The following is a 72,089-nucleotide window of genomic DNA, read 5'->3' on the forward strand; positions in this document are numbered from 1 at the left end:
TGGATGGGGAGAAACAGGCTCAAGCTCAACCCCTCCAAGACTGAGTGGCTGTGGATGCCGGCATCCCGGTACAGCCAGCTGCAACCGCGGCTGATTGTTGGGGGCGAATCATTGGCCCCAATGGAGAGGGTGCGCAATCTGGGTGTTCTCCTGGATGGATGGTTGTCTTTTGAAGATCATTTGGCGACCGTATCCAGGAGAGCTTTTTACCAGGTTCGCCTGGTCCGTCAGTTGCGCCCCTTTCTAGACCGGGATGTCTTATGCACGGTCACTCACGCCCTCATCACTTCTCGCCTGGACTACTGCAATGCTCTCTACATGGGGCTCCCCTTGGGGAGCACCCGGAGGCTTCAGTTGGTCCAGAATGCAGCTGCGCGGGTGATAGAGGGAGCCACTCGTGGCTCCCATATAACACCAATCCTGTGCAGACTGCACTGGCTACCTGTGGTCTTCCGGGTGCACTTCAAGGTGCTGGTTATCACCTTTAAAGCGCTCCATGGCATAGGACCGGGATATTTTCGGGACCGCCTTCTGCTACCACATGCCTCCCACCGACCGGTACGCTCCCATAGAGAGAGTCTCCTCAGGGTGCCGTCAGCCAAACAGTGTCAGCTGGCGACCCCCAGGGGCGGACAGCCTTCTCTGTGGGGGCACCTACCCTCTGGAACGAGCTTCCCCCAGGACTTCGACAACTTCCTGACCTCCGGACTTTTCGCCGCGAGCTGAAAACATACCTATTCTTCCGAGCAGGACTGGCTTAATAGGGGTTTTTAATTCGTTTTAAATGGGGTTTATTTTTATATTATGTATTTTATATTTAAAATTAGGAGGTCCCGGAGGTTCTACGGAGGCCGAAAACAGCCCAGTTGACAACTTGTCAAAACAGCCCATTTTCGGCTTCCGGAGGACCTCTGGAGGTGTGGGGAAGGCTGTTTTTGCCCTCCTGACTCCTAGAGAGGCCCTGGAGGCTGGGGACAGCAAAAAACCAGCCTTCCACTCCCACTGGAAGTTGTTAAAAGGGCCGTTTTTGGCCTCCGGGTGGGGGAGGCCATTTCCCCCTCCCAAGACCCTTAGAGAGGTCCTGGAAGCAGGTGAGAAGGAAAACCGGGCCTTCCCCAGGCCCTCTGGAGGCAGGAAACAGCCTGTTTCCCTACTTCTGGTGGGCCCAGAAGACCTGAAAATTAACTGGCTAGCACCAGAGCAGAGCTCACATGCCCACTGATATGGCTATGCATGCCACCTGTGGCATGCCTGCCATAGGTTTGCCATCACGGCCCTATACCGTACCAGGCAAATTTTCTTCTAGTATACACCTTTGACAATGTCAATCTTCCTTTTTGTATTAACTCAAGTTGTTAAACCTGCCTTGGCCTGAACCTCTAAGTATGTGTTGCCTGTAAGTATGAACAATCCCTAACTCCATTTCTTGAGAAAGGTATAGTGCAATAGAGGTCAAGGAAATTACAATAATGCAAAGCCAAAACTGAGATTTGTGCACCAAAATCACTAAGTTTTACTTCACTTTCCTTGTCTACCTCTCACTGCTCACTAATCAAATCCTTGCAAGATGTTTCTATGGCAGACAGTCTGAGCCCAGGTAGGTATGCGCTTCCTCCTTCTTCCAGCTATGTGACCTTGGGGTGTGTCTCGAGGTGGCTCCAAACATCCCCCTCCAAACATCCCCCTTCCTTCATCTCCCCTCCCCACAGTTCATGGCAGACTGCCAACACATTAACAGGGTTCATGCAGAGGGGATCTTTGTGCCTGTTATAAAGTGTACTTGTTTGGAAAAGAGATTGGTGGTAACCCAAATTACAGTCTTCCTGGAGCTTTCAAGTAGCTCAACAATGAAATCTATGGAATTTTCTTTCCACGGTGTTGAGGGACCTCCTGCAATAATTCTTGCTGCTTGCCCACTAACCCTTTTGCAGCATAGATAGGGCAACCAGCTACGTAGCATTCTATGTCCTTTTTCATGCTTGGCCACCAAAACTGGTGTCTGATAAGATGCAGGGTTTTAACAAAGCCAAAATGCCCTCTGGTTTTAGAGTCACGGTTCCTTTGTAAAACCAAGAGTCTTTAGCTAGCTGGCACATAGTTTACTGTCTATGCATGCAAATCTGTCGTGCATGAAACACATTTCCTTATTTTTTAAAAACTATTCCTCTTGGAGCAGGGCTTTTATTCATAGGGCTATGACCTCAGCCACACTGGGTTGTGTTTTGTGTTGGGCTCTGGTGGTAACCGGTACTGCTATTTGAGTGGAGCGGATGATGGCATCTACTATCTCCTCCTTGCACTATTATATTGGGGCAGTCTGGACAAGGCACCTCCTAGAACAGCGGTTCTCAACCTGTGGGTCGCGACCCCGTTGGGGGTCGAATGACGATTTGCCAGGGGTCGCCTAAGACCATCGGAAATATGGGAAGTATACTTGCAAGTCGAAGAATCGTGAATTCGGCTTCAGGCGCGATGAATTAAAAAAGAGAGAAGTCTTTGCTCTGATGTCTCCCTCTCAAGCCAGCTGCAATCACTCCCAATCGCTAGCCTAATCTGGCTTCAGGCGCGATAAACTTAATAGGGGAGGAGTCTCCACTTTAATGCCTCCATCCTCAAGGCAATCACAAGCAGTTCAGATCGCTAGCCAATATGGCGATAAATTCAAAAAAACAGTTTGCCACTTTTCCCCTTCTGCGGCTGCTGAGGCGCGCTAAGATCACTGTCTAAAAAAAATAATTTTACAGTTGGGGTCGCCACATCGTGGGGAATTGTATTAAAGGGGTCGCAGCACTATAAAGGTTGAGAACCATTGTCCTAGAAAGTAGAGACAGCTTTCGGATGGTCTTCAGTTCTTCCAAGTTTTTAGGGTCAGTCCACACCTTGAAAGGTTCCTTGCCCTGTTCCAAGAAGTGTTGCCATTGAGTAACGCCCAATTTACTGCATAAGCCTCTTTTTCCCAAACCATCCATCTACGTTCTGCTTCAGACAGGTTTATTTTGGAAGTGTAAGCGCATGGTTCCAAGTGTCCCTGGGGGATCCTTCTGGAGGAGGACTGTTCCAATTGCTACATTGCTTGCATCTAGCTGGATGATGAAGGGATTATTGGGGTCTGGAGGTCTCAGAAGTGGGTCAGCAGCGAATAGTCTCTTGAGGTTCTCAAAAGCTGCCTGGCAATTCAATGGACCATTTGAGTGGGGTTGCAGACCTTCTCTCCCCATGGACCATTTGAGAGGGATTAGGCCTTCTCTCCCCTTTAGTTTTTAACAAGTTAATAACAAAGCAATCTGGGAAATGGGAATAAATTTCCTATAGAAGTTCACGAAACCCAGGAAGTTCTGCAGCTGCTTTTGGGTGCACGGTGCCTCCCATTCTAGTACCATTCGCATCTTTTCTGGATCCATCTCCACCTCATGGAAGATCTGGTAGCCTAAGTAATCCAATTTCAGTTTGTGAAACTCGCATTTGGAAAGTTTCACATATCCTTGTACTGCCAAAATAGCTTTTGCAGGAGAGTCTCTACCAGCTTAATGTGCTCACCTGTGGTTTTGGTACAAATTCTCATCTAAGTAAACAGGACCCCCTTGAATAAATGTTCATGCAGGACTCCATTAATTAGTTCATGAATATGGCAGGTGCCCCCTGCATGCTAAAAGGAGGAATCTGGTACTGAAAGCACCCTAGTGGGAAGTTGATTGCTCCCCTGTGCTCAGCCCTCAACTCCTGGCTTGTCACTCTCGACTGCTGGATAATCCTCCTCTGAACTAGTGTCTGGAGAGGCATCTGGGGGAGTCCTCACAGAGGATGAGGATGGAATTGATCTAATTCGTGCTCACTGAACGCTTCCTTATAGTGGCAGAATTCTTTTGGGATGGGAGGCCCCTCCCCATCTCCTGCTGGATAGGATCATTCACCAGAATCCACTCCTTTTCTGTCTCAAAATTGAAGTTTTCTGGCCGAAAGGGAATTCTCCTACCAATGACAAGGTATGGCTTGTGCTAACTCCTCAGGGAAGAGTGGATCTTGAAAAGAAGTGGTTTTTCTGCTTTGCCAGAAAAGGGGCATACAGGTAATCCCCCAGGTACAAACGTTCATTTGGTGAATTTGCACAAGAACAACTTTATTCAGAAATGTTAGAAATTCAAAACTGCGACAAAACGAGGCCTCTGTAGCCATGTAATTTGGATTCAGTCATTGCTGAAGCGGCCTCAGATGTGGGTTCGAGCAGTCGACTGCTCAGTGACTCTCTTTCCCACAATGAAAACAGCCCCCCAGCCTGTCAGAGCCTTTTTTTTAACTTTTAAAAGTATTTTTTTAAAGGTAAAAAAGCTGAAGCCTGCTAACCAAAAAAATGGGGTGTGTAGGCAAATAATGGGGGAGGGAGGTTCGTTTGAGAGAGAGAGAGAGAGAGAGGGAGGGAGGGAGGGAGGGAGGAAAAAGGAGAGGAAGGAAGGACTACAAACCTGGCACTATACGCAGCTTCAGAGGATAATCCAGGGCTGGAAGGGACCTGGAGGTCATCTAGTCCAACCCTGCTCCAGCAGAACATTGTTAGTGAGTTTTTGTCTTTTGATCCCCCAGTCACATAGCCACACCCACCCAGTCACATGATCCCTCACCAATCCACGCCCACAGAACCGGTAGGAAAGAAATTTAGATTTCACCACTGCATACATAGTTAGAGAAAATGATAAAACAACACGTAGATTTAAAACCAGAAATATTTTTCTTAGGTATTTTACCAGAAAATTATAAAAAAGGGACTACATGTTTAATAATACATGTGTCAATGGAAGCGAGAATTGTATTTGCACATCATTGAAAAAATGAAGACACTACAGATGAAAGTATAATTAGAAAAATATTAGACTATGCAGAAATGGATAGATTAACATTAAATATAAAGGATAAGTAAGAAACAGAATACTTTTCAACAAGGGTTGGATAAAAGCAGTGGAAACTAGAAAATGAAAGATTAATAATATATATATAAGAAAAAAGAGATATATAAAAATATTATAATATACAATAAGAAATTGTATTATATATGAGCAAACATTGTTATTATTATCATTATTTTTATTAGCAGTATTAGCATTAAGCATATTATAAGTAAATGATGTAAGAATTTTATCATAAATAAGCAATTATTAGTATTTTAGTTATGGTTGTTGTTATTATTATTACTCTCAGTACTAGTTTATTAATACTTTGCATGAACAAATGGATCCAGACAACACTCTGCTCTTTAAGCATTTGTATATTTTAAAGAAGAAAACAAAATTTAAGCATTTGTATTTTAAAGAAGAAAACAAAATTGCCCCAGATTGTTGGGGGCAATAAGTTGACTTTGTATATAATATACAAATAGGATGGAGATTATTGCTTGACATAGTGTAAGCCGCTCTGAGTCTTCGGAGAAGGGCGGGATATAAATGCAAATTTAAAAAAAATGTATACACAATTTTAAAAAAATCATCCACCCTCCCTCATCCATTAATCATCCCTCCCTCCCTCCATTCTATTTAGAATAGAAAATAGGACAGGAATAGAATAGAATAGAGTAGAATAGAATTAGAATGGAATGGAATGGAATAGAATAGAATAGAAAATAGAATAGAATTTTTTATTGGCCAAGTGAGATTGGACACACAAGGAATTTGCCTTGGCGTATAAACTCTCAGTGTACATGAAAGAAAAATAAAACACATTCATCAAGAATTCTAAGGTACAACACTTAATGATAGTCGTAGGGTGCAAATAAGCAATCAGGAAACAATCAATATCAGTATAAATCGTAAGGATACAAGCAACAAAGTTACAGGCCTGCAGTTTTTTATTTTAACCCCTTTTAGAACCGCTTACCTGCAGGCTGAAGAGGAGAGGAGCGAAGCCCGCAAGGAGAGAGAGAAAATTCTCCCTCCTCTGAGGGAAAAGGAGTTGGGCCAGAAAATGGAGGGCGCGGCGGGGTCTTGGCAGGCCTTCTAGCTGTCCGTTTCACTGCCTGTAGAACCCAGCTAGGCCTTAAAGGCTAGGTGTAGGCTGCCCTCTACAGGCAGTGAAAAGGACAGCTAGAAAGCCTGCCAAGACCCCGCCGCGTCCCCCATTTTCTGGCACAACTGTCTGTCTGTCTGTCTGTCTGTCTGTCTCTCTCTCTAATACATATAACAGATACAAGTATAAACATGATTATGAATACAGGATAAGAGATAAAGGACACTTAGCCCTGACTAGGTATTTTTTACCTCAGACGGAGGGAATTTTCTCTCTCTCCTTGCTGGCTTCGTCAAACAAAAATTGAGAATCTAAACACACAAAAACAAAAAAATTAAAAATGTGACAGGGACGCTACACAGGGAATTTATTTGTTTATTCATTCATCTCATTAATTAATTTGCATTTTTTAATAAGTAAAATTAATGAAATGAATTATGAATGAATGAACATCATCCATTCAAATGAACATCACCAATCTCTTTCCACTTATGACATTATGACTATAACTTTTTGTTGCTATCATTAAGGGTTAAATTGTACCCTATGGCCATCATTTGTGTTGTAAATGTTGTACCTTTGATGAAGGTGTTTTTTTTTTCTTTTTATTTTATGTACACTGGGAGCATATGCACCAAAACAAATTCCTTGTGTGTCCAATCACACTTGGCCAATAAAAAATTCTATTCTATTCTATTAATTACGGTAATTAATTAATTAATTTTACTTGTCAAAAATTGGAACCCACAAAATAAGAAAATCAAAACGTGACAGGGACAATAGGCAAGGAATTTTAAAAAGCAATTTAAAAAAATCTCAGTCTCTACTGAAATCAGCCCAGCTTGTATTAAGTCTTCCGTGTGTTGCTGACTTTAATTTTATGTACCAAAAGTCTTATTTAACTCCAGTCAGGAAATTGGTGGCTGATGCCCTCCTGGAAGAGACAACATTTCCTCCCTCAAGGAAACTTCTGAAGAAGAAAATAGGGATGGAGCCATTGTACTCGGCCCATCAAATCTTTGGCTTCTCCTTTCCGAAAGAACTTTTTCAAGGATCAGGAAACAGGCAAGACTCTTGGAAAGTCGTGAAAGGGAGCACAGAAGAGTAACCAAGATTATTAGGGGACTGGAGTCTGAACTGGGTATGGCTAGTCTAGAGAAAAGAAGGACTAGGGGTTACACAACAGCAATGTTGCAACAAGAGGGGGGTCAGACTAACCAGCAAAATGACTTGTCTCCAGAAGTTGTAGGTGCTCCATCGCTGGATGTTTTCAAGAAGAGATGGGACAACCGTTTGTCTGAAATGGTACAGTGTCTGCTGCTTGAGCAGGGGGTTGAGCTAGAAGTCCTCCAAGGTCCCTTTCAACTCTATAATTCTATTGAAGAAACAGCTTGACAACCAGTGATCAAAAGTGCCCTTCCAAAGTGAGATGAAAGCATTTGAGCAGTAGAGATGCTGAAGACATGGAAGTTCATTCAGACGAAACTAATTACTTCAGGAAATTCTTATCACAGTACAAAAGATGGGAGGCTTCCTTCTGCCGGCTGAATCATGGAGATATTTCTTCCTGAAATAAAACTACTGAACAAGAAAGACAAGTCATAGATATAATGACTGATATTCTTGGTCAATTGATCGGCAATGAACTGAAGAGGAGATTCTGCTGTGATTTGGGACAGTCTGTCCTAACCAGATGCTCGTAATGTGCATTGGGACTGCACCTCCCACCCCCATATTTCCCATCCTTTCTCCCTGCAGCTAGGAATGCTGGGAGTCCCCATCACAATGCCTTGGAACGACACAGGTTCGAAGGCTGATGCAGCATCATAAAGATGATTTGAGAAATGCCCAAGATTTAGCAAGGAATGAGTCCTTTCTCTTTGTAGCCCCTTTTAAAGAAATCTGGTGGAAATGTGGTTGTCCCAGCCCAGAGTTGGAAGGGACCTTGAAGGTCCGAGTCAAAGCCTCCTGAGCAAGGCAGGGTCTTTATACCATCCTGGCCAAATGGTTGTCCAACCTTTTCTTGAAAACCTCCAGTAATCTTTCTCACTGCCAGGGAATCTCTTCTTACTTCTGGGTTGGATGAGAAATAAAATGTTTTCAAAGGGGGAAAAAACAGAAGAAAGCCCAGTTGCTTTTTTGTGGAAAAAGCACTTTTAAGACACAACCAACCAGAGCATAGAAAAACTCAAGGAAGCAATGCAAGATCAGAAGATGTGGAGAGACCTGGCAGATAGACTCACCAAGAGTTGAACATGATTGAATATAACATCATCATCACTTTATCAGTTAAGCAACTGAAAAATCCATTGTGTTTGTTGAGACCTTCTGGAATGTCTTGAAACCATTAGATGAGGGGTGTCAAATTCACATCGTCACGTGACATATCGTCATTTTCCTCCCCTTTGCTAAACCGGGGGTGGGTGTGAGTTTGACACCTCTGCATTAGATTGTATGAGTTTAGCCATTTATCACTAAGTAGAGATGTGTAACGGGGTGAGCTCCTGTTACTTGTCCCAGCTTCTGCCAACCTAGCAGTTTCGAAAGCACGTAAAAATGCAAGTAGAGAAAATAGGGACCACCTTTGGTGGGAAGGTAACAGCGTTCCGTGCGCCTTTGGTGTTGAGTCATGCCGGCCACATGACCACGGAGACGTCTTCGGACAGTGCTGGCTCTTTGGCTTTGAAACGGAGATGAGCACCGCCCCCTAGAGTTGGCAGCGACTAGCACATATGTGCGAGGGAAAACTTTTAGAGATGTTAAAGTCTTTTTTTTTAATTTAATTTTGTCACAACAGAATATACAATCATCAACATAAACAATGACCATCATGAGAGAAAAAAAGTATATATAAGTAAAAGTATGCAACAACTATGTTGATTTGATATAATGAAGGGAACAATAGGACAGGAACGGTAGGCACTTTTGCTCTTATGCACGCCCCTTATAGTCCTCTTAGGAATGGGGTGAGGTCAATAGTAGACAGTTTTTGGTTGAAGATTTTGGAGTTTTGAGTAGAGACTATAGAGTCAGGTAGTGAGTTCCAAGTGTTAACAACTCTGTTACAAAAGTCATATTTTCTGCAATCAAGTTTGAAGCGGTTGACATTAAGTTTGAATCTATTGTTTGCTCTTGTATTTTTGCGATTGAAGCTGAAGTAGTCTTTTACAGGAAGGATATTACAATAGATGATTTTGTGTGTTAAACACAGATCATGTGGGAGTCGGCGGAGTTCTAAGTTTTCTAATCCCAGGATTTCAAGCCTGGTGGTATAAGGTATTTTGTTGTTTTCGGAGGAGTGAAGAACTCTTCTAGTAAAATATTTCTGGACGCGTTCGATAGTATTAATGTCAGAGATGTGGTATGGGTTCCAGACAGATGAGCTGTATTCAAGAATAGGTCTGGCAAATGTTTTGTATGCTCTGGTTAGTAGTGTAGAGCTTTTGGAAAAGAAGTTACATAAAATTAGGTTTACAACTCTTAGAGTTTTTTTTGCTGTGTAGTTGCAGTGGGCTTTGGCATTTAGGTCATTTGATATGAAAACTCCAAGGTCTTTGACAGGTAGGGGGTCGTCAGTAAGGTAATGTCCATCAAGTTTGTACTTGATGTTGGGGTTCTTTTTACCAATATGTAAGACTGAGCATTTGCTGGTTGATATTTGAAGTTGCCAAGTTTTAGACCAATCAGAAACAAAGTCAAGGTCATCTTGAAGGGTAGAAGTATTGTTAGTGGTATTGAATAGTTTGACGTCGTCAGCGAAGAGAACACAATAACTTGAGATAAGGTCACAGAGATCATTTATGTGTAGTATGAAGAACGTTGGTCCAAGAACGCTACCTTGGGGAACGCCACTTTTGACAGGAACAGGACTTGATAGAGCGTTGCCAATTTTGACCACTTGTTGTCTGTTTGATAGGAAGGCATTTATCCAATTGTGAAGAGATTCACAATTGGATTCCTTGGTGCTTTCTGAGCCTGGTTGTTTACTTGCAGGCATGACCCAACTAGAGAACATCATCAGTGCTAGCAGGAAGTGAGATTTACTCTCTGTTTATATACTAGGGTAGGGCTGTCAAACTCGCAGCACCACACACTGCCCATGTCCATGCCCGGTTTAGCGAAGGGGAAAAAAAACAAAACTCCTGTAATGTCATGTGACGCTTCTGTCACACTGTGAGTTTGACACCCCTGAACTTGCCTGGTAGAATGAGGGGGAGCATCCTTGGTAGTTCTTTGATTAGGCTATTAATTGTTTTCTTGTTTGTATTGGTAGTTCCTTGATTGGGGTATTGCTGGTGGGGTGGTGTTTTTTGGTTTCCCTTTTGGCCTTTTGGTTGTCATGAAGAGGAAACATTCCTCAGCTCCCGAGAAGGGGTACAATGGCATTGCCTACTTAGACTGCAGAAATATTTGACTGGAATGGTGTAAGGTCTTCACTTGAGAGTGGGGCTGGACTAGACGACCTCCAATGTCCCAGTTCTAGGATTCTTTGTTTCAAAATCTCCTTTTTCCAAAATGGTCACTTTGGGTCTTTCATAGAGGGGGGTTAAAATGCTCTGATCTGGCTTTCTCCATGATGTGATGTCAATTTCCTGTCCATTAACTTGTCTGCACAAAGTTTATCCCTTCCTCACACCAGCCTCCTTTTCCTGCCATAGACTAACACACTCCTCCTATGTTGTCTATCTTGTTTTCGAGAAGATTTTCCTCAACTGTTTGGGATCCGCTGGTGTGTGTTTTCCTCTTGCCAGCATCATTTATTTCCCATTGCCTGGATCACTGCTCAGCTGTGGCATTTCCACATTAAAAAATGATCTCGATGTGCTTCTGGCTTCAGTAGATATTTCTCCTTGTAGTGCCTGTTTGCCACACCTACACATCATCCCTGAATCCACTCATAAATAAATAGTTCAGAAAGAACCAGCATTGTACCCAGAAGGAGCAAAAGTTCACAATTCTCCTGACAGCATACAAAGACTGACCTGTAAGTAGCTTCCACCCAAAAGCAGCCTCTAGGATACTTCAGGGTGGGGGGGCAACGATTGATAGAGGGGATACGCCTGGCTCATCCATAGCATTTAATAAGGAGATGCTAACCATAGGTTTCTTTTTTTAAAGGCAGCTAAACCAGTGTCAGTCAAGGCATTAGAGGTGAGGGCTGGCTATTAAGTCATTAGCTGAAGATTGCTTGTGCTGCCAAGCCCTCGCCTCCTACGTATTTGATCAACTGATGGTAAATCAGCACTCTTGTTGACTGAGGAGGGGGCTGTTACCAGGTTTCAATCACTTCCCTGGCGGTTTCTGTGCCTGCTCATCCAACAATCTTGACTCCAGAAGCGATAAACAGCCAGAAAGACTAGGAGTTGATGAGATCGCTTCCTCCTCCCTGAATTTATCCAATCGCCTTCTGAAATCAACACAACTGGAGGACATCAATACATCTGGTAACAGCAGCTCCTTGAGTTAGCTTGCTCTTTCTTTTCCCTTCCAGATGGGGTTCGCCGCTTTTCATGTGCCCTTTTTGGGCTTCCTGGTGGTCTCTTTCTTCATACAAGGTAGGTCTTTGTTGATGCAAAAAACAAAACAAAACGCTGAAGCATTTCTAGAAAGGGCAGAGAAGAGCCACAAGGATAGTATGAGGTCTGGAGGGAAATTGTATGATGAAAGGCAAAGGGATCTTGATACGTCCAGTCTAGAAGGAGAAGGACTAGGAGTGACATGATAGCAGTCTTCCAGCACTAGAGGGGCTGTCATGGAGAAGAGGAAGTTGACTTATTCTCCAAAGCATAGAAAGGCAGGACAAGAACCAATGGGTGGAAACTCATTAAAGGGAGATCCAACCTGGAAATAAGAAATTTCTTGAGGGGGGGAACAATGAATGAATGAATGGTTTGCCTCTCGCTGGAGGTTTTCCATTTGATTGGGATGGTATAAAATGTCCTGCCTTGAAAACAAGATTGAACTAGAAAACCTCCGAGGTCCCTTCCAGCCCTAGGGTTCTCTGATGGACAGCTCAAAAAGTGGATGTAGTTCCAGCCATACAAATTGGGGAGAAAATGCCCAGTCATGGCAGGAAAATATAAAGATTGCCATCACAGAACTGAATATAAGCTAAGCTCTCTCCTCAGATCTTCAAGTACTGAGATGACAAAGGTCAGGAAAAGCTCTAGAGGCAATATTATTCATCCTGGACAAATTGTGGGGTTCACAGGAACGGGAGTCGGAGCCAGAATGTGGGCCCAACCATGCAATCGAAGCCATGTTCTTGTGGATATGTGTTGGGACATTATGTGGGTTATAGGAACCCCAAATTAACCGAAGTGTTTGGACACCAACATTCAGCTAAGCACAAACAACATTTACACACCATTCAAGAGAGACAATTAGAAAGACAAATACCCCCTTGCCAGCAATCAACAACAGGTAAACAAAGATTAACCAAGCTTAATAGCAGACCAACAATGAAATAGTAAACAATGGGTCAAAGTATTTGTGAAATTGAGGAGCAGAAAATCCACCCAACTATCCATTGGTATTTAAGCAAAGGGTGTCCCGAGACCCTTCCCAGCCTATTGGTCCAGATATCCGTCCTTATTGAGTTACTCTTTTGTTCTTCTTCTTCTGAGCCTGTTACTTGAGGGGAGGCTGCCCCCACCTGTCTTCCCAGCCTCTTGCTGTACTTTGCACCTCATCCACATCCTGGCTTCCCTCCAGCTGGCCACCATCCTGCCCTTATTTCTAGGGTGTCTCTTTTCTTCCTCTTTTTCAAGTCTCTTCTCCTCCCCATATTTTCAGTTTGAATCTATGGTTTCAGGATGGGTGACCCCCATCTCCTCCTCTTTGGCAATGTCTCCGTCAGGACTGGAAACCATATTAGCTTGGTGCCTTCAGGATCCAGGCCTGCCACAATCCTACCGTGGGAAGTTGCGAGGGGAGATTGCATGAGTGAAGTAGAATTAGCTAGAATAAAACTTTGCAGAGAAGTTCAAGGCCATGGTGTCCGACAGCTGTGCTGAGAAGAAAGTGGAGGTTGTCTTCTGCACATGAAGGAACTGATTGGAGCAGTGGTGGACATGTGGGAGAAGTGGGCAAGGTCTTGAACTTTCTTTTGTGTGAGCAAAGCCCGGAAGCTCTCAGATTTGGGTTTTCCCAGATGTGCCAATATGACTTCTCTAATAAAAGTTAGCTTTGAGGAATTGCAAGCCTAGGAGTTTGATTTCATTGGGGGTGTTACTTGGAACCCTGACAGTCTCCTCTTTCTGCCAACAGGTCTAGAAGGAGTATCTTGTCCCCTGAACTGGTTCCTGTTTGAGCAGCATTGTTACGGATTTTTCCAGAACAAATTGACCTGGAATGATGCAGAGGTAAGAGAAGGCCCATCCACCTCCATGTTTGGATGTCTGGTTCCAGCTCAGCCTATTGGCTTGCTTTCTGAGCATACTGCTTCCTTGTGGGAAGGGAGGGAGGGAGGGAGGAAGGAAGGAAGGAATGAGCAGAGCTGTCCAAAGGTTATGGTCAAAAAGGTCAATATGGTGGCCACAATGTGATCATGATTGAAATGAGGGGTTCTTGGTGCTCTCTGTGTCATGTTCCATAGTTTAGCATCACGTCAAGAAACCTCAGACAACACAGTTCAGTTTAAAGTATTTATCCTTGAAAGAGTGAAACCCAGAACAAAATGACCAACCAGCAAAGCAGCAAAACGAAGTCAGTGCTAACTGCAGTTTAACCATTCCCGTTTTTCCCATTCTATGGTGTCCCCACCCCCTGGTGTCTGCCACATTTAGCCCAGCAGAAGGTTCATGTATGCACCTGCCTCACCCCACAGGTTCTGGATGCCAATGCTCAGCTGTTTTGGCTGGTCTCTGCTTCCCAGCTGATTGCCGGCTATCCGCTTCCCAGCTGACTGCAAGTCCAGGGCCATTCATGTGGTGATGGTGGATCCTCTCCTCCCTAATGGCAGCCCCAGCTCGCTCGTGTCTGGCCAATTTGGGGCTGATATGCAGCCCCCTCCTACCATGGAGATGACATCTGGAAGGCAAAAGTTGGTTAGTTGGTTATTGGGCTCATGGAACTCTCTGCACTTGGTTTGCACAGATTCTTATGGTGGAACCTTTTCACTAGTTGAGGAGCAACTTACATCCCTGCTCCTTACCCACGAGGCCTCCGACAGGGGATACCCTTTCCATAATACCAAATATTGTAGTGCCCCCCTTTGTATATGGGAGTCTAGGATTTGTTTGACTTTGTAGTGAAGCTCCCCGCCTACCTGAACAGGACGAGGCACTTGCCCTGAGGCCCCCCATTTACTGGAAGTCCTCACAGGCCGTAGCATGCTACTTTGGAACACCGAGGGAGCTTCAGCTCCACTGTGACTGGGTTGACGATATGAACAATGGGGAATGGAGTTTGGGGCCTGTGTGTCAGCCCAGGGCTGCCATTCAGGTGGGACCGGGGAGCTCGCTTACTGACCTGGCAATGCCTAGGAGTGTGTCCGGCCTACCAGTCTAGCCATCCAGAGCCCACCTGCACAGGACCAAGCCTCGGCTGGTGTGATAAGCCGAGTAACTGGGCGGAGCTAAAGCCTGAAAACTAAAGGACGGATGTGGGTTAGCCTGAAGGGAGTTGCAAGCGGAGCACATGATGGGGTGGGCCAAGGGGTGGAGTCACAGTTGGAGTGCAGGAGTCTTTAAGCAGGTGGTGGGGAGCACTGCGCATTATCACTGACAATATCTCACTTTGTAAATGGTGATTGTTGGAACGTGCCAGAGAGCCTGATAAAGACTTCTACACCTAGGATCCTGGTTGCCTGGAGTTTTACTTCACAACACCATTCTAGAACCTGATAGGTTGTCAGCGCTGTTCACTTTTTAATATAGCAGGCATGGCAGAGTCAGGATTGGAAACTGTGAATTTAGCAGAGTCAGTGGAGCCAGCTGAGTTTGCTACTGTGGAAGACCTGCCTGTTCAGCATTTGGGGCCAGATGTTAGACCTAAGGAGTGCACAGCACCACTACTGCCTCCACGTTTCAACCAGGAGACGGTGGATATTGAACAGGTCATGCTGTCAAGGACAGGGGCTGTGAGGGAGTGGTGGTTGGGATCTCTGTCAGGAAACTACACAGGCCAGGAGAACACATGCTGCCCAAGACCAACACTCCATCCCCAAGGGCCCAATTTGAGCCCCCTGGAGGGCAGTACGGCCATCTATATGCTTCCTAGTGGGCCATGGTAACGGCGGTGGCCACTGTTATGGAGAGTGAAGCAGCCGACTGGGTTGCTGATTTATATAGCAACCATTCTGGGGAACTAGGAGATGTAGGCCTGTTTCTCTCAGCCATGCAGGAGCAGTTTGACTTCACATGACTGCAACAAGCTGAAGGTGAACTGTTGGCAACCAAACAATGAGGTAGGCCAGACATAAAAGAATTCCAAAAGTTGTCAGGAATATCAAACCCCAGTTTGTCTGCAAATGACTGTTATTGTATATAACCAATCTCAGTCGTTTGGCTGGAGCAGTTGATGGTACATCAATCAAGGCTGGGCTCGACTGTGCCTTGCGGCAAGTGTGTGTAACAAGTGGTCTATCACCCTGACTTGCGGAATGGGTCCAGGCTGCCACTGAGATCGATGTGGAATTCCGTAGAGACAATCGGACAAGAAAGGATTGGCCTGCAAGTCCACCCCCTCCCGATGTCACCACCAGACCTGACGCCAATTATGCTTTCCACAACCGCACCAGGGAAACCCACCCCAAACGAGCCCCGATGACTTGTTTCCGGTACGGGAAACTGGGCCATTGTGTGTTGGACTCCTCCGAGGTGGGTCCTAAAGCATCAACCGAAACACCAGGGCTCCGGCAGATCACCGCTAGAAAGAGCATAAGGAAAATCCTGGCAAGAGGGGCACAAGAAACAAGCCATCCCATCCCCGGTGGAACCGGCATGAACCCAACCAAAGGGGAGACCACAAGTGAAAGTAATGACTAGGGGGAAGCTGACCCCATGGTAAGCAAAGCCATCAAACCATTCCTCATTTCAGTGGTTCTGACAGCAGGACGCCGGTGCAAGTGCAAAGCCCTAGTAGATTCAAGCTGTACCTGTTGTCTAATGAACACAGCCACAGCAGAGTATAGGGGTAGAGATATGCAGGCTAAAACACCCCATCCATTTTGAACAGATGGATGGGTCTTTGTTAGGAGGCCAACCAGCGACCCACATCATGGAACCACTAAACTTGGAGATAGGGCCTCACCAGGAACATATCCGTTTCGTAGTAGTTCCCAGGATAATGGAAGAAATTATGTTGGGTCTAGCCTGGCTCGATAAGTGGGGTCCGACGATCTGGTGGGGAGGGGGTTGTAGACATCTGAGAATAGAGGTAGGACCTGAGCCACCTCCACATGAGCAGCAGCCCAAGGGGGTCAGGAGCACCCAAACGGCGGATAAGTACCTCAAGAAGCCGGTTGGGCTCCCTGGGGTATATGATAATCTAAGCGAGGTTTGTAGTGAACAAGAGTGTGACAACTTATCGCCCCACCGTGCTACTGATTGCGCTATCAAAATCCTACAAGGGGCAGCCATACCAAAACCAAAAATGTATTTGATGACCCCGCCAAGAAATAATGGAGATAAGGGCATACATAGAAAAGAATGTTGTGGTCCGCTGGTGGCTTGCGGACCTGGCAGAGTCGAACAGTGAGGAGGTTGGGGAGGAACATGGGATGGCTAGGTCTAGGGTAGTCTCTCTGGTTCTTTTCTGGGAAAAGAAGGATGAAGGCTGCGTCTGTACGTTGATTTTAGGGGATCAACGCTGTATGTATGGAGCATATGTATCCTCTTCCATTAATGAAGGATATGGTGACCCGTTTGGCGGAGGTTAGGGTCTTTAAAAAGTTGAATCTCTGAGAGGCATATTACAGGGTCGAAATCAGGCCTGGTGATGAGTGAAAGAGGGCATTCAACTGCCTGCTGGGAAGTTATCAATTCAGGGTGATGCCATTCGGCCTACAAGGAGCACCCACTGTATTCATGCAACTTATCAATGAAGTTTTACAGAACCATCTATACAACAGTGTATTTATGTACCTGGTGACATATTGATTTACACCAAAACCCTGGAAGAACAGATCATCTTAGTACGCCAGGTCCTAAGCAAACTGGTAGCCGCTTAACTCTACATCAAATTGTCAAAATGCAAGTTCCCTAAGTTGCACTTAGACTATTTGGGATTCCGCATTTCTCTAAAGGCTGTAGAGGTGGACCCCGCAAAAATAAAGGCTGTTTTGGACTGGCAAGCTCCAAGCACATGAAAACAACTGCAAAGCTTCTTGGGGTTTGCAAACTTTTACCATCAGTTCATCCCATTCTTGCTCATGTGGCTTTTCCATTAATGCAGTGATTCCCAAACTGTGAGCCGCGGCTCCCCAGGGAGCCGCGCTATCATCATGGGGGCGCCGCGGAATATCTGCGCCCGCTGGGTCCGGCGCTGATGCGCCATTTCTGGGGCGTCTGGTGCGCATGCGCAGTTGCAGGTCGGATTTCCGGGGGAGCCGCGGGCGCGTCTGGTGCGCATGCGCAGTTGCAGGTCGGATTTCCGGGGGAGCCGCGGGTGAAAAAGATTGGGAACCTCTGCATTAATGGATCTTTTGGGAACAAAAGATCCAAAAGCCGCATCCAGGTCACCCAGTACAGTGGACATTGGCTTATCAGCAAGCGTTTGAACACCTGAAAGCGTTGTTTGCAAGAGAGCCGATACTAAAACATCCAGATTCCACCAAGCCATTCATAGTGTAGGCAGATGACCATAATGTAGCAGTGGTGGCGGTTCTCTTGCAAACGAGGAGGGAAATCTGCAACCATGTGCATACACCTCCCGCAAGTTGAATGAGACCGAACACAAATGGGCCATATGGGAGAAGGAGGCCTTTGCAATTCGGTGGGCACTCCTGATGTGGAGATACCTTTTGGAGTGGGGAGGCTTACCATTTGAGGTCAGGATGGACCATAAAAATCTGGAGGCTCTCCAAACCCCATGTAAGCTCTCACCTAAGCAGGTCAGATGTGTGTTATATTTCAGATGCTTTTAACTTTTGGCTGAAATATATCCCTGGTGGGAGAAACTTCCTGGTGGATGCTTGTCCTTTATGCCACAATATGCCAGTGACCATGAGGAGGTAATGCAGGCCATAATTCCAGCTTCGCCATCTGAAGGTAGTCGAACACAACAGGCAGGGGCCACCGCTTGGTCAAAACCCCATACAACCAAGATAACCAAAGGCATTCAGAAAGCCCTTCTGACAGATGAGTGATTCCAGGCCAATCAAAACACCCTCAGTCGCAGGGCTGGGTTGGCCTGGAAAGGAACCAAGGTCTATGTACCCAAAATGTACCCTCCGGATGGAGGTGCTGTGATGGTGTCATGATGTCTGAATGGCTGGCCACTTTGGTTTTCTCAAAACATCCAAGAAGGATGTCAAAGAATATGTGCAGAGTTGCTTGACCTGTGCCACAATGAAGAAACAGCCAGCATCTCCTCTTAGACAGTGGGAGGAGAGAACCATGGACTTCATTGTGGACTTACCGGCCAGTCAGGGAAACATGGTGATCTGGATGGTCATCAACCTTTTCTCAAAACAGGCCCATTTCAAAGAAGAAGATAAAGTTCCTGCCACAATTTTTCCTTTTGGGAATTATAACAGATTGTACAGGGATTGAGACTAAATTGATTCTGAATTTAATAACAGCAGCAAGACTGTTGATTGGACAATACTGGAAGAAAGAAGAAATACCTACAATAGAAGAATGGATCCTGAAAGTTATTAATTTGGCTGAGATGGCTAAAATCTCAGCTTTTTTAAAAGACAATACGCAGGAAAGATATTTAATTGAATGGAAAAAATGGATTGATTATCTACAAAATAGATATCAGATTAAGAAATATCAGATTGCCTTTGAATAATTAGAAAGTTATTTTATGTAATGGGGAGGGGGTCGGGAGATGAAAAGCTTTGGATGTGGTTACTTGGATTGGAAGGGAAAATTTTATTCTATGTTTGGTTTATGTACAACAATACCTTGTGATTGACCCGGGAAGCACGGGGAGGAGGGGAAGGGTTTTGGGAGGGGGGAAAAGGGGGAAAAATGTTTTTGTTTTTTAAAACTCTTTCAATAAAAAAAAAAAAACAGGCCCATTTCGTAGCTTGTTCAGGGTTGCCTTCAGTCAGGAAATTGGCTAAGCTTTTCATCGCACATATTTATCAGTTACATCGGGTACCACAAATGATTGTGTCTGACCGGGGTGGGGGTGGGTTTCAATTTACTGCCAAGTTTTGGTGTAAATTCCTGGCCATGATAGGGTCATCTCAGGGTCTTAGCTCAGCGTTCCACCCGGCTATCAATGGAGCAACTGAAATAACAAATGCCATGGTGGAATGATACATCCGGTGCTACGTTAAACACCAGCAAATGGACTGGGCGGACTTGCTCCCCTTCGCTGAGGTGGCGTATAACAATGCCATCCATAGTAGCACTGGATTCACCCCTTTCCAGGTAGCTACTGGGACTGAGTTCGTACCTATACCTGAGTGTCCCCAACAGAAGCCAGAAGGTCTAGGGCTATAGGAATGGGTATCACGTATGCAACGGATGTGGGGAAAGTCAGGGAGGCCCTGCTGAAAGCAAGGGAAAAATACAACTCCCAAACTGACAAAAAGACATGACCACAAATCCCCTTTCATGTCAGCCAAAAAGTATACCTATCCACCAAGTACCTGAATCTGAAAGTGCCCTGCAAAAAACTCGCACCCAAATATATCAGACCAGGGGTTTGCAACCTTAAACCAAACCAAAGTGCCATTTGGACCCGTTTCCCACAGAAAAGAAATCACCGGGAGCCACAAAACCCTTCCCATGCCTGACTATTTCTTGAGCAGCCACAACACTAGCATATGTAGTTGAATTAAATGTTCTTTTTTCTTCTGAAACTTTTCTTTTCTTGGATTTATCCATGGTTGACCCACTGGGGGTTGAAAAGCTCAATAAATCGCGTGATGGTGGGTGTCACACGTTGGCAGTTGTGACATTTTTTTTTAATTGAAAAAGTTTTACAAATTTTTTTCCCCTTTCCCCCCCTCCCTCCCTTTTCCCCCTCCCTTCACAAACCCCCCTCCCCCCTCCCCCCCGACTTCCTGGAACAAACACAAGGTATAGTAAAAATAAAACAAACATATACTAAGAATTTTTCCTTCCTAACTAAATTATAATCCTACAATTCTCATCAATTCCTAACTTCCCCCAAAACAATCAAAAATAATACTTCCTAATCATTCAAAGGCAGTCTGATAACTCTTAGTCTGATATCTGTTTTGAATATAGTCAATCCATTTTTTCCATTCACTTAAATATCTTTCTTGCGTATTGTCTTTCAAAAAGGCTGAGATTTTTGCCATCTCAGCCAAACTGGCAACTTTCAATATCCATTCTCCTATTGTAGATACTTCTTTTTTCTTCCAATACTGTCCTATTAGTAATCTTGCTGCTGTTATTAAATTTAAAATCAACTTAGTCTCAATTACTGTACAGTACGTGATAATTCCCAGCAAAAAAACTTGCGGCAGGAACTTTATCTTCTTTTTCAAAACATTTTGTAGAATCCACCAAATTCTTATCTAAAAAGCCTTAATATTTTTGCAAGTCCACCAAATATGAAAATATGTAGCGTCATCACAATTACATCTCCAACATTTTGCTTGCATATCTGGATACATACACGATAATTTCTTAGAATCTAAATGCCATCTGTAAAACATTTTATAAAAATTTTCCCTTAAATTCTGTGCCTGTGTAAATTTAACATTTCTAACCCAAATTTTTTCCCAAGTTTCCAATAATATTGGCTCCTGAAAATTTTGTGCCCACTTTATCATACAATCCTTTACCAAATCCCTTTCAGAGTCTATTTCAAGTAACACATTATAAAATGTCTTTATATGCTCCTGAGATTGATTTCTAATTTGCTTTACCGGTTGTGATATATTTTGAGTGATAGGGAGCCACAGCAGAGGGGTGAAAGAACCACATGTGGCTCTAGAGCCGCAGGTTGCTGACCCCTGCATCAGACCATTTCCAATAGTAAAAATCATAAATCCTGTTGCTGTTAGGCTACAGTCCCCGCCTTTATTGAGGAGGACACATCCGGTGCTCCACAGTAGCCTGCTACATCCACTCAGGATGTCCACGTTACAGGGAATCCCTCCCCCTGTTGATGTGGGCGCGGAAATGTCGTTATGAGGTGGAAGAAATCCTCCTCATTTATCAATTGCAAGAACACTGCCGGACCCCCTGGCAGTCAGAAGGGCATGAAATGTTAACTACCCAATGGGCAATTAAATGCGGTCTTCCACTCATCCCCTTCCCTGATCTGTACCCCATAATACATCTCTCTGAGATCCAGTCAGGGAGGCAAGCCCCAATAGGTGCAGGCCTGGCACAACATGTGGTCAAGGCCGGTCTTAAAGTCGTACACTAGTAAGCGGTCTGGTCAGCCCCACACCTTACCAGATAGCAATCGGAAGTTGTGGAGGTATTCCGCACTGGCCTGCCCCTTTGCTGCAACACCAATAGCTCCCCTTCCACTCTCTGGGGTCTAGTGTGGTCCTCAAATCACTCACACACTGCAGCCAGGAACAGGACTGAACCGGCCAATTCCTGGGCATGTTCTCTGTAGAAGTCAGCCACCCAATTGGGAGCCTCACTTTCCAATAATGCCGTCACTGCCATAATCATGACCCATTGGGAGGTGTAGGGGTGAGCGTATCAGTCCAGGTGGCTTATAACCTGGCTTAGGAAGAGGGCCACCTTATCTGGACTTCCATCAAATGTTGCCCTCAGTGCTGGTGTCTCCCATTGTGGCAGGGGCTCCTTCCAGGACCCAACAGACCAACCGTGGCCAGCTTCTCTCTCCCCGGCCCACTGCTGGGCAGGTGGCGGACTGGCCAGCCTAGGGGTTATCCATTAATGCCCACTGTCCCCCATTTTTGTTGCCTCACCTTGTGAGGGCTTGGGTGTATGCTGTAACCGGTGAAGAAAGGACCCGGCAGCTATCCCCTCAGGGTTTGGTCCTCTCTGGCCTGTCCATTACCACCATGGAGTTGAAACTTTGCTCTGGCCAAACAGAAGTGAGCAGACGGAACTGCCAGCTGTTTGGTTGACTGCCAGCGGGTCTCCTCAGTAGGGAACCCCTAAGTTCCTGGGTCCACACGTTGCCAGGCCCCAACGTCACAGAAACTGACCTCCCCAAACCTTCCCTTCAGTGTCTGTAGGTTGGCTACTCAGTGTGGTGGAGTAGCTCCACTCCCCTTCATTGTCTCCATCAGTCAGGCGCTGCTCCCTCCACCTCGTCAAATGGCTGCCAGAGAGGCTAGGTGTAGGCAGTTGGGGCCCTGAGTCTGCATCTGCTGAGGAGCTTTTCCACCACTCCACTGCAGGGCCCTCTCCCTGACCAACATCCCTCGCTACGTCCTCCTGGACAGTTGGTAGTGGTTCTTAGCCCTGACGCTCTTTGGGGCGCAAATCTGGGTGAGTAGCCACATCTTGTGATGAAGGGGCTTCCAGGGTGGATGGTTCCTCCACCACTGCAGCATCCGCCCCAGTCACTGGTCCCTCAGCCATCTCCTGAAACTCCCAGCCTCACCCACAAAGAATCAAAGTACTGGCAAGGGTGGAGAGAGAAAGAGAGAGAGAGAGAGAGAAGGGCACGACTTACTGTCACATTCCATAGTTCAGCATCGAGAAACCTCAGACAACACAGTTCAGTTTGAAGCGTTTATCCTTGAAAACGTGAAAGACGGCACAAAGTGACCAACAAGCAAAGCAGGAAAACAAAGTCAGCGCTAACTGCAATTTAACCCTTCCCCCTTGAGTATGTGTGTTTATCCCACCCCCTGGCATCCCCACCCCCTGGTGTCTGGCCACATTTCACCCAGCAGAAAGTTTGTGAGCGTGTCTGCCCCACCCGACAGCTTCCGGATGTCACTGCTCAGCTGTTTTGGCCGGTCTCCGCTTTCCAGCTGATCGCTGGGTATCTGCTTCTCAGCTAATTGTAGGTCCCGGGCCATTCCCAGCCGCACTTAGCCCAACAAAGCAGTGGTCTGGTGTTCACCCAGTGCTCAGCCGTTCTGCCTCTCAGCTGACGGCTCACTTGGTGATGGTGAATCCTCCCCTCCCTGAATGGCAACCCTAGGAGAGCTCACTCACAGATGGCTGTTTCGGGGCTGACACTCTGAGCTCAGCTATCTTCCTGCAGATGTTTCATCGCTCAAACTAGGTAATATCATCGGCGCCAAGCTCAGAGAACAGCAATGACCCCTCACATAGTTAAACTTCAGTATAGAAAAGCATAGCTTAGGGTTGTCTAAAGGTAGGATTGAGGAGCAATGAAAGTAACGTCATAGGGACACAGCAGAGAGAGGATGTTGCCAGACAAAACTTCTCCTGTGAGGGAAACAAATTCTTGGAGGAATGAGAGCAGGCTTTCAAAACAGAAACAAAGAAGAAATGTGCTAATTGAGGCAACTTTGAAGTCCTCAGTTCTCTATGTTTTATCTTTGCCAGTATAACTGATTTATATCCACAAGTCTTAAAGTGGCCAGTTTGAAGACCCCTGGTCTAAAGGACAGGATCAGCATCTGAAGCAGGAAGCCCTAACCTGTGTCTTCTTGGTGTCTCCCAGGTAGAATGCACTTCCCATGGCAAACATGCCCACCTTGCCTCCATCCTCAGTGAACGAGAAATGGAAACCATATCTTCTGTTCTACTCACTGGTTATGAGGAGTTATTTAAAATCTGGATTGGATTGTACAAAATGGTGGGCGGGAAGGTGAGTAGAAGTTATGTGGGACTCAGGGAGGGAAGGGAATGAATGGTATATCTGAACACAATGGAAAACTCAAGGGAGGGGGGAGGTGACAAGAATAGGCCAATCTGTCAATGGATTTACATCATGGCACAACAGCACGATAGCTTGGATCTATCAGTTTATCCATTCTATCCATTCAGTTTTGGATCTCAGTGCAACTTTGGGATCTTAAGAATAGAATAGAATAGAATAGAATTTTATTGGCCAAGTGTGATTGGACACACAAGGAATTTGTCTTGGTGCATATGCTCTCAGTGTACATAAAAGAAAAGATACGTTCATCAAGGTACAACATTTACAACACAATTGATGATCAATATATCAATATAAATCATAAGGATTGCCAGCAACAAGTTATAGTCATACAGTCATAAGTGGAAAGAGATTGGTGATGGGAGCTATGAAACGATTAATAGTAGTGCAGATTCAGTAAATAGTCTGACAGTGTTGAGGGAATTATTTGTTTAGCAGAGTGATGGCCTTCGGGAAAAAACTGTTCTTGTGTCTAGTTGTTCTGGTGTGCAGTGCTCTATAGCGTCGTTTTGAGGGTAGGAGTTGAAATAGTTTATGTCCAGGATGCGAGGGATCTGCAAATATTTTCACGGCCCTCTTCTTGATTCGTGCAGTATACAGGTTCTCAATGGAAGGCAAGTTGGTAGCAATTATTTTTTCTGCAGTTCTAATTATCCTCTGAAGTCTGTGTTTTTCTTGTTGGGTTGCAGAACCGAACCAGACAGTTATAGAGGTGCAAATGACAGACTCAATAATTCCTCTGTAGAATTGGATCAGCAGCTCCTTGGGCAGTTTGAGCTTACTGAGTTGGCGCAGAAAGAACATTCTTTGTTGTCCTTTTTTAATGATGTTTTTGATGTTAGCTGTCCATTTGAGATCTTGCGATATGATAGAACCCAGAAATTTGAAGGTTTCTACTGTTGATACTGTGTTGTCAAGTATTGTGAGAGGTGGAAGTATGGAAGGGTTTTTCCTAAAGTCTCCCACCATTTCTACGGTTTTGAGTGTGTTCAGTTCCAGATTGTTTTGGTTGCACCACAAGGCTAGTCGTTCGACCTCTCGTCTATATGCGGATTCGTCATTGTCTCGAATGAGACCAATCACTGTTGTGTCATCTACGAACTTCAGTAGCTTAACAAATGGATCATTGGAGATGCAGTCATTGGTATACAGAGAGAAGAGAAGTGGGGAGAGCACACAGCCTTGGGGCGCCCCTGTGCTAATTGTACAGGTATTCGATGTGATCTTGCTTAGCTTCACCTGCTGCTTCCTGTTTGTTAGGAAGCTTGTGATCCACTTACAAGTCTGTTCCGGTACCTGTAGCTGGTTTAGCTTAGTTAGAAGAATGTCTGGAATGATGGTATTGAATGCTGAACTAAAGTCTACAAAAAGGACCCTTGCATAGGTCTTTGGAGACTCAAGATGTTGTAGGATGTAGTGCAGAGCCATATTAACAGCATCATCTGTTGATCTATTTGCTCGGTATGCAAATTGCAAGGGGTCTAAGAGCGGATTCGTGATGGTTTTCAGGTAGGAAAGCACTAGCCTTTCAAAGGTTTTCATGACTACAGATGTTAGAGCAACTGGTCTGTAGTCATTCAGTTCCTTGATGGTGGGCTTCTTTGGCAGAAGAAGTTGACCTTGGCTATGTTACACTCGCTGTCTAGATTGAGCCCAGAATGGACAAAGGGACAGATCCCAATTCTCTCTAAATGACACATTTATTCAGATCTGAGCAATAGTGTCCTTTTGGTACTCTCATAAGGCTGGCTAGGAACCACGTAAAATAAGTAAGGAAAAATAAGCTGATTGCTCAAGAGTAGATAAAACAGAGGAATTACAGAAAAAAATCGGCATCATTTCCTCTCATCAGTGAATATAAGCATTTTTAACAAACACTGTCACAGTTCCAAACTCCCTCATGGTCTTTGCACACCCAGGGCTATTGTGTCCCAATTCACACAGTTCAACATAGGAACTTTCATCAGCGTCACCTGTGTTTGGATGCTGATCAACAGCTATGACAGGAAAGAAGGCCCTTAAGTGAAGTGGGATCTTTTGGAAGTGTTTCCAGACCTCTGTGGCTTTCTCTTCTGTGTGTCTTCCTTTCCAGGAGACCTCTTAAGATGTTTTGAGTGGGATCCAGTTGGAAGTTGGAAACATGCAACTTTCTAGTGATGATTGGACTACGATAATCATGCTTTTAGCCCTGATCAACTTGATCCAGAGATCTAGTTAAGTGTCAAGGAGGGCTCATGTCTTGCAGAAAATGGAAATTATTGGCCCATTGAAGAGCCAAAATACAGCTTTGAATCTGCCATTTAGTACTGTTGGGAGAAATATCCATCTGGTTCAGTTCCAAGTGCGGAGCAGATACGGGAAACACGGAGGCTGATTGGAAAGATGGTTTAATGAAGCAGAACCATCAAGTACATGGTCCTGTTGCAGCTGACCACATGGAGTTGAGAGAGAGAGAGAGGAATTTATACTCTCTTGAGCTTTGCACTTGAACTTCCTGTTCTTGTGCAAGAACATGTATTCTATTGGCTGTTGTAAAGGGTCACAGCTAACTTTGTAAGGTGTCTGAGTCCCAGGCTTGGTTGAAGCTTGCTGGGTGATGCAATGCCCCCAGTGATTGTGCCATGTGATGAGCTCTGCTGCTAGATGGGTTAATCTTATTATATCCTGGATGGTCATGTCTTAATCCCATCACCCTGGAGCTGGAGGTCTTTTGTCTTGTAGATAGGCTGGCCCAGTCTTTCCTAATGGGCACCAAATATCTGCTGGGGGCAGGGAGCTCTTTTCTGTCTTTAAAACATGTTTCTTCTTTTATCTATGGAAACGTAAAATTCTGCCTTTTTTAATATTTCCTAAATTATTTCATTCTTCTAAGAGGGGTTGGGTGCTAACTTTCTTCATTACCTACCAAGCTCGAAAAACCAATGGCTACCATACTTAGTTAACAGAATAACACCGTTGGAAGAGACCTTGGAGGTCTTCTAGTCTAAACCCCTGTTCAATCAGGAGACCCGATACCATTTTGGTCAAATGATTGTCCAGTCTCTTCTTAAAAACCTCCAGTGATGGAGCACCCACAACTTTGTAGGCAATTTGTTCCACTACTTAATTGTTCTCACTGTTATGAAGTTAATTCCAGGTTGCTTCTTTGAGTAGTTTCCATCCGGTGCTTCTTGTCCTACCTTCAGGTGCTTTGGAAAATAGGTTGGCCCCACCTTCTTTGTGGCAGCCCCTCAAATACTGCTATCATGTCATCCCTATTCCTTCTTTTCTCTAGGCTGACCATACCCAATTCCTGCAACTGTTTTTCATATATTTTTATCTCCAGGTCTTTAATCACCTCTGTTGCTCTTCTTTGCACTGTTTCCAAAGTCACAACATCTTTTTTGTAATGTGGTGACCCAGACTGAATGTAGAATTCCAGATAAGGTCTGACTAAAGGATGTCACAATTACTGTTTCTGAGCCAGATTTTGTCTAATTTGTACTTGTACCTTTGGGGTTTTTTTTGCCTAGGTGTAAATCCTTGCTTTTCTCCACATTAAAATTCATTTTGTTGGATAGGGCCCATTGCTCAAGTCTGTCAAGATTTTTTTTGGATCTTGAGCTTTTCTTCTGGGGTGTTGGCTATTCCTGCCAACATAGTGTCATCTGCAAAAGTGATGAGTTCTCCTTCTATTCCCTCATCTAAATCATTTATGAAAATACTGAAAAGTACTGAGCAAAAGTTGGAACCACTGTTTTCTTCCCTCCATGTGGATATCATACCATTAAATACTACTCGTTGAGTAAGGTTTGTCAGCCAGATACAAATCCATCTGGTAGTGATGCTGTCTATCCCGTATTTTTCTAGCTTATCAAGGTCGTTGTCTACTTTGTCAAATGCCTTACTGAAGTCTAAGTATATAATGGTCACAGCATTTTGCTGCTCTACTTTGCCACTTAGCTGAAGAATAAAATAAGATTGATTTGGCATGACCTGTTTTTAACAAACCCATGCTGGCTTCTAGTTATAACTTTGTTTCTTAAGGTTTGGAGATCGGTTTTCTTCTTATTTTTTCCGGTGTCTTCCCAGGTATTGATCCTCAGCTGATTGATCTGTATTTTCTGGGATCTGTTTTTTCCTTTCTCGAAGATGTGAAGCACGTCAGCTCTTTTCCAATCCACTGGAAGTTTCCCGGTGCTCCAGAATTTTTGAAAGGTTTGGTACAATGGTTCTGAGATAACCATAAGCCAGCAGCTTCAGAACTCTGGGATATAATCCATCAGGTCCCAGTGATTTATATTCATGAAAATCAGACAGGTGTTCTCTTACCATTTTCTTGTTTTTAATATTTTTGATTTCTAGGCGGTCTTTTATGGTTATGTTTTTGGTAGGTCGGGCTATAGTTTCTTTTCGTGTGGATGGATGCAAGGAATGAGTTAAGTAGCTTTGTTTTCTGTCTACTGCCTGTTACTTCCTTGCCTTCTTCTCTCTTTGGTGAACCAACCGTTATGTAAATGTTGAAAAAAACTTTTTTCATTATCTTTGACTTTTGTTGCACGTCTTTGTTCATTTTGAGTCTTTGCTTTCTTGAGTTTATCTTTGCAGATTCGGGCTATCTGCTGATATTCTGACTTAGTTATGTGTCCCTCTTTACATTTTTGTACCTTTACATTTTGTCTTTCAGTTTATCGGAGAGATATTTGTGTAACCATGCTGGTTTCTTCTTGGATTTCTTGTTTTTCTTTTTCAGTGCTATTGTGCTAGACTGGACTTATATTTTTCAGTTTCCCTGAAACTCTGTATGCATGTAATCACCTGAGCCTGAATTTATTCTCTCATGTTTTAGAACAGAATGTAGAATATGGAACCCTTGGGATGGAAGGGATCTCAGAGGTCTTTTAGTCCAACCTTCTGCTCAAAGTAGAAGCCCTATACCACCCCAGTCAATTGGTTCTCCAGTCTATTTTTGAAAGCCTCCAATGATGGAGTACACACAACTTCTGGGGGCAAGCCATTCTACTGATTCATTGTTCTGTCAGAAAATTTCACACTAGGGTGGATCACTTAATAATAATAATAATAATAATAATAATAATAATAATAATAATAATAATAATAATAATAATAATAATAATAATAATAATAATAATAATAATATCAGAGTTGGAAGGGACCTTGGAGGTCTTCTAGTCCAACCCCCTGCCCAGGCAGGAAACCCTACACCATTTCAGACAGATGGTTATCCAACATTTTCTTAAAAATTTCCAGTGTTGGAGCATTTACAACTTCTGCAGGCAAGTTGTTCCACTGATTAATTGTTCTAACTGTCAGGAAATTTCTCCTTAGTTCTAGGTTGCTTCTCCTTGATTAGTTTCCACCCATTGCTTCTTGTTCTACCCTCAGGTGTTTTGGAGAATAGTTTGACTCCCTCTTCTTTGTGGCAAGCTGAGATATTGGAACACTGCTATCATGTCTCCCCTAGTCCTTCTTTTCATTAAACTAGACATACCCAGTTCCTGCAACCGTTTTTCATATGTTTTAGCCTCCAGTCCCCTAATCATCTTTGTTGCTCTTCTCTGCACTCTTTCTAGAGTCTCAACATCCTTTTTACATCGTGGCGACCAAAACTGAATGCAATATTCCAAGAGTGGCCTTACCAAGGCATTATAAAGTGGTAATTACACTTCACGTGATCTTGATTCTATCCCTCTGTTTATGCAGCCCAGAACTGTGTTGGCTTTTTTGGCAGCTGCTGCACACTGCTGGCTCATATCTAAATGGTTGTCCACTAGGACTCCAAGATCCCTCTCACAGTTACTACTATTGAGCAAGGTACCACATATCCGGTACCTGTGCATTTTGTTTTTTTGGCCTAAATGTAGAACCTTACTTTTTTCACTGTTGAATTTCATTTTGTTAGATAGTGCCCAATGTTCAAGTCTGTCAAGATCTTTCTGTATCTTGTATTCTGTATCTTGAGATACAGAATACTGTATTTCTGTATTCTGTATCTTGAGCCTATCTACTTTTCGATAATCTTCCACCCATTACTTCTTATCTCATCTACAGGTGCTTTGAAGTTCCTGCAACTGGTCATCATATGTTTCAGCTTCCCACCCTCTAATCTTTGTTGTTCTTCTCTGTACTCTTTCCAGAGTCTGAACATGTTTTTTGTACTGTGGTGGCCAGATCTGGATTCTATGTATTCTAAGTGTGGCCTCAGTAGTGCAGTATTAATCAATGCTATCACCTTTTCTGATCTGGAGCCTATCTTGGGGGTTTTTTGGCAGCTGAAGCACACTGCTGGCTTATACTTAAGCCCCTAGGACAACTTGATCACTCTTACAACTTGAAATCTTACATTTTCCCCTTCGTCTGTTGAGAAGTACATTTGAGAAGAAATATCCTCATTTCTGCAAGATTCAGAAAAGCACTTGGGGAGATGTTGCTTTCTCTCTCTACAGAAGCGATTCAAATGGGTAGACGCATCGGTGGTGGAATACACTCCTTGGGGACTCTTTGAACCTTCCCACAAGAACGGGAATTGTGCCCAGATATATGGCAATGGTAAGGAGAAGATTTTCTGTTCTAGTATATCAGACTTCTCAAGTATCTGTTCTCCAGATGTGTGAAAAAGCACCACCTTCCAATCCTCCACAGCCAATATGCATAAAGACAGAGACTGCATTCACACAAACCATGGGTTTTGTTTCTGAATGAATCCTATTTAGTAATTTATGTAAGCTTATGGACCATTTCTATCACTAATGACTCTAAAGAGTATATGCAAACCTCCAGTATAGCAGAAATGGGGAACGACAGCTCCTTTATAAGTTGTCGACTTTTTTTAAAAAAATAATTTTATTAATAGTTTTTTTCTTTAATATCCATAAGTGCCTGGTGAACAGAGTATTGTCTGGGTCAATATACTTTATACATAGTTCTAATAATAATACTATTTAAATATACTAATCATAATGTTCCAACTTCTAACATTTGTGTAATTATGTGTTCCATTATATTTCAGTATGCATAATACAATTTTCCCAATTTCTACTTTCTACCTCTTTTTTCTAACACTTAATAAAAAACCCACAGGGGGCATGGCCAGGGTGTAACTTCGGGGCTCTGAAGAAGCACTGATATCCCAGCCATTTTTGGGGGTCCTAAGGGATCATAGCTGTCCTATAGGGACGGTGAAGAACAGAGGCACAGGCTGGTGCTAACAGGGAAATCCGTGAAGCATCAGCGAATAGCCTCTGACTCAGCGGCTGGGAAAACAGCCATTGGGAGCTTTCACAAGCCGGGATGGCCACGTGGAAAGAAAGAAGAAGAGAGCAAGGTGAATCATCTGGATGAGATTGAACTGGGGTCTTGGAAACAAGGTTCCTTTTTTCTTTTTTTACTTTACTCCCTGGCTTTAAAAAACTTTACCTGAGAAAGAATGGCAAAAGAGATGAAGGGAGGTAGTGGATACAAGGCTATCCTTTTGGCAACAGCAGTGAAAAAGTGGAAGATATTAATGAAGACAATATTGACAAAGCTGGAAAATTGATTTAATAATCAGAAAGCAGATTGGGCAGATGGCTTTTTTGCTAAGTTTAATATATGAATGAATTTTGAAATTACAAGATTTGTACTTGGAAGACTAGTTGGATTGATTATAACTTTAAGACTATTGGGAGTAAACTATAATGCTATCTAGTGGTGCTTGAGAAAATTAAACAAATAAATTGAAGAAGAGAGTGGAATGATCTTGGACAATGTTTTGAAAGCTGGCAAGAGAACTTGATAGGAAATGGTCTTGTGATTTAGTAGCAGGGGGAAAAAAGTACAATAGGTTTTTGTAAATTACTAAAAACTGAACTGTCTACCTTTTGCCTTGTGGATGTATAATTTTGGAATAATGGATTTTTGGACTTTTTTTTTCTTTTTATTTAATTTTTTTCTTTCTGGACCTAAATTTTTGGTGATTTGTATTCCTCTCTGTTGGAAAATTTGTTATTTTTTCTTTCTTTCCCCCTGGCTTTAACTCTCTTTTTTTTGGGGGGGTGACTGTTACCAGATTTTTTTATCCTCTATCTTTTTTCTTTCTTTCTTTTTTGGATCCTTTTTTTGGGCACACTTTGATTTTTTAATTTTTATTATTGACCTATTTCTTTTTGCCTTTGTTTTTCTTTTTGATGGCGATACTACTCTGCATCTTCTTCTATAAGATTTAAACTTATGTGTATTAGGGTAATAAGAATCTGAAGAGTTTGATTTTAGATCAGATTTTCAATTTGAATTTGGAATTTAATAAGGAGGCAAGCTTGAATTCTAAAATTGGATTATTTGGATTACAACTTGAGTGGTTTGAACCGAAGATACAAGATGAAGAAAATAACACAACATTTATCATCACCATCAATATCAACAGCATCTAGCTCCACGGGACAAAAGACAGGAGAAACTACAACACAGCAAGAGAAAACCAATGCAGAATTAAAAAATATGCTACAGGCTATATATGAAGATCTTAAAAAAAGAATAAACAAACTAGATGAGAAAATAGAAAAAATGGATGGAGAATTAAAGGAAGTTAAAGAAATGGTAAAGAAAATGAACAAAGATTGAAGCAAGTGGAAGAAAAAGCAGCAGCAATGGAGAAAAAACTGGAAGAGATGGATTACAGATTTACAATCACTGATAAGAATCAGAAAAGGACAATTATATCATTGGAAATGGATAAAGCTGATTATTATTTAAGATTTCAAAATATTGAAGAAGAAAAAGGAGAGAATTGTGGAGATATTAGCGGAAGCAATGGAAGAGAGCAAAGAAAAGATACTAAGCAGGATTGACAAGATATTCAGAGCGCATACAAGATATGCAATGAGAAATAACCTACCTGATAACCCAAGCTGACAGCCTGACATCAGTAATTGGAGGGGGGGCAGGAATTTATTTTATTTATTTTATTTATTAATCAAATTTATATACCGCCCTATCTCCCGAAGGACTCAGGGCGGTTCACAGGCAAATAAAAACATATAAATACAGATTAAAATGACAATTAAAAAACTTATTTTACAAGGCCGAATATTTAAAAACAGTATAAATAATAAAACCCATTTAAAACCAATAAATTTAAAATCTAATCCAATCCTGCGCAGATGAATAAGTGTGTTTTAAGCTCGCGACGGAAGGTTCGGAGGTCCGGAAGTTGACGAAGTCCTGGGGGTAGTTCGTTCCAGAGGGTGGGAGCCCCCACAGAGAAGGCCCTTCCCCTGGGCGTCGCCAGACGACACTGCCTCGCTGATGGCACCCTGAGGAGTCCCTCTCTGTGAGAGCGCACGGGTCGGTGAGATATATTCGGTAGCAGTAGGCGGTCCCGTAAATAACCCGGCCCTATGCCATGGAGCGCTTTAAAGGTGGTTACCAAGACCTTGAAGCGCACCCGGAAGGCCACAGGTAGCCAGTGCAGTCTGCGCAGGATAGGTGTCATACGGGAGCCATGAGGGGCTCTCTCTATCACCCGCGCAGCCGCATTCTGGACTAACTGCAGCCTCCGGATGCCCTTCAAGGGGAGCCCCATGTAGAGAGCATTGCAATAATCCAGGTGAGACGTCAAGAGGGCGTGAGTGACCGTGCATAGGGCATCCCGGTCTAGAAAGGGGCGCAACTGGCGCACCAGGCGAACCTGGTAAAACGCTCTCCTGGAGACGGCCGTCAAATGATCGTCCAGAGACAGCCGTTCATCCAGGAGGACGCCCAAGTTGCGCACCCTCTCCATCGGGGCCAATGACTCGCCTCCAACAGTCAGCCGTGGACTCAGCTGACTGTACCGGGATGCCGGCATCCACAGCCACTCTGTCTTGGAGGGATTGAGCTTGAGCCTGTTTCTCCCCATCCCCATCCAGATCCAGGAATGCAGGGGGGGGGGAACTCAGAGGAATAGAAACCAAGCAGTAGCATCCTGTGAGAAGCATCAGCTGTCTCAGGGTTGTTAAGCAAATCTCACTTCCCCATTACCCTTTCTTGTCAGAAGGTCACAAAAAGGGATCACATGACCTCAGGACACTGCAACCGTCATAAATATATGCCAGTAGCCAAATGTCCAAATTTTGATAACTTGATCATAAGAGAACTGCAACAGTCATGTCAAAACCAGTCATAAACCATTTTTTCAGAGCTGTTGTAACTTTGAACGTTCACTAAATGAATGGTTGTAAGTTGAAGACTATCTGTAAACTATAGTGGCAAAAGTATATGTTTAAATATACCAAAAAAGTTAATCCTTTGTGACAAAATACTGTTTTCTTAGGTATAAATTATAAGATTGTTATAAAAAAATTACAACAAAAGTCTAATCTGATTTCTTCTAGACTATAACTATTGGAGTCTCCAGATTTGTACCACCAGACAGCCCTATCTGTGCAAGATGGCTCTTTACTGAATACATCTGGAAGCACCTTGAAGGTTGTAAGCCAGAATCTCCCTGGCTACAACAACATTCAGCCTGCTGACTCACAGAACAAGCCTTTGCATCAGGCTTTCTTTTCCATGTGGTGTCACTAATCAATAAACTCTAATCCAAGGGCAGATGATGCTTCTGAATTTTTCTCTTGTGTGTTTTCATTCATTGAGGACTCCCGGTGCTCATTGCCAAAAAACAAAACAAAAACAAAAAACAAAACCTGAACCAAATCCAAAATGAACCAATTGAGGCAGCACCGATGATGTTCCCTATGGGAGATATATGGCACTCCAACATCAAAAACGTCTCTGAAACCACCAACAGACCATTAGAACCATGCAGCAGCATCATGGCACACAAGCCAATTAGAGTTCTCTGAAATATCCTAAATAAACCGAAAGACTCAGAAGGAAAGGAGTCTCTGCAGGCAGGCGTGGGGGAGGGGGGAGGTTTTGTCCAATTTAAGCAGACTACAATGGGAGAGGGATACGGTTCTTTGGTAATTTAAGTTCAACAGTTATTGGATTGGTAATCCTTACAATGGGGAAAGGACACACAGATTTAGAGCCAAGCTTTTTCAAAGGCTGCCTAGATTGCAGATATTTGTAGAGAAATAAACTTCATCCCCAACCCCCATGAAACTCCTTTTTGGGGCTGTTTTTTTCAGTATATTTTTTATAAGTTTCTCTAGCCCCGTCCAATGTCTGACAGAACAATGGCCAAGCAGTTTGCAATTGCTTTATCCATTCTGTTAGGGAAAGGCACGTAGGTGCCTCTTGTGGTAGTTCTGACATGGCTACAAAGTCTCTACTAGTTGCAAAGCCAGTGTTGCTATGTAGTGCATTGTTATATGCTACTCCTGCAAATGGGAATAGCTCTGTCCAATTGTCTTGCTGGTAACTGATAAAACATCAAAGGTATTATTCCATTACACTGTTGGTAAGTTCACAGGCACCATTAGTCTGAGGATGGTACAAGGAACTCAGACCTTGGGTGGTTCCTGATAACTTAAAAAATACCTGCTAAACATTGGAAGAGAACCGCACTCCATGATTGGATATGATCTTCTTGGAAGCTCCATGTAGACGATAAATGTATTGGACAGTTTTGCCAGGGTTCATGCAGAAGGGATCTTTGGGCCTGCTACAAAGTGTACTTGTTTGGAAAAGAGATTGGTGGTAACCCAAACTACAGTCTTCCCGGAGATTTCCGGTAGTTCAACAATGAAATCTATGGAAATTTCTTTCAAGGGTGCTGGGCAGAGGTGAAATCAAGCAGGTTCTGGTGAACCGATAGCGGAAATTTTAAGTAGTTTGGAGAACCGGCAAATACCATCTCTGGCTGCCCTCAGAGTGGCGTGGAATTGGAGATTTTGCAATATCCTTCCTCCAGGAGTGGGGAAGGAATAGAGATTTTGCAGTATCCTTCCCCTGCCAAGTCACACCACGGCCCACAGAACTGGTAGTAAAAAAAATTGGATTTCACCAATGGTGCTGAGGGACCTCCTGCAATAATTCTTGCTGCTTGCCCACTACAGGCCTCTGTAATCTATGCATAGCCTTTGGGAACCATTCTTATCAATGAATTCTCTGAGTGAATCTAGCTTTTTGACAGTCATAGTATATAACTTAAACTTGGAAAACTTAGATACGGGTGGAATTTTGATCATGCAATCTGTGGGATGATGGAAGTTCCACTCGCACAAAAATACACACACACACCATGGGGGTAAGGAATCTTTATTAAGGCTTCTGAGCCTGAATTGGTATTCCACAGCAATTCCCTGTGCCAGCTCAACCCCAATGAGTTCCACAGGCTACTCAAATGAAGCCCCAACACTAGTCCTCACGGCAAAGGTGAGTCCACTCCATTAGGCAAAGGCGAGTCCAGAAGACAAGGCAAGTGCACAAGAAAAGGCAAATCCTTTTCTTCTTTCAGAAGAATGGATTCGTGACTTTATACAGGATTATACAGAAAGAGTGTATTTAATTATTCAAAAATACAAATTGATAAAAAATGGGGATGTTTTGGATGAGAGCTTGGAGGAAATTAACCAGTGTAATCAGTACTTGGAAAATGGAATGGAGGAGATGCAAGCAAAAGTGGATAAAAATGAAGATATGATCGTGAATAAACAAGATGATGTAAAGAGGCTCTTTTTAAAAAGTTTGTGAATCTGTGTTACAAGAGGCTGTCTCCCGAATTGGAAAAATTCACAGGGTTAATGCTTTACAAGAGTTCTCTTCCCAGACTGATGGAATATATGGCAGTAACTTGTGGATTGTTGGACATAAGGAACTATTAGGAAATATTGTGATTGACTTTTTAAAAGGAGTAATGAAGGAAAGAGAGAGACTAATGCATCAAATAAAATGGCAAGAGATGAAAGTATTATCCTTGAAAGAAGCTTTTTTTTGAAATATTAACAGATAAAAATATTAGCGTCCCTGAAAGACTTTATGTGAGAAAGATCTGGAAAGAAATGGGTTGATTATATGTTTCACATCTATCATAAAAGACTAAATATTTGGATTTATATTGGATTTTGAATATAAAGTTGAGATACTGTAATTTCTTGTATTCAAATTATATAATGTGTTCTACTGAATTGCAAATAGAATATTCTTGAAAGATCTTATGTAAGAAAGATTTGGGGGGAAAATTATATGGTTATAGAAGCTATAAGGGAGATATTCTCTGAATTGGATTGGACTTTTACGCATTAGCTGGTTTTAAATACTTTAGGATTAATTTGTTCTACTGATTTATATATTTTATTATTGTTAATTGTTAATTTATTTATTTTTTGGAGGATTTTTGTTATGTAAGGAGGAAGTCAGAGCTAGAGAGGGAAAATTGGTATAATAGTTTTGGGGGGAAATTTTTTTTAGCATATGTTTGTTTTATTTTTAACTATACCTTGTGTTTGTTCCGGGAAGTCAGGGGGGAGGGGGGTTTGTGAAGGGACGGGGGATGGGGGCTGGGGGAAAGGGGGAAAAAATTTTGTAAAACTTTTTGAATAAAAAAGAAAAGAAAAGGCAAATCCACAGGTTAAAGGAAAGGCTGCAAGATAAGGCAGGGAAAAGCCGCAGTTGAAGAGACACATCTGAGGTTCAAGGCAAGAACATACAGCAAGGAAATGGACACATTGTTCCCAGCACTCTTTCACTTCCCTTGCTGAGCTAAATAAGTGCTTCAGGGCGCATCCCATCAAGAGGGGCGAGGCTATCTCCTTGCAAGTAGCTGGGCTGACCTTCTTTGTATCCGCTTCCTCTCAGTCCTACCTGGTCTCAGATCTGGAGGAGGAGGTAGGTCTTCATCACCATTGACCATCTGCAGCTGTGGGCCCTCTCCACTTGCCGCATCTGGGCTTCCCAGCTATGGCTGAGCCTCTCTGTCTCTAGCTCAGCTATCTGCTCCTCTGGTTGCTCCCCTGTGCTCAGCCCCTCAACTCCTGGCTTGTCACTCTCGACTGCTGGATAATCCTCCTCTGAACTAGTGTCTGGAGAGGCATCTGGGGGAGTCATCATAGAGGGTGAGGATGGAATTGATCTAATTCGTGCTCACTGAACGCTTCCTTACAGTGGCAGAATTCTTTTGGGATGGGAGGCCCCTCCCCATCTCCTGCTGGACAGGATCATTCACCAGAATCCGCTCCTTTTCTGTCTCAAAATTGAAGTTTTCTGGCCGAAAGGGAATTCTCCTACCAATGACAAGGTATGGCTTGTGCTAACTCCTCAGGGAAGAGTGGATCTTGAAAAGAAGTGGTTTTTCTGCTTTGCCAGAAAAGGGGCGTACAGGTAATCCCCCAGGTACAAACGTTCATTTGGTGAATTTGCACAAGAATGATTTTATTCGGAAAGGGTCCTTGTTAGAAATTCAAAACTGTGACAAAACGAGGCCTCTGTACCCATGTAATTTGGATTCAGTCACTGCTGAAGCGGTGGACATTTTTAACTCTGTGGCTTGCCTCTGCCGTTCGGGGTTATGACATTCAATTTCCTGAAGCCGGCAGTCTTTTTGTCCTTAGTCACATGGCCAAACAACATCCAGTGATTTTGGCAGCCGACACTGAGTTTCTTTTTGGGGTTTTTTGATGCTGCGTGGGCTTGAGGACTAGTGCTTTAATTGAGTGCTAGAATTGCTTCTGGAAGTCTTTTAAAATATTCTGTTTTGTTATTCGATAGTACTGCATTGTTTCTTTGTAAGCACTTTGGGAACTGCTGTGCTTTTTAAGTACTATACTTTGCAAATTATCATTTTTGTAGGTACAGTACATTGCAAAGATAAAGTTCGTTTGCATTTGCCTTGAAACTACTTGTAGAAATGCTAGCTAGCATCTACACAAAGCATTCTATAATGTTGTTGTTTCCTTGCTTTTATTTTGGAGATTACTGTAGTTTGTAGGTTTTAAATTTAAATTGTCCCCACAGTTGTCAGTACCCCATCACTGGAAGCTTTTAAGAAGAGACTGGATAGGCATTTATCAGAAATATTCTCTTGTTAGAGCAGTGGGTTAGACCATATGACCTCACGGTCCCTTCCATCTGTTACTGTTGCAAGTCGAGAGTTCTATAAATCCCTTCCCATCTCCCTCTGGGTGCCTGACTAGAAACTTAATTAATGGCAAGTGGGGTTTTTAAAAAAGCAAATGCAATCAGAGAGTTATGTCAATTACTGTGCCACCCCTCTCTGGGCACCTGTCTGAAGAAGCCTGAGCTGACTAACAGGAAGTGAGTTTTTTTTAAAAGCAACTGCAAACAGAGAGCTTTGCGACCCTGCTTGGAGGCAATTTAGTTCCTCAGCCGAAGGCTGCACCAAAAACAGCTGATAGGCAGCCAGTAGGAAAGTCTCTCAGTTCAGTTAACAATGGGATTAATGAATCAGAGAAAATAGTAAATCAGATCTTCGTTCATTTAATGACCCATTTGATTCAATTAATGAATTTGATTTTAAAAATTCGTAAACTTGAGTCTGATTCATTTGATGAAATTTTTGACTTACAAACCTAATTGGCAGGCTCCATTAGGTTCATACCTCGAAAACTACCTGTACTTGCAAAATTCTCCTTCCTTTAGCCACTTTCTGGACAGGTTGTGATTGAGGGAATTTCAGTGCCGGGTTCCATTTCTCTGGTCATGCGAAGCCCAGAATTAAAGCCTTGTTCTCTCCCACCCCACCGCCAAGTGAGCCATCTAATTGTTGGAATGCTACTCGTGCTTTTAGCTTAGGGAATTGCATTCCAAGGCTAGGGATGGGCTTATAAGAGTGGATATACCCACAATCTTCTAATTCTGCTTTCTGTCCTCAGGAGACTACTTTCAACTTCACCCTCACCGCCACTGATTTCGAGTAACCACTCACCAGTGGATCGCTGTTGCTGCTGCCGCCATGCTCTTTGACTGGCTTCTGGGTTTTCACTGGGACATCCTCCTCCTCGCTGGAGGGCAAAGAGAACTGTTTGGTTTTGTCCTCCCCATTGGCTGTGGTCTTGGGTTTTGCCATTTCTTCTTCTCCTTTCTTGGTCGTTGGCCTCCGATGTGGGTTCGAGCAGTTGACTGCTCAGTGACCCTCATACCACAACGGAAAAAGGCCCCCTAGGCTTTGTTTGAGGTTGCATCCCCCTTTGTTCACCTTCAGGAATCCCTGTGGGTCTTGGAATCAGCATCTTAGAGCGATCATGAAGTGGTAAAAATCATACAGCTCCTCAGCGTCAGTGGTGTGCAGCAAAATCACCTAGCTGGCTGCTGATTCCTCCAAGACTACTATATTGAGAAAATAGCTAATAGATAGAACCTTAATAAAAACAATAAGTAACATAAAGTAATAAAAAATAAAAAGAATAAAATTTCAAAACCCTCTGTTAACATACTGTCACTGTAATCAACTCATAGTAAGTTTACCACAGCTTCTTATCTATCCCAAATGCTCTCATTCTTTACAGTATATAGCTGAACCTGGTGTGGTTTTTGCTGTTCTTCTTGCTGCTGTTTTATTAAAAACAGCCCTGAGTTTGTGGCTGGTGTGTCCTGCTTGCAAGCAACATTAACGGCCCCGCTGCTTCAGAAAAGCTATAAATCCCACAGGAGAATTAGTGGGCTGCAGCAGATGAAGATCCGGCAAGCAGAAACTATGTCCAAGTAGGTTTATTTTGCATTTTGCTCTCTGGTGTTGCACTGGATAGGAGTCCAATTTCTGATAGCAGTCTCATCTGTCAGGACGGAGGTGAAAGGGAGCGTCACCAAACACTGGAATTAGGTGGATGCTGAATTTAATTTTCCATAGCATTATACAAGGAAGACAATTCCGTTTTTGTCCTTCTCCATTGGTCAAAGAAGCTCCCTTTCAACACTGCTCCAAAGGGAGCATCACCTTTCAAGCCCTACAGGGCTTGCGAATACTGGGGTATGTGGTGGATTCCTGGGTAACTGGATGGATTATTGGGTTACGTGATGGTTACTGGGCTCCTTGGAATTCTGCATCCAATTTTGGTTGCCTCAATATAAAAAGGTGTTGAGACTCAGGAAAGAGACAGAGAAAAGTAACAAAGATGATTAGGGGACTGGAGGCTAAAACATATGAAGAACGGTTGCAGGAGCTGGGTATGTCTAGTCTAAAAAAGAGAAGGATTAGACATAACAGTCTTCCAATATTTGAGGGACTGCCAATCCTTCCTTGTGTCATCTCTGTGTTTCTTCAGTAACGTCTTCTTCTTTTTGATTACTCCTCCTATCTTCATTTCTTCCCTTATAGTTTCCATTTCTCTAGTACAATAATTCCCCCAAGTACAATACATTTAATATAATATTCTCCTATTTCGTTATCAAAATCTTTATCTATTTCTCTTTTCTAACCAATCATAAAATTTCCCCCATATCTTAAAATATTCCATATCTTCTCTTTCTTTAATCATCAAGGTTAATCTATTCATTTTTGCAGTCTACATTTTTTTTAATTACTTCCCCTTCCAAAGAGATTTTCTCTGCTTTCCATCTTTGCGCAAATACTATCCTCGCTGCAGTTATTATATGAATAATCAAATATACATTTTCTTTATTAATTTTCTCTGGTAGGATGCCCAGTAGGAACAGCTCCGGTTTTAAATCAATATGTTGTTGGGTCATTTCCTCTAGCCAAATCTTAATTCTGTTCCAATAAACTCTAGCTTCTGAACATGTCCACCACATATGGTAATAAGATCCTGGTATTTGGTGGCATTTCCAATATTTGTCTTTAAACATTTTTGTCAATCTTTTATCATTGCACATCTTGAATTTAGTTGTATTCCTAAATATCTTACTTTTCTCACAATTTGTATGTTTAATTTTTCCATTAATTCTCTTTTTTGTTTTTCTGTAATATTTTTCACCAAGATTTTTGTTTTTTCTTTATTTATTTTTAAACCTGCAACCTCTCCATATTCTTCTATTTGTTCTCGTAGTTTAGATCCTATCTTTTGTGGTTTTTCCAGAATAAATACTAAATCATTCGCAAAGGCTTGTAATTTATATTCTTCTTTTTTAATTTTTATCCCTTTTATTTCTTCGTTCTGTCTTATATTTCTATTTAACACTTTTAAGGTCAGTACAAATAACTGTGGGGATAGCGGACATCCTTGCCTTGTTCCTTTTGTTATATTAACTTTTTCTGTCATCTCTCCATTCATCATTACCTTGGTTAATTGTTTGTTATATATTGTTTTTATAGTATTCATGACTCTCTTCCCAAAGTCCATTATTTGTAGCTGCTTTATCATAAACTGCCAGTTCACATTATCAAAAGCTTTCTGTGCGTCGAGAAATATCATAGCCATTTGTTTTTCTGGGTGTGTCTCATAATACTCCAAAGTATTCAAAATTATCTCTAATTTGCCTTTAGGTAAGAACCCATTTTGGTCCATTTTAATAAATTCATTTAGTAGTCGCTTTAGCCTATTCACCATTATTGAAGCAAAATTCTTATAGTACACATTTAACAATGAAATCAGTATATAGTTTTTTATTAATCCCAAATCTGGACCTTCTTTAGGTATGAGAGTTACATAGGCCTCTATCCACGAGTCTGGACATTTTGCTTTCAATAAAAGTTCATTCAATAATTCCAGCATTGCATTGCTTAACACCTCTTGAAATGTATTATATAGCTCCACTGGTAATCCATCCGGACCTGGTGCGTTCCCATTTTTTGGTTTTTTAATCGCTTCTCTTAGCTCCACCATTGTTATTCTTTCTTCTAAGATCTCCTTGTATTGTTCAGATATTTTAGGTAATTCTGATTTTTCTAAAAAAAAATAAAAAATAAATTCTCTTCAGATATTTTTTTTTTATTTGTATTTATATCCCGCCCTTCTCCAAAGACTCAGGGCGGCTTACACTATGTTAGCAATAGTCTTCATTCTATTTGTATATTTATATACAAAGTCAACTTATTGCCCCCAACAATCTGGGTCCTTATTTTACCTATCTTATAAAGGATGGAAGGCTGAGTCAACCTTGGGCCTAGTGAGACTAGAACCTGCAGTAATTGCAGGCAGCTGCTGTTAATAACAGACTGCATTAGCAGTCTGAGCCACAGAGGCCCCATTTTCTCTTGATAATAAAAGTTTTTTATAATAACTTTGAATTATTCTCTTCTTTTCTTCGCTTCTATAATGTATTTTTCCCTTTTCATCTTGTAAATATTTTATTACTTTCTTCTCTTTCTCTTTTTTTATTTTATATACTAATCATCTTCCTGGTTTGTTTGCATTTTCAAAAAAATTCTGTTTGGATGTTCTTAATTTATTTGCCAAAATTCTTTTTTTCCCTTTTTTAATTTGAATCGCTTCAGTCACTTCACCATTTATCATAACCTTAGCCGATTGTTTGTGATATATAGCTTCCATTGCTTTGATAAACATTTCACCAAAGTCCATTTGTTCCAGTTGTAAAAGCATAAAACACCAATTAACTTTGTCGAAGGCTTTTTGTGCATCCAAAAAGATTAACACCATCTGTTTTTCGGGATGAGCCTCATAATATTCTAAGGTATCCAATATTATTCTCATATTGTTTTTAATATGTCTTTTAGGCAGAAATCCATTTTGATCAGGATGTATTCAAGTATTGTTTAAGTCTTTCTGCCAATATTAAAGCAAAGATTTTGTAATCCGAGTTTAAGAGAGATATAAGTCTATAGTTTTTAATTTGTTTTAAGTCAGTGTCCTCTTTCGGGATAAGTGTAATGTAAGCCTCCGTCCAGGTCTCAGGTATTTTTTTCTTTAGCATCACTTCATTCATGACCTCTAGTAGTGGAAGGCTCAACTGTTCTTGAAAAGTCACATAATATTCAGCTGGCAATCCATCTGGGCCTGGCATTTTTCTACTTTTCTCTTTTTTAAGTGCTTGCATTAGTTCCATCATTGTTATATTCTCCTCCAGCATCATTTCCATATCTTTGGAAATCTGAGGTACATTTGCTTTCTGTAGATAATATTTCACATTTTCCTCATCAATTTCCTCTTTTTTGTATAATTCCCTATGAAAATTTTGAACAATTTTTTTCTTCTCTTCATTCATATATTGAGTCTGGCTTTATTATCCACTAGTTGTACTATTCTACGATTTTCTTTCTCTTTTTTCAATTTATAAGCTAACCATCTGCCTGGCTTATTAGCATTTTCAAAATAATTCTGTTTTGCCCCTTTGATTTTTTGTGCTAGTTCTTCTTTTTCAGTTAAAGCCATTTTATGTTTAATTAAATCCATTCTCACCAAAATTCTTGCTCATTCAAATTTATTTCATGTTTTTTCATTTCCATTTGTTTCTTAATTTTATTACTTTGTGTATTTTTTTGTAATTCTTTCTCTAGTTTCTCTGTCTCCATATATCTTGAATACTTAATTCTTCAATCATTGTAAAGATTGATTTTGACAGAGTTCTTCTGGGCTTCTTATTTATCTTTGTTGTTTTATAGTCCAACTCCACATCCATTACAGCATTAAAGTCGCCCATTATGCATATATATTCATAGTCCAATTCTATAATTTTCCTGTGTAACTTCTTTAAAATTCTTCTTGTTTTGTCATTTGAAGCATATAACGCTATCAAAAGTATTTGTTTAAAATTCATTTTTATTTCCACCATTACCATCCTACCTTCTTGATCCTCAAAAATTAATTTAGGCTTTAATATTTCTTTAACATATAAAGCTACTCCCCTCATATGTTCATAAGTCCCCAATTCCATTTCACATCTCCATAGAAGAGTGGAATTCTGAAATGCGGAAATTAGCTTTAAATGATAAAATGACATGTGATATTAAAATTAGAAGTGGTGTGTATAAAGAAGATATTTTCTGGAAGACTTGGAAACCATTTGTGGACTATGCGCTTGGAACGTTGGACGCTTCGGTACCTGTACCTCGAGAACGTGGATTTTGGCAATCATGAGGATATATCCGAAGACCCAAATCTTCCTTTTTTTTTTGTACAGCACAAGGGTGGAAAACGTATTTCCTTTTTTTGTTCGTAACGTTAAAAATTTATAAAAATAAATAAAAAAATAAAAAAATATAAAGCTACTCCCCTTTTACTTTGTTGTATCAATGAAGAAAATACGACTCCTAATTTTTAATACTCTAATAATTTCGCATGTTGTTTTCTAATATGTACTTCTTGTAAACATGTAATGTCCGTCTTTAGTCTCTTTAATTTGTTAAAAAATTTATTCCTTTTTGTAGCCGAATTAAGTCCATTTACATTTATTGATATTGCTTTTATTTCTTCTTCCATATTTTTCTTTACTTATTATTACTTTTTAGTTTCATCGCCTGTCTCCCTTTGTTCCTTTGGATCTTTTGATCTTGCTCTTTCTCTTAGTACTCTCTCTTACTGTTCTTTTGTCCTTTCTTCTTTGGCTTTTTCTTCTTTAGAATAGAATAAAATAGAATAGAAAAGAAAAGAAAAGAATAGAATAGAATTTTTATTGGCCAAGTGTGATTGGACACACAAGGAATTTGTCTCTCTTGTTGCTCCTAATTCATGTTCTAATCGTCCACAAAATTGTTCATAAAATAACTTCGTTTTTTCAATTTAATTCAGTCTATGTCTTTGTTCTTGCCATGTCACCAAGATTCCTTCTGGTAATAACCATCTGAAGCTCACTCCTTTTGTTATTAGAAATTTTGTTAAAAATTGATATTATCCCCTCAAATCTCTAACTTTTTTAGGTATTTGTCTCAGTACTATTCTTTCTTTGTCTTTATACTTCAAAGCTGTACTTCTTGTTACTAGTAGTATCTCTGGTTTTAGTGCTTTCTTTGTAAATCTTACGTGTACTTCTCTTAGTAATTTGTTTCTCATTGCATATCTTGTATGTACCCTAAAGGCCTCATCAATCTCATTTAAAATCTTCTCCTTAGGTTCTTCTATAGCTTCGGCCAGCATCTCAGCAATCATCTCTGATAAGTTTTCTCCTTTTTCCTCCTCTATATTTTGGAACCTTAGGTAATATTCAGAATGGTCCATTTCCAACGAAATTGTTTTTTCTTGTTCCTACCATAAAAGAAAAATGGGAAAAAAGGAAAAGAAAAAGGAAGAAAAAAAAGAGCAAAAACCACCAAAGAAAAAAAAAAGGAAAATAATGTTCAGGAGAAAAAGTAAACACATTTTTTTAATCCCAAGCAGGAAAAAAAAGTATCTCTTCAGACTCTTCTTGTCTTAATCCAACAATTCAGTTCTTTTCAAATTTAATAACAAAAGTGAGAAGGATGGGCAAAAATACAAAGAGTAAATCCGAAAAAAACCCCTCAAATTTTCCACTCCTTATTCCCTTTACTAACTTATGCAAGGTCAAAAAAGAAGGGAGGGAGGGAGGGAGAGAGAGAGAGAGAGAGAGAGAGAGAGAGAGAGAGAGAGAGAGAGAATTTACCACTACTGATTCACCACAAAATCCAAAGTACTTCAAAGTGTTCAGAAAAAATAAGTAAGGCAATAAGCCAAAAAAAATAAATAAATAAATTTAAGAAGTAAAAACAAAATTAACAATCCAATTCTTCTCTCTGCACATTTGCTTTCTTATCTTCTCATTTCAGGGTCAGCTTTGAAGCTAATATTAATTAAAAGTCCTTTTCTTCCTTTTTCGTCTGCCACTAGATGGCACTGCAGGCTAATTCAATCATTTAAACAAAAATCTTTAAGGCTTTTAATTAGTCTTTCCGAGTTTTAGTTTCACAATTATTTGCAACTATTTCATCTCTTTACAAAAAAAAAAAAAGTTCAGACTTCTTATATTGGTTAATCCTAGTTTTTAAAAGAATCCCCAAATTCTTCCTTATCTCTTCCAAAAAGGAAGTTTCTTTTTGCCTTGGACTTTCGCTTTCCTCGCTGCCCAATGCCAGATGTGAGAGCCGAATACACTCCTGCTCTCACAGTTGCCTGGAGAGAAAATTTTCATTGCTCCAAAATCTGATCAAGGCTCCTCACTAGGGAGGAAAAAGGGATGCAGGGTAGAGCCTTTGCATCTGGTCTCCTGGAATTTCCTGCTTCTGGGTTTCTCCCCAACAAGGTTGAAGCCTATCTTGTTCTTCATTCTCCTCCGTTACAGCCAGGGGAAAATGGTGACATTTGGAAATGGTTGTCTATCCATCTTCTAGAGCAGGGCTGTCAAACTTGCAGCCCACAAGCCGGATGTGTCACAAGCTGGCCATACCCACACACAGTTTAGTGAAGGGGGAAAAGGTGTGATACCTCACATGATGCTGCCATGACAATGTGAATATGACATCCCTGTTCTAGAGAGTTCCAGACTGGGAGATGGTTTTGCTGACTGGAAAGTTCTCACCATATGAGTGTATCAAAGACTGCAGTTATGGTCATGTGTCATAAAGGTCATAAAATGGCCTGGTAACATAACTGCCCAATTTTATGGCCATTTTCTGGCAGACGTCAATGAGCCAATGGTTTATTAAGGGTGTAGTTTTGCCAAAAACTGAAAGTATGTGCTGGGTTTCATTGAACTGTCATAAAATAGGGTTGTGGGACCCCGTGACCCTGCAAATGGTCATAACTGTGTCTAGGTTGCCGAGCACCCAGAATTTGGTCATATGACGGAGGAAGGTACCATTGGACCTTTGAATCTAGGTCGTAAGTCCCCTTGTAGGGAAGGTCTTTACTTTGAACAGTTGCTAAGCTGGAGTCACAACACTCCAGGGGCCGTAATAGCTCAGGCTGTTAAGAAGCCTGTTATTAGAACACAGCAGCCTGCAATTACTGCAGGTTCAAGCCCGGCCCAAGGTTGACTCAGCCTTCCATCCTTTATAAGGTAGGTAAAATGAGGACCCAGATTGTTGGGGGGGCAATAAGTTGACTTTGTAAAAATATACAAATAGAATGAGACTATTGCCTTATACACTGTAAGCCGCCCTGAGTCTTCGGAGAAGGGCGGGATATAAATGTAAACAAACAAAAAAAAACCAAAACACAACCCATCATAACAACCTGTATTGCCATTTGATGGGACGCTGCCTAGCTAGGAGAAAATTGTTGCCTTTTTTGTTGCTTTCCTTATCTTAACTACCAGTTCTTATTGGTACCATTATGATTATTACTATGATTATTAATATTACTCTTGCTTTGCATATACACTGAGAGTTTCTGCATTGCATTCCTTGGGTGTTCAATCAGACTTGGCCAAATAAAGGATTCAATTCAATTCAATTCTCTCCCAAGCTTGGAAATCTCTCAGCAAAAGCCTGTTGGAGTTCACATCACCCCGTTTTGCCCTCCACAGAGGGCTCCCTGAACATGAAATGGATTCCTAGTGATTCTCTGGGCCAAGTGGTAGGTCTGGTTGACCAGGTTTACCTCATCTTGGCTTCTCCGAGCACAGCAGGATCATCATGCACTGTGGCCAAATACGAGATGCTGATGATTGGAGACTCTCACCCTCTATCGAGGTTAAAAAAAACCCTCCTCTTTTTACAGAAAAAATGCTGGAAATGGACTGATTACTCATCCATTCCCTGTGTATCCTGATATGAAAGCTTTCCTTGACGAAGGAAACACCTGAGTTGCATCCAGCTGTCTCCCTCGTCAGGTGAGAATGAGACACCCATCCATAGAATGATGGGGTTGGAAGACATTGTGAGGTCTTCTTCTGATAGACCCCACCCTATTGGCATGCATCCCTTAGAATATAGAATATTGTATGTTCCAATGTACTTCCAAAAGCCCGATCCAGGTAATACATTCTTGGTAGAATATGACCTACAGCTTGCAAAGATTGGGAACATGCTGTAATTACAAAGTACAATGAAATCAACCAGGAAGGCCTTAAACTGAAGTCTGGAGTCAGTAATGAAAGTCCAAAGATAGCATGTCAGATAAGGAGTTGTGTACTACAAGAACGGGAGAGATTGTGGAGCGCCATAAAATTGATGGCTTGGGTCATTCTGTTCTGAATGCTTAAAATGGGGAGGGGGAGGGGATTAATGGGATATGCTTCTTCTATGCAAAAGTAAAGGTGGCAAGAGAGACACATGCTCAACCTCTTTTCGCTTTTCTCTTTCAGGGTAAAAACCGGAAGAATTGAAATTGTTCAAAAAAAGCACAGTTCCTTTGCATGTTTAGGACTTAGTCAGAGGTGGTTTTCATTAGGGATGTCATGGCTCTTGAGTTGAGAAATATCTCGACTACAAGAGAGACTCCTTGTTTCCCAATCCTTGAAGACCACCAGCTCTAAGCCTACATAGTCAATCCCATCAGGTTAAGGGTCCGATACTTTCCTGTGAAAACCAATAAACTATTTTCAATTTTATCTCTGTCGTTGCTTTCCTTTTTCATTAGCGTTTCTCAAGGCCCATGGAGGTCAATTCCCCATTAGCTAGCCAGGGAATTCTGGGAGTTGAAAGTGGCCAAGCGTGTGACACTCCGCACTAGAGGAATCCGCAAAGCTGCTTATATACTATTTAGAATAGAATAGAATAGAATTTTATTGGCCAAGTGTGATTGGACACACAAGGAATTTGTCTTGGTGCATATGCTCTCAGTGTACATAAAAGAAAAGATACCTTCATCAAGGTACAACATTTACAACACAATTGATGATCAATATATCAATATAAATCATAAGGATTGCCAGCAACAAGTTATAGTCATACAGTCATAAGTGGAAAGAGATTGGTGATGGGAACTATGAAACGATTAATAGTAGTGCAGATTCAGTAAATAGTCTGACAGTGTTGAGGGAATTATTTGTTTAGCAGAGTGATGGCCTTCGGGAAAAAACTGTTCTTGTGTCTAGTTGTTCTGGTGTGCAGTGCTCTATAGCATCGTTTTGAGGGTAGGAGTTGAAACAGTTTATGTCCAGGATGCGAGGGATCTGCAAATATTTTCACGGCCCTCTTCTTGATTCGTGCAGTATACAGGTCCTCAATGGAAGGCAGGTTTGTAGCAATTATTTTTTCTGCAGTTCTAATTATCCTCTGAAGTCTGTGTTTTTCTTGTTGGGTTGCAGAACCGAACCAGACAGTTATAGAGGTGCAAATGACAGACTCAATAATTCCTCTGTAGAATTGGATCAGCAGCTCCTTGGGCAGTTTGAGCTTACTGAGTTGGCGCAGAAAGAACATTCTTTGTTGTCCTTTTTTAATGATGTTTTTGATGTTAGCTGTCCATTTGAGATCTTGCGATATAATAGAACCCAGAAATTTGAAGGTTTCTACTGTTGATACTGTGTTGTCAAGTATTGTGAGAGGTGGAAGTATGGAAGGGTTTTTCCTAAAGTCTACCACCATTTCTACGGTTTTGAGTGTGTTCAGTTCCAGATTGTTTTGGTTGCACCACAAGGCTAGTCGTTCGACCTCTCGTCTATATGCGGATTCGTCATTGTCTCGAATGAGACCAATCACTGTTGTGTCATCTGCGAACTTCAGTAGCTTAACAAATGGATCATTGGAGATGCAGTCATTGGTATACAGAGAGAAGAGAAGTGGGGAGAGCACACAGCCTTGGGGGGCCCCTGTGCTAATTGTACAGGTATTTGATGTGATCTTGCTTAGCTTCACCTGCTGCTTCCTGTTTGTTAGGAAGCTTGTGATCCACTTACAAGTCTGTTCCGGTACCTGTAGCTGGTTTAGCTTAGTTAGAAGAATGTCTGGAATGATGGTATTGAATGCTGAACTAAAGTCTACAAAAAGGACTCTTGCATAGGTCTTTGGAGACTCAAGATGTTGTAGGATGTAGTGCAGAGCCATATTAACAGCATCATCTGTTGATCTATTTGCTCGGTATGCAAATTGCAAGGGGTCTAAGAGCGGATTCGTGATGGTTTTCAAGTAGGAAAGCACTAGCCTTTCAAAGGTTTTCATGACTACAGATGTTAGAGCAACTGGTCTGTAGTCATTCAGTTCCTTGATGGTGGGCTTCTTGGCACTGGGATGATGGTAGAGCGTTTGAAGCAAGAAGGAACATAGCACATCTCTAGTGATTTATTGAAAATATGGGTGAAGATGGGGCCAATTGGTCAGCACAGACTTTTAAGCAAGAAGGAGTTATCTTGTCTGGGCCTGGAGCTTTTCCTGGCTTTTGTCTATGAAATAGGTCCTGCACTTCCTTTTCTGTGATCACTAGGGGTTGTGAACCCAATGAAATGGGGTCAGTTGTAAGAGGCTTGGCTGTTGTTGGTGTGTCTGAGATGGGGGTTGTGGAGATAGGTGGCTGTAGTTTCCTTTCAAACCTGCAGTAAAACTCATTCAGGTCATCTGCCAGTTGTTGATTACCTTCAGCCTGGGAAGGAGGTTTGCCATAGCGGTGATATTTTAAGAGTTTTCCACATGTTTGCTGGTTCATTTGCTGAAAATTGATTCTTTAGCTTTTCAGAGTAGCTTCTTTTGCTGCTCTTATCTCCTTGTTAGTGCATTTCTGGCCTGATTGTACAGCATTTTATCACCTTTTCTGTAGGCTTCCTCTTTGGAATGTCGTAGCTGCTTAAGTTTAGGTGTAAACCAAGGTTTGTTATTACTGTGTATTCGCAAGTTCCTTGTAGGTACACATAGGTCTTCACAGAAGCTGACATATGATGTTACAGTATCTGTGAGTTCATCCAGGTCTGCAGAGGTATCTTTAAAAATATTCCAATCAGTGCAGTCAAAACATGCCTGTAGCTTTAATTCTGATTCCTCCGTCCAGGTTTTCACTGATTTAATTATTGGTTTTATGGCTTTAAGTCTTTGCCTGTAAGCAGGTACAAGGTGAATCATGCAATGATCAGAGTGTCCTACAGCTGCACGTGGTAAAGACCGATAGGCATCTTTTAGTGTTGTGTAGCAATGGTCTAGAGTATTCTTGCCTCTGGTGGGACAATTGACATGCTGAAAGTATTTTGGTAGTTCTTTCCTTAAGTTTGCCTTGTTTAGATCTCCCAAAACAATGGCCAGTGAATCAGGGTGTTTGGCTTCAGCCTCCATGATTTGGTCAGCTAGAGTTTGTAATGCTTTGTTTACACAGGCTTGTGGTGGGACATAAACAGCAATTAGAAGAAATGAGGAAAATTCATGAGGCGAATAGTAAGGTTTGCAGTTGATAATTAGAGTCTCTAAATTGTTGTCACAGAATTTGTAAATTATGTTAAAATCTTGACACCAGGTTGAATTAATATATAGAATAGAATAGAATAGAATTTTATTGGCATAAGCCTCCTCCTTTCTTTTTACCAGATGTTTCAGGAATCCTGTCTGATCGTTCAATTTGAAATCCTGGAATGTTCAGGCTGCTGTTTTCAATTGATACATTTAACCAGGTTTCAGAGAAGCATAGGACTGCTGAATTGCGAAAATCAGAATAGTATTTGTTTAAGAGGAGTATTTCATCCATCTTATTTGCAAGTGAGCGTATATTTGTTAGGAAAATTGAAGGCAGAGGAGTTTTAGTGCGAGTTCTTAGCTTGATTAAGATCCCAGATTGTTTACCTCGTTTCCTTCGTTTCCGTCGTTTGGTTTTTTTAGTAATCCATGGCTCCGTGGGAATTGCCTCCTCCTGTGTTAGAATCTCCTCCGTGTTTGTAAAGACAGGCGGGGGTTAGATTAAAGAAAGCTGCTCCTTAAAGAAATGTTCCTTAATTTTTAGCAGATGGTCTCGTGAGTAGGAAATCCGTAGTGAGTCACAGAGAACAATTAGAAATAAAGAAACAATTAGAGAGCATTTCACCGAGGCAGCCTTCGTCGGCGCCATCATGCCTGCCGCGTTCCTTCACACGCCCGGGTTAAAATGTTCAACCTCCAACTTAGACGAGCCCAAGTTTTGTTTTTTGTTTTTTTAGAATAGAATAGAATTTTTTATTGGCCAAGTGTGATTGGACACACAAGGAATTTGTCTTGGTGCATATGCTCTCAGTGTACATAAAAGAAAAGATACGTTCATCAAGGTACAACATTTACAACACAATTGATGGTCAATATATCAATATAAATCATAAGGATTGCCAGCAACAAGTTATAGTCATACAGTCATAAATGGAAAGAGATTGGTGATGGGAACTATGAGAAGATTAATAGTAGTGCAGATTCAGTAAATAGTTTGACAGTGTTGATGGAATTATTTGTTTAGTAGAGTGATGGCCTTCGGGAAAAAACTGTTCTTGTGTCTAGTTGTTCTGGTGTGCAGTGCTCTATAGTGTCGTTTTGAGGGTAGTAGTTGAAACAGTTTATGTCCAGGATGCGAGGGTTGACATGGCAAGAATCACTTGGTGTCTTATGGTCTATCTCTGCCTTCTGCCAATATATTAAGACATTTAGAGAGGAGCAGGTTGGGGAGGTGGATGTGATCCAGGACACTATCCCATCACTCACTCACTCACTCACTCTATCCATCCACCTAAGCATCATCCATCCACCTAAGCATCATCCATCCACCTAAGCATCATCCATCCACCCACCCACCCATCAAGTATCCATCCATCAGTCTATAAAGAGCCAACAGTACTTCATCAGACTTTTAGGGATGGATGAAAAATTAATAAAGAAAATTTATAATTATCTTTTAAATGATAAAATGGAAGATGAACAGGTGAAAGAAACAATGATAGCATGGGCAAAAAACTTTGGAGATACCAGAGAATTAGATAAATGGCAAAAGCTTTGAGATACAAATTTTAAATTAACAATGGCAACTACCTAGAAGGAAAACTTCTATAAAATTTTATAAGTGGCATTTGCCACCAGCAAGACTAGCAAAGATGTTTAAAAATATGTCCACAAAATGTTGGAAATGTAACCAAATATCAGCTTCCTACCACCACATGTGGTGGACTTTTCTAAAGCAAAAAAATTCTGGATGAGAATACATATATGCATGGGTGAAATGCTGCCGGTTTGGACCGGATCAGCCGATCCGGTAGCAATGGCGGCAGGTGGTTCGGAGAACCAGTAGCAAAAATCCCTGGCCCACTCCCATGCCCAGCTGAGCCACATGATCGTCAAGAGCCTTTTTTCTTTTAAAAGCATTTTTAACAGGTAAAAAAGCTGACGCCAGCTAGGCAAAAAATGGGGGGTGGGGTGGAGGGGTGTGTGTGTGTGTGAGAGAGAGAGAGAGAGAGAGAGAGAGAGAGAGAGAGAGAGGGAGAAAGAAAGAAAGAAAGAAAGAAAGAAAGAAAGAAAGAAAGAAAGAAAGAAAGAAAGAGGGAGGAAGGGAGGGAGGGAAGGAGGGAGGAAAAAGGAGAGGAAGGAAGGACTATAAACCTAGCACTATACGCAGCTTCAGAGGATAATCCAGGGCTGGAAAGGACCTGGAGGTCATCTAGTCCAACCCTGCTCCAGCAGGACATTGTTACTGAGTTTCTTGTCTTTTGATCCCCCAGTCAAAAACCACACCCACCCAGTCACATGACCCCTCACCAATCCACGCCCACAGAACCGGTAGGAAAGAAATTTTAGATTTTACCACTGCATACATGCTTAGAGGAAATCATAAAACAACACGTAGATTTAAAACCAGAAATATTTTTGTCAGGTATTTTACCAGAAAATTATAACAAAGGGACTACATGTTTAATAATACATATGTCAATGGCAGCGAGAATTATATTTGCACATCATTGAAAAAATGAAGACATACCTACAGATGAAAGTATAATTAGAAAAATATTAGACTATGCAGAAATGGATAGATTAACATTAAATATAAGGGATAAGTAAGAAACAGAATACTTTTCAACAAGGGTTGGATAAAAGCAGTGGAAACTAGAAAATGAAAGATTAGTAATATATATGTAAGAAAAAAGAAATATATAAAAATATTATAATATACAATAAGAAATTGTATTATATATAAGCAAACATTGTTATTATTATCATTATTTTTATTAGCAGTATTATCATTAAGCATATTATAAGTAAATGATGTAAGAATTTTATCATAAATAAGCAATTATTAGTATTTTAGTTATGGTTGTTGTTATTATATTACTCTCAGTACTAGTTTATTAATACTTTGTATGAACAAATGGATCCAGACAACACCCTGCTCTTTAAGCATTTGTGTATTTTAAAGAAGAAAACAAAATGTATGCACAATTTTAAAAAAATCATCCACCCTCCCTCATCCATTAATCATCCCTCCCTCCCTCCATTCTATTTAGAATAGAAAATAGGACAGGAATAGAATAGAATAGAGTAGAATAGAATTAGAATGGAATGGAATAGAATAGAATAGAAAATAGAATAGAAATTTTTATTGGCCAAGTGAGATTGGACACACAAGGAATTTGCCTTGGCGTATAAACTCTCAGTGTACATGAAAGAAAAATAAAACACATTCATCAAGAATTCTAAGGTACAACACTTAATGATAGTCGTAGGGTGCAAATAAGCAATCAGGAAACAATATCAGTATAAATCGTAAGGATACAAGCAACAAAGTTACAGGCCTGCAGTTTTTTATTTTAACCCCTTTTAGAACCGCTTACCTGCAGGCTGAAGAGGAGAGGAGCGAAGCCCGCAAGGAGAGAGAGAAAATTCTCCCTCCTCTGAGGGAAAAGGAGTTGGGCCAGAAAATGGAGGGCGCGGCGGGGTCTTGGCAGGCCTTCTAGCTGTCCGTTTCACTGCCTGTAGAGCCCAGCTAGGCCTTAAAGGCTAGGTGTAGGCTGCCCTCTACAGGCAGTGAAAAGGACAGCTAGAAAGCCTGCCAAGACCCCGCCGTGTCCTCCATTTTCTGGCACAACTGTCTGTCTGTCTGTCTGTCTGTCTGTCTGTCTGTCTCTATGTCAGCCTGCCCCAGATCAGTGTTTGAGAAAATAAAAACCCAACTTCATCATGTTGAAGAATTTGGTAATTTATATCATACAAGTCTGGATACAGTGGAGGAAAAGGAGAGGAAGGAAGGACTATAAACCTAGCACTATACGCAGCTTCAGAGGATAATCCAGGGCTGGAAAGGACCTGGAGGTCATCTAGTCCAACCCTGCTCCAGCAGGACATTGTTACTGAGTTTCTTGTCTTTTGATCCCCCAGTCAAAAACCACACCCACCCAGTCACATGACCCCTCACCAATCCACGCCCACAGAACCGGTAGGAAAGAAATTTTAGATTTTACCACTGCATACATGCTTAGAGGAAATCATAAAACAACACGTAGATTTAAAACCAGAAATATTTTTGTCAGGTATTTTACCAGAAAATTATAACAAAGGGACTACATGTTTAATAATACATATGTCAATGGCAGCGAGAATTATATTTGCACATCATTGAAAAAATGAAGACATACCTACAGATGAAAGTATAATTAGAAAAATATTAGACTATGCAGAAATGGATAGATTAACATTAAATATAAGGGATAAGTAAGAAACAGAATACTTTTCAACAAGGGTTGGATAAAAGCAGTGGAAACTAGAAAATGAAAGATTAGTAATATATATGTAAGAAAAAAGAAATATATAAAAATATTATAATATACAATAAGAAATTGTATTATATATAAGCAAACATTGTTATTATTATCATTATTTTTATTAGCAGTATTATCATTAAGCATATTATAAGTAAATGATGTAAGAATTTTATCATAAATAAGCAATTATTAGTATTTTAGTTATGGTTGTTGTTATTATATTACTCTCAGTACTAGTTTATTAATACTTTGTATGAACAAATGGATCCAGACAACACCCTGCTCTTTAAGCATTTGTGTATTTTAAAGAAGAAAACAAAATGTATGCACAATTTTAAAAAAATCATCCACCCTCCCTCATCCATTAATCATCCTCCTCCTCCATTCTATTTAGAATAGAAAATAGGACAGGAATAGAATAGAATAGAGTAGAATAGAATTAGAATGGAATGGAATAGAATAGAATAGAAAATAGAATAGAATTCTTTATTGGCCAAGTGAGATTGGACACACAAGGAATTTGCCTTGGCGTATAAACTCTCAGTGTACATGAAAGAAAAATAAAACACATTCATCAAGAATTCTAAGGTACAACACTTAATGATAGTCGTAGGGTGCAAATAAGCAATCAGGAAACAATCAAATCAGTATAAATCGTAAGGATACAAGCAACAAAGTTACAGGCCTGCAGTTTTTTATTTTAACCCCTTTTAGAACCGCTTACCTGCAGGCTGAAGAGGAGAGGAGCGAAGCCCGCAAGGAGAGAGAGAAAATTCTCCCTCCTCTGAGGGAAAAGGAGTTGGGCCAGAAAATGGAGGCTGCGGCGGGGTCTTGGCAGGCCTTCTAGCTGTCCGTTTCACTGCCTGTAGAGCCCAGCTAGGCCTTAAAGGCTAGGTGTAGGCTGCCCTCTACAGGCAGTGAAAAGGACAGCTAGAAAGCCTGCCAAGACCCCGCCGCGTCCCCCATTTTCTGGCACAACTATCTGTCTGTCTGTCTGTCTGTCTGTCTGTCTCTCTCTCTCTATGTCAACCTGCCCCAGATCAGTGTTTGAGAAAATAAAAACCCAACTTCATCATGTTGAAGAATTTGGTAATTTATATCATACAAGTCTGGATGCAGTGGAAGCAAAGCTGGAACTGGAAGTAAATCAAAACCCCAGAGTCATATTCTCTCCTGAACCCTCCCCCTACTAGAGGTCATACAGTAATAGTCCAATGTCTTCTTTCTCCTCAGCCACGTGTAGTTTCACTTCCGATATTCTCCCTCTGTCAATCTTCTGAATGGAATGTGGAATCAGCAGCTGCCGTTTCATTCACGCACCAACACAATTCAAACCTCTGGTTTTGAAAATGGCATTTCCCCTCTCCCCCACATACAATGTCAGCCGACGCTGGGAACAGTGAAAACCTCCCCCCCTTCTCCATAAAGCATGTAAGACAATCAGTAGAGCAAACTTTTAACAAGGCAATAAAATAGTCAGATAATCTAGTAGGAGAAATACAGTAAATTAAAGCGGAGGCTGACACTCTATCTATCTATCTAATACGTATAACAGATACAAGTATAAACATGATTATGAATACAGGATAACTTAGGATAAGAGATAAAGGACACTTAGCTCTGACTAGGAATTTTTACCTCAGAGGAGGAGGGAATTTTCTCTCTCTCTCTTTGCTGGCTTCGTCAAACAAAAATTGAGAATCTAAACACACAAAAACAAAAAAAATAAAAATGTGACAGGGACGATAGACAAGGAATTTATTTGTTCATTCATTCATTCATTCATCTCATTAATTAATTTGCATTTTTAATAAGTAAAATTAATGAAATGAATTATGAATGAATGAACATCATTCATTCAAATGAACATCACCAATCTCTTTCCACTTATGACTGTATGACTATAACGTTTGTTCCTATTGTTAAGGGTTAAATTGTACCGTATGACCATCATTTGTGTTGTAAATGTTGTACCTTTGATGAAGGTGTTCTTTTTTTTTCTTTTATGTACATTGAGAGTATATGCACCAACACAAATTCCTTGTGTGTCCAATCACACTTAGCCAATAAATTCTATTCTATTCTATTAATTACGGTAATTAATTAATTAATTTTACTTGTCAAAACTTACGAATTGGAACCCACAAAATAAGAAAATCAAAACGTGACAGGGACAATTTTAAAAAGCAATTTAAAAAAATCTCAGTCTCTACTGAAATCAGCCCAGCTTGTATTAAGTCTTCCGTGTGTTGCTGACTTTAGTTTTATGTACCAAAAGTCTTATTTAACTCCAGTCAGGAAGTTGGTGGCTGATGCCCTCCTGGAAGAGACAACATTTCCTCCCTCAAGGAAACTTCTGAAGAAGAAAATAGGGATGGAGCCATTGTACTCAGCTCATCAAATCTTTGGCTTCTCCTTTCCGAAAGAACTTTTCCAAGTATCAGGAAACAGGCAAGACTCTTGGAAAGTCGTGAAAGGGAGCATAGAAGAGTAACCAAGATTATTAGGGGACTGGAGTCTGAACTGGGTATGGCTAGTCTAGAGAAAAGAAGGACTAAGGGTTACACAACTGCAATGTTGCACCAAGAGGGGGGTCAGACTATTCTCCAAAGCATCTGAAGGCAGGGCAAGAAGCAATGGATGGAAACTTATCAAAGAGACATCCAACCTAGAAGTAAGGAGAAATTTCCTGGCAGTGAGAACAATTAACCAGCAAAATGACTTGTCTCCAGAAGTTGTAGGTGCTCCATCACTGGAGGTTTTCAAGAAGAGATGGGACAACCGTTTGTCTGAAATGGTACAGTGTCTGCTGCTTGAGCAGGGGGTTGAGCTAGAAGTCCTCCAAGATCCCTTTCAACTCTGTTATTCTATTAAAAAAACAGCTTGACAACCAATGATCAAAAGTGCCCTTCCAAAGTGAGACGAAAGCATTTGAGCATTAGAGATGCTGAAGACATGGAAGTTCATTCAGACGAAACTAATTACTTCAGGAAATTCTTATCACAGTACAAAAGATGGGAGGTTTCCTTCTGCCGGCTGAATCATGGAGATATTTCTTCCTGAAATAAAACTACTGAACAAGAAAGACAAGTCATAGATATAATGACTGACATTCTTGGTCAATTGATCGGCAATGAACTGAAGAGGAGATATTGCTGTGATTTGGGACAGTCTGTCCTAACCAGATGCTCGTGATGTGCATTGGGACTGCACCCCCCACCCCTATATTTCCCATCCTTTCTCCCTGCAGCTAGGAATGCTGGGAGTCCCCATCACAATGCCTTGGAACAACACACCTTCAAAGGCTGATGCGGTATCATAAAAATGATTGAGAAATGCCGAAGATTAGCAAGGAATGGGTCCTTTCTCTTTGTAGCCCTTTTAAAAGAAATCTGGTGGAAATGTGGTTGTCCCAGCCCAGAGTTGGAAGGGACCTTGAAGGTCCGAGTTGAAGCCTCCTGAGCAAGGCAGGGTCTTTATACCATCCTGGCCAAATGGTTGTCCAACCTTTTTTTGAAAACCTCCAGTGATGAAGCACCTACAACTAATGGAGGCAAGCTATTCTATTGATTCATCTTTTTCACTGCCAGGAAATCTCTCCGTACTTCTAGGTTGGATGAAAAGCAAAACATTTTCAAAGGGGAAAAAAAACCATAAGAAAGTCAAATCACCTTTTGGAAAAAATGCTTTTAAGATACAACCGGCCAGAGGATAGAAAATAGTGAGAGATTGGAAGATGCAGAGAGACTTGGCATATAGAATCACCAGGAGTTGAACATAAATTGAATGTATAGCATCTTCAACGCTTTATCAATTACACAACAGGATCATGAAAAATCTATTACGTTTATTGAGACCTTCTGAGTATATGTTGGTTATTTCCATGTTCTTTTATTTATTTATATTTATTTATTTGTCATGTACATATTAGATAATATACCTTATATAAGTATAAGCATGAATTGAATACATAAAATAAATACAATTAAAGGGAACATTAGGACAGGTAGGGAGGCACGCTGGTGCTCTTATTCACGCCCCTTACAGACCTCTTAGGAATGGAGTAAGGGAAACAGTAGACAGTCTAAGATTAAAATTTTTGGGGTTTGGGGATGAAACCACAGAGTCAGGTAGTGCATTCCACACTTTGACCACTCTATTGCTGAAGTCATATTTTCTGCAATCGAGTTTGGTACCGTTTACCTTAAGTTTGTATCTATTGTGTGCTTGTGTATCGTTGTGGTTGATGGTTGATTCTTTTTGATAGCTGATTTGACTGAGTGCCAAACTTCCAGCAATTCTCTGATGAATATTAATCAAGATCGGGGCTCAGAGAATGTTAGCCTGATGGAGCAATCTCAGCTGGGTCAATGAGACCAGCCACCCGGTGAGGCTGAAGGAGGTGAGCCACAGCTGCAGCAAGTTGGCCAGGAGGCTCCAGGTGAGGACTGGGAGCAGCTGTTCCCATTAGTAATGAGGAGGAGGTGGAGTCCACACCCTCCTCCTGATCCAAGGACACAAATAGCTGAGGCACAAAGCTGGTCATGACTACTCAGGAAGAGGAAACCTCAGCTCTCAAGAAGGGCCTACTTAACCCCATTTAACCTGGGGAGTGTTGCCCAGTTCTGTGCTTCGGCTGTATATCCTGACTTGTTTGATTCCTGGACTATTTCTTGGACTTCGTGTGTGCCCACTGGCCTCTGTTACCCAGGACTCTTGCTGTACTGAGCTTGGAAGGTGGACCTGCACAACAGGGATGCTGTCTGAGGACCTCTTTGGGGGTTTTGAATAAACACCTGTAAAGCTCTTGCCATGTGTGGGGAGCAGGGCAGCACATTTTAGAAGGCTTGGGGGGACATGACAATTGTCTTCCAGTACTTAAAGGGCAGTCACAGAGGAAAGCAGGTTGACTTTTTTTTTTGTCACAACAGTATACGCAAACATTGACATAAAAACAATAACACATCATATAAACATATATATAGGCTAAAATATGTATAAAATATAAAATATAGGCTAAAATATGTATATATAAGCAAAAGTATTAATGTGATATAATGAAAGGGAACAATAGGACAGGAACGGTAGGCACTTTTGTGCTCTTATGCACACCCCTTATAGTCCTCTTAGAAATGGGGTGAGGTCAATAGTGGACAGTTTTTGGTTGAAGATTTTGGGATTTTGAGAAGAGACCACAGTCAGGTAGTGAGTTCCAAGCGTTAACAACTCTGTTAAGTCATGTTTTCTGCAATCAAGATTGAAGCGGTTAACATTAAGTTTGAATCTATTGTTTGCTCTTGTATTATTGTGATTGAAGCTGAAGTAGTCTTTAACAGGAAGGACATTGCAATAGATGATTTTGTGTGTTAAACACAGATCTTGTCAGAGTCGGCAGATTTCTAAGTTTTCTAATCCCAGAATTTCAAGTCTGGTGGTATAAGGTATTTTGTTGTTTTCAGAGGAGTGGAGAACTCTTCTTGTAAAATATTTCTGGACGCGTTCAATTGTATTAATGTCTGAGATGTGGTATGGGTTCCAGACTGGTGAGCTGTATTCAAGAATAGGTCTAGCAAATGTTTTGTATGCTCTGGTTAGTAGTGTAGAGTTTTTCGAAAAGAAACTGCGTAAAATTAGGTTTACAACTCTTAGGGCCTTTTTTGCTATGTAGTTGCAGTGGGCTTTGGCATTAAGGTCATTTGATATGAGATGGGGGTCATCTGTAAGGTAATGTCCATCAAGCTTGTACTTAGTGTTAAGGTTCTTTTTTCCAATATGTAAGACTGAGCATTTGCTGGTTGAGATTTGGAGTTGCCAACTTTTAGACCAATTGGATACAAAGTCAAGGTCTTTTTGAAGGGTAGAAGTATTGTTGGTGGTGTTAAAGTTTGACATCGTCAGCAAAGAGAACACAATGACTTGAGATAAGGTCACAGAGATCATTTATGTAAAGTATGAAGAGAGTTGGTCCAAGAATGCTGCCTTGGGGAACGCCACTTTTGACAGGAACAGGATTTGATAAAGCATTGCCGATTTTGAGAACTTTTTGTCTGTTTGACAGGAAGGCATTTATCCAATTGTGAAGAGGTCCTGAAATGCCATAGGATTTTAGTTTTAGGAGAAGTTTATCATGTACTAAACTAAACCTGTATTCTCCAAGGTAGCAGAGAGCAGAATAAGAAATAATGTGTGGAAGCTTGATAAAGATAGATTCAACTTAGAAGTAAGGAGAAATTTCCTGGCAGTGATGGAATAGCTTGCCTCCGGGAGTTTTCCATCACTGGAGATTTTCAAAAATAGACTGGAAACCATTTGACCAGGATGTCATAAGGTCTTCACTTGATTGTGGGGTTGGACTAGACGACCTCCAATGTCCCTTCCAGTTGTAGGATTCTTTGTTTCAAAATCTCCTTTTTCCAAAATGGTCACTTTGGGTCTTTCATAGAGGGGGGTTAAAATGCTCTGATCTGGCTTTCCCCATGATGTGATGTCAACCTCCTGTCCATTAATTTGTCCGCACAAAGTTTGTCCCTTCCTCACAGCAGCCTCCTTTTCCTGCCATAGACTAACAGACTCCTCCTATGTTGTCTATCTTGTTTTCGAGAAGATTTTCCTCAATTCTTTGGGATCTGCTGGTGTGTGTTTTCCTCTTGCCAGCATCATTTATTTCCCATTGCCTGGATCATTGCTCAGCTGTGGCATTTCCACATAAAAAATGATCTCGATGTGCTTCTGGCTTCAGTAGATATTTGTCCTTGTAGTGCCTGTTTGCCACACCTACACACCACCCCCGAACCCCCCCATAAATAAATAATTCAGAAAGAACCAGCATTGTACCCAGAAGGAGCAAAAGTTCACAATTCTCCTGACAGCATACAAAGACTGACCTGTAAGTAGCTTCCACCCAAAAGCAGCCTCTAGGATACTTCAGGGGAGACCCACCGATTGATAGAGGGGACACGCCTGGCTCGTCCATAGCATTTAATAAGGAGATGCTAACCACAGGTTTCTTTTTTTAAAGGCAACTAAACCAGTGTCAGTCAAGGCATTACAGGTGGGGGATTGACTTGTTCAGGTTCTCATGAAGTTCTCCTCGTGTGTGGCTCTTTATGTTTCTGCAATTTACCAAAAGGCCAACAAAAGGAAAAACTGTTCCTCAGGGACATCTAGATCTCTTTTTCATTATCTAAGAACAGAAAGATGGAAGGACAGAGTGGAGTCCATCCAGGCCACCATCAGCACTCTTGTTGACTGAGGAGGGGGCTGTTACCAGGTTTCAATCACTTCCCTGGCTGTTTCTGTGCCTGCTCGTCCAACAATCTTGACTCAGGAGATGATAAATAGCCAGAAAGACTAGGAGTCGATGAGATCGCTTCCTCCTCCCTGAATTTATCCAAACTCCTTCTGAAATCAACACAGCTGGAGGACATCAATACATCTGGTAACAGCAGCTCCTTGAGTTAGCTTGCTCTTTCTTTTCCCTTCCAGATGGGGTTCGCCTCTTTTCATGTGCCCTTTTTGGGCTTCCTGGTGGTCTCTTTCTTCATACAAGGTAGGTCTTTGTTGATGCAAAAAACAAAAAACGCTGAAGCATTTCTAGAAAGGGCAGAGAAGAGCCACAAGGATAGTATGAGGTCTGGAGGCTAAATTGTATGATGAAAGGCTAAGGGAACTAGATACGTCCGGTCTAGAAGGAGAAGGACTAGGAGTGACATGATAGCAGTCTTCCAGCACATGAGGGGCTGTCACAGAGAAGAGGAAGTTGACTTATTCTCCAAAGCATAGAAAGGCAGGACAAGAACCAATGGGTGGAAACTCATTAAAGGGAGATCCAACCTGGAAATAAGAAGTTTCTTGATGGGGGGAACAATGAATGAATGAATGGCTTGCCTCTCGCTGGAGGTTTTCCATTTGATTGGGATGGTATAAAATGTCCTGCCTTGAACACAAGATTGAACTAGAAAACCTCCGAGGTCCCTTCCAGCCCTAGGATTCTCTGATGGACAACTCAAAAAGTGGATGTAGTTCCAGCCATACAAATTGGGGAGAAAATGCCCAGTCATGGCAGGAAAATATAAAGATTGCCATCGCAGAACTGAATGTAAGCTAAGCTCTCTCCTCACTTCTTCAAGTACTGAGATGACGAAGGTCAGGAAAAGCTCTAGAGGCATACGGCATACGGACATAAACAACATTTACAAACCGTTCAAAAGAGACAATAAGAAAGCCAAAAAGGAGACCAAAAACCCCAAATACCCCCTTGCCAGCAATCAAAAACAGATAAACAAAAATTAATCAAGATTAATAGCAGACCAACAATGAAAAAGTAAACAATGGGTCAAAGTATTTGTGAAATTGAGGAGCAGAAAATCCACCCAACTATCCATTGGTATTTAAGCAAAGGGTGTCCCGAGACCCTTCCCAGCCTATTGGTCCAGATATCCGTCCTTATTGAGTTACTCTTTTGTTCTTCTTCTTCTGAGCCTGTTACTTGAGGGGAGGCTGCCCCCACCTATCTTCCCAGCCTCTCGCTGTACTTTGCACCCCATCCACATCCTGGCTTCCCTCCAGCTGGCCACCGTCCTGCCCTTATTTCTAGGGTGTCTCTTTTCTTCCTCTTTTTCAAGTCCCTTCTCCTCCCCATATTTTCAGTTTGAATCTATGGGTTCAGGATGGGTGACCCCCATCTCCTCCTCTTTGGCAACGTCTCCGTCAGGACTGGAAACCATATTTATTTTATTTATTATTTATTTATTTATTTATTCATACTTTTATACCGCCCTATCTCCCTAGGGACTCAGGGCGGTGTACAGCCATATAAAAAACACATAAATATACAAAATAAAACATTCATCTAAAAAACTTATTATATCGGCCAAAATTTAAAATAGACATATAAACAATAAAACCCAATTTAAAACCAAATCTAAAATTTAGACATTTAAAATTTAAAAAATCTAGTCCAGTCCTGCGCAAATGAATAGATGTGTCTTAAGCTCGCGGCGGAAGGTCCGAAGGTCAGGAAGTTGACGAAGTCCTGGGGGAAGCTCGTTCCAGAGGGTGGGAGCCCCCACAGAAAAGGCCCTTCCCCTGGGCGTCGCCAGTCGGCACTGCCTGGCCGACGGCACCCTGAGGAGTCCCTCCCTGTGAGAGCGCACGGGCCGGTGGGAGGCATTCGGTGGCAGTAGACGGTCCCGTAAGTAACCCGGACCTATGCCATGGAGCGCTTTGAAGATCATTACCAAAACCTTGAAGCGCACCCGGAAAACCACAGGCAGCCAGTGCAGTCTGCGCAGGAGGGGTGTTACATGGGAGCCACGAGGGCTCCTCTATCACCCGCAGCCCCATTCTGAACTACCTGGAGTCTCCGGGTGCTCCTCAAGGGGAGCCCCATGTAGAGAGCATTGCAGTAGTCCAGGCGAGATGTCACGAGAGCATGAGTGACCGTGCATAAGGCATCCCGGTCTAGAAAGGGACGCAACTGGCGAACCAGGCGAACCTGGTGAAAGGCTCTCCTGGAGACGGCCGTCAAGTGGTCTTCAAAAGACAGCCGTCCATCCAGGAGAACGCCCAAGTTGCGTACCCTCTCCATTGGGGCCAATGAGTCACCCCCAACAGTCAGCCGAGGCTGCAGCTGACTGTACCGGGATGCCGGCATCCACAGCCACTCCGTCTTGGAGGGATTGAGCTTGAGCCTGTTTCTCCCCATCCAGACCCGTACAGCTTCCAGACACCAGGACAACACCTCGATAGCTTCGTTGGGGTGGTCCGGTGTGGAAAAGTACAGCTGAGTGTCGTCAGCGTACAGCTGGTACCTCACACCGAAACCACTGATGATCTCACCCAGCGGCTTCATATAGATGTTGAACAGGAGGGGCGAGAGAATCGACCCCTGAGGCACCCCACAAGTGAGGCGCCTCGGGGCCGACCTCTGCCCCCCCCGTCAGCACCATCTGCGACCGATCGGAGAGATAGGAGGAGAACCACCGATAAACGGTACCTCCCACTCCCAATCCCCCCAACCGGTGCAGCAGGATACCATGGTCGATGGTATCAAAAGCCGCTGAGAGGTCTAATAGGACCAAGGCAGAGGAATAACCCCTATCCCTGGCCCTCCAGAGATCATCCACCAACGCGACCAAAGCTGTCTCAGTGCTGTAACCGGGCCGGAAACCGGACTGGAATGGGTCTAGATAGACGGTTTCCTCCAGGTACCGGGGAAGCTGACATGCCACCACACTCTCTACAACCTTCGCCGCGAAGCGAAGGTTGGAGACCGGACGATAATTACCTAACACAGCTGGGTCCAGGGAAGGCTTCTTGAGGAGAGGCCTCACCACCGCCTCTTTCAAGGAGGCCGGAAAGACCCCCTCCAACAAAGAAGCATTTGTAAGCCCCTGGAGCCAGCCTCATGTCACATCCTGTGCGGCCAGCACCAACCAGGAGGGACACGGGTCCAGTAAACATGTGGTGGCATTCAACCTACCCAGTAACCTGTCCATGTCCTCGGGAGCCACAGGGTCAAAATTCATCCCAAACAACCTCAACAATCCTTGGTGCCTTCAGGATCCAGGCCTGCCACAATCCTACCGTGGGAAGTTGCGAGGGGAGATTGCATGAGTGAAGTAGAATTAGCTAGAATAAAACTTTGCAGAGAAGTTCAAGGCCATGGTGTCCGACAGCTGTGCTGAGAAGAAAGTGGAGGTTGTCTTCTGCACATGAAGGAACTGATTGGAGCAGTGATGGACATGTAGGAGAAGTGGGAAAGGTATTGAACTTCCTTTTGTGTGAGCAAAGCCCGGAAGCTCTCAGATTTGGGTTTTCCCAGATGTGCCAATATGACTTCTCTAATAAAAGTTAGCTTTGAGGAATTGCAAGCCTAGGAGTTTGATTTCGTTGGGGGTGTTACTTGGAACCCTGACAGTCTCATCTTTCCACTAACAGGTCTAGAAGGAGTATCTTGTCCCCTGAACTGGTTCCTGTTTGAGCAGCATTGTTACGGATTTTTCCAGAACAAATTGACCTGGAATGATGCAGAGGTAAGAGGAGCCCCATTCACCTCCATGTTTGGATGTCCGGTTCCAGCTCAGCCTATTGGCTTGCTTTCTGAGCATAATGCTTCCTTGTGGGAAGGGAGGGAGGGAGGGAGGGAGGGAGGGAGGAAGGAAGGAGCAGAGGTGTCCAAAGGTTATGGTCAAAAATGTCAATATGGTGTCCTTGGTGCTCTCTGTGTCATGTTCCATAGTTCAGCATCAAGAAACCTCAGACAACAAAGTTCAGTTTGAAGCATTTATCCTTGAAAGCATGAAACTCGGCACAAAGTGACAAAACAAAGCAGCAAAACAAAGTCAGAGCTAACTGCAGTTTAACCCTTCCCCCTTAAGTATGTGTGTTTTTCCCACCCTGTGGTGTCCCCACCCACTGGTGTCTGCCAACATTTAACCCAGCAGGTTCGCATCCACGCCCCTGCCCTCCCTTCAGCTGTTTTGGCCAATCTCTGCTTCCCAGCTGCTTGCTAGCTATCTGCTTCCCAGCTGACTGCAGGCCCAGGGGCATTCCCGGCAGTGCCTAGCCCAATGAAGCAGTGTCCCGGTGTTCACCGGTGCTCAGCTGTTCTGCCTCTCAGTTGATGGCTCACATGGTGATTGTGGATCCTCCCTTCCCAAATGGCAGCCCCGGGATGGCTCGCTCGTGGCTGGCTATTTCGGGGCTGACATGCAGCCCCCTCCTCCCATGGAGATGACATCTGGAAGGCAAAAGCTGGTTAGTTGGTTATTGGGCTCATGGTACTCTCTGCACCTGGTTTGCACAGATTCTTATGGTGGAACCTTTTAACTAGTCGAGGAGCCCTTACATCCCTGCTCCTTACCCACAAGGCCTCCCACAGGGGATACCCTTTCCATAATACCAGATAATGTAGTGCCTCCGTGTATACAGATGTCTAGGATTTGTTCGACTTTGTAGTGAAGCTCCCCGCCTACCTGAATGAGGCAAGGAATCTGCCCTGAGACCCCCCATATACCAGAGTCCTCAGGGCATAGCAAACTACTATGGCCGCTCCATTAGTAGCCAGGTGGGAGGCCAAACTCCCAGTCATTCTCAGAAACTCCCACCAAAACCTGGCCGTGAATTGTATCCTCTGATCTAAGATAATCCTTCGTGGTACTCCGTGGAGGTGGTAAATATGGGTAATGAACATCTTTGTCAGTTTGCGTGCTGATAGCAGACTTGGGAAGGCCCTAGGATTTGTTCGACTTTGTAGTGAAGCTCCCCGCCTACCTGAATGAGGCAAGGAATCTGCCCTGAGACCCCCCATATACCAGAGTCCTCAGGGCATAGCAAACTACTATGGCCGCTCCATTAGTAGCCAGGTGGGAGGCCAAACTCCCAGTCATTCTCAGAAACTCCCACCAAAACCTGGCCGTGAATTGTATCCTCTGATCTAAGATAATCCTTCGTGGTACTCCGTGGAGGTGGTAAATATGGGTAATGAACATCTTTGTCAGTTTGCGTGCTGATAGCAGACTTGGGAAGGCCATGAAAAATGCTTGCTTAGAGAAGAGGTCAAAACCATCCAGATGACAGCGTTGCCATGTGTTGTCACCCAGCCTTCACAGAAACAAGAAACAGACTCCCCGCAAAGAAAAACCTCTCTTTAATTACACATTGGGAATTAACTGCATTCACCAACAGAAAGTCCAGGCAAGAATCCCCCACGGAGTTAACTGACACAATACTCCTTATCAGCTCATTATCATAAATGGAAGGCTGTGAGCTCCCAGCTGGGAGGCTGCAAATTAAATCAGTTCAAACAGAGAAATAGAAGCCTCAGTTCTGGCAAGGCAGTCTTTGTCGCATGAAACACACAAGAGCAAACTTTCCAGAAATGTGAACGGTTGTCTGTGACAACCAAACCACTCCCCTTTTCTCCTATTTATTTCCCAGCCAGGGAGGGGCCAGTCAGCATCCACGTTTGTTTTGCTTCCTGAGCTGGCTCATTGTCCTCTGTTGTTCACCTCTCCTACCTGCTTTGTGCAGACATGCATCTGGAACAGCCCCAGCTGTTTCTCCTCCTCACTCATCTCTGACTCCAAAGGCAGGTGCCTCTCTGGCTAGGAAATGCTGGACAGTCCTGGCTCTATCTCTGTGTCTAATGCTGAACATCATCAGAGCCTTCCCCAGGCTCCAGAACTGGCCCATGTTCTTCCCCAACCTCCTCATCATCCAAGTCTGCTGCCAGCTCTTCTGGCAGCTGACAACCCAAAACACTGTGACTCTCTGGGAGCTCGACAATGAAGTCCATGGCAATTTCTTCCCATGTTGGGGTTTGCCACAGGTTGCAACAGGCCGGGGATTTTTTCTGACCTTTTCTTCATTCTTGCACAGATGGCACAGCTCTGGACATAGTCCTCCAATTCTTTTTCATCCTGGGCCACCAAAACTGCCAGTTTGCTAAATAGAAGATTTTCAGGAACCCAGAATGTCCTGCAGAGCGGGCATCATGGTACCCCCACAACACTCCTATGTGTTGAATGTGGGGAACATATATTTTGTTATCTTTCCAAGTCAGGCTGTCTCTTTGCATTAGTAGCTGCTGGTTTGTTTGGAACCACAAGTCGATGACCAGAGCTGTTTTTATTGAGTGGATTATATTGTCCAGTCCCTCTTTCATTCGGTGCCTACCTTGGCCCCGGGAGGTAGCTTGCGCCATGGCATGTACCATGTCTTCATGGCCACTGTTATACTGCAGCTTCCTAGATAGGGCATCTGCTAGGAAATTCTTCCCCTGGGGATGTACTTCAATGTAAAGTTGAAACGCCTAAAATAAAGCGCCCACCAGACCTGCTTGGGAGACAATTTGCATGGGATTTGGAGGGGCTTGAGGTTTTTGCGATCCCTCCACACTTCAAATGGAACACAACCCCACTCCATTAGCTATCGCCACATCATAAGGGCCCACCAGACAATGAAGGCCTCCCTCTCCCATATTGGCCACTTTTCTTCAATCTAGGTAAGTTTGCTCAAGGTATAAGCACATGGTTGCAGGTTCCCTTGCTCATTGGCTTGAAGGAGGGCAACCCCTACAGCCACATTGCTTGCATTGGCCTGGCCCATGAAGGACCTCTTTGGATCGGGGTGTCTTAACATGGGCTCCCTAGTGAACAACACTTTCAGGTCCTCAAAAATCTTTTGACATGCCATTGTCCATTGTAAAGACTGGCCGGGATGGGGTCTCCCAGTCAAGTGTTTAGTTTTAAGGTTAGTGGGAGGGCCACTTTGACAAAGGACAGGACGATGAACTGGTGATAAAAGTTTTCAAACCCTAGAAAGCTTTGCAATTGCTTTTGGGTTTTTGGGGCTTGCCAGTCCAGAACAGCCTGTACCTTCACTGTATCAAGGTTCTGATGGATGCCCTAATTAATTCATGAGCCTCAAGCCAAGTTTCAAAAGAAATCCAGTTATTTATTAGGAGCAACATATCGGCACATACCTGAGTGGAGTCAGCTCTGCCCCATGTAATTTATATCCCACCTATGACCCTGTTCCTCCACTCCTCCCAGGGTGTGTCATCAATCACATTCTCCAATGGAGCAGTTTTGTGGGCTGTAGAGAACATGCCTATCCAACTGGCTGTGGTAACTTAGGCTGCAACCTTGAGAAGGTATGTGTGGAATGTCCTTCTGGTTGCTGCTGTATTGCTCCCTCAGTTTTTCCCCCTGCTGCTTATGGCAACTTGAAAGCAGGGCAGGAATGCTTTACGACGTGCTAGATCCATCTCCACCCCCTCATGTGACACCTGGCAACCTACATAATCTAGCCGGGGCTGGTGGAATTCACATTTGGTCAATTTTAGATACAAATTTAATGCCAGCAGTTTCTTCAGGACCTGGCACACCAACTGGACGTGTTTGTCCATGGTCTTGGTGTAAATCACAATGTCATTCAGGTAAACGAGCACCCCCTTATACAGATATTCATGCAAGACCTCACTTAACAATTGCATGAACACTGCTGGAGCCCCTTGCAGCCAGAAGGGCATTACTCTGAACTGATAACTACCCAATGGGCAATTAAATGCGGTCTTCCACTTATCCCCTTCCCTTATCTGTACCCGATAATACACCTCTCTGAGATCCAGCTTCGTGAAAATATGTCCCTCGGCCAAACAGGCTAGCATGTCTTTCATAAGGGGGAGGGGGTACATGTTCTCAATGAGCACTCTGTTAATCCCAAGGAAGTCTACACACAATCACAATTCCCCCTGTCCTTTTCTCTAAACAGTACAGATGCCGCGATTCGGGACCTGGCTGGCTGAATAAATCATCTGGCTAAGTTCTTCTCTATATATTGCCTTAGTTCTTCCATTTCCTTCAGTGTCATAGAATATTTTTTTTGGCTTTGACAATTTAGCCCCAGGCTGTATCTCTATTGCACAGTCTGTTGGCCGATGAGGGGGTAGTACATCACACTCCTTCTCACTGAAAACCTCTGCGAGATCGCTGTACACTATTGAGAAGGCCATCACCTCCCCTGCAGCTTTCGCCCCCGTATCTCTGGGCCCCAGGTCTGGAGCTTCGTTAACACCATGGTTCCAGAGTCGCTCATGAGATGGTGGGGTGGGCCCATTGCTTATATGCAAGTGCCTACAACCTCACACCCACCCACCCCCGATGGCTGGACCTCACTTATCCAGCCACATGAGTCCCAGAATCACGGACTCAAGTTATTTTCGGGACAACGATGAAGTGGATGAGTTTCCAATGCAGGCCAAACTACTGAAACTACTTCACTACTCCATAACATGGGCAGCAGGTACTCCTCCCAGCAGTGAGCCGTCCACCTAC

At 42.4% G+C, this 72,089-nt stretch overlaps 2 protein-coding genes across 2 annotated transcripts in view; both read left to right on the forward strand.

Moving 5' to 3' along the window:
- The first annotated feature begins 23,771 nt into the window (after window positions 1–23,771).
- LOC131202446 (regenerating islet-derived protein 4-like) lies at window positions 23,772–34,485 on the forward strand. Its single transcript, XM_058191437.1, has 3 exons — window positions 23,772–23,868; window positions 30,387–30,489; window positions 34,290–34,485. The coding sequence occupies exons 1-3, from the start codon at window positions 23,782–23,784 to the stop codon at window positions 34,358–34,360; spliced, it is 261 nt and encodes an 86-aa protein (XP_058047420.1). The 5' UTR covers window positions 23,772–23,781; the 3' UTR covers window positions 34,361–34,485.
- A 30,092-nt stretch (window positions 34,486–64,577) lies between these two features.
- Window positions 64,578–72,089, forward strand: part of LOC131202608 (regenerating islet-derived protein 4-like) — a 32,528-nt gene continuing 25,016 nt past the window's right edge. The window contains exons 1-2 of the mRNA XM_058191712.1: window positions 64,578–64,587; window positions 67,189–67,283. Of these exons, the coding sequence (XP_058047695.1) occupies window positions 64,578–64,587; window positions 67,189–67,283 (105 nt within the window). The remainder of the gene's footprint in view (window positions 64,588–67,188; window positions 67,284–72,089) is intronic.

The sequence above is a fragment of the Ahaetulla prasina genome, chromosome 7 (assembly GCF_028640845.1).
Source record: "Ahaetulla prasina isolate Xishuangbanna chromosome 7, ASM2864084v1, whole genome shotgun sequence".
In the NCBI taxonomy this organism is placed as follows: Eukaryota; Metazoa; Chordata; class Lepidosauria; order Squamata; family Colubridae; genus Ahaetulla; species Ahaetulla prasina.

Bases quoted from the DNA above. Each gene is read 5' to 3' on its own strand.
- LOC131202446 (XM_058191437.1), top strand. From the start codon at position 23,782: ATGGAAACCATATCTTCTGTTCTACTCACTGGTTATGAGGAGTTATTT. The intron at 23,869-30,386 runs GTGAGTAGAAGT...CTCTCTCTACAG, and splicing joins ACAAAATGGTGGGCGGGAAG to AAGCGATTCAAATGGGTAGA. The intron at 30,490-34,289 runs GTAAGGAGAAGA...GATTTCTTCTAG, and splicing joins TGCCCAGATATATGGCAATG to ACTATAACTATTGGAGTCTC.